The sequence below is a fragment of the Hyposmocoma kahamanoa genome, unplaced genomic scaffold (genome assembly GCF_003589595.1).
Source record: "Hyposmocoma kahamanoa isolate Upper Pololo Valley unplaced genomic scaffold, ASM358959v1 182, whole genome shotgun sequence".
In the NCBI taxonomy this organism is placed as follows: domain Eukaryota; kingdom Metazoa; phylum Arthropoda; class Insecta; order Lepidoptera; family Cosmopterigidae; genus Hyposmocoma; species Hyposmocoma kahamanoa.
The window spans coordinates 4663263-4729928 of NW_020653713.1; the positions used below are offsets into that span (position 1 = coordinate 4663263).

At 36.6% G+C, this 66666-nt stretch overlaps 1 protein-coding gene across 1 annotated transcript; it reads right to left on the reverse strand.

Annotated features, from left to right (window-relative positions):
• Positions 1–13771: 13771 nt before the first annotated feature.
• On the reverse strand, positions 13772–41209 carry LOC113226153 (glutathione hydrolase 6-like). The gene is made up of 10 exons (XM_026458684.1): positions 41054–41209; positions 38083–38176; positions 26787–26959; positions 24318–24469; positions 20928–21125; positions 19403–19539; positions 18992–19163; positions 17143–17256; positions 16337–16452; positions 13772–14686 (listed from the first exon to the last, which is right to left on the reverse strand). Exons 2-10 carry the CDS (start codon positions 38117–38119, stop codon positions 14388–14390), a joined length of 1398 nt encoding a protein of 465 aa, XP_026314469.1. The 5' UTR covers positions 38120–38176; positions 41054–41209; the 3' UTR covers positions 13772–14387.
• Positions 41210–66666: the final 25457 nt, after the last annotated feature.

Sequence of the window (66666 nt, forward strand, 5' to 3'; positions counted from 1 at the left end):
AGCATATTTGTAGGCATCTATTGATTGTCAAAACACCATATTGAGCGACAATAACGACCGTCAAAAATCGAACAAATCTGTAGGCACCTTTATAGATATTTTGTCACAATGTACGAATAGAGATTTCAACTCGTGACCGTCAACTGGTGAGCATGTAACACGTCATCACACGCGCAGGGCTCATCTATCAAGATTACGTTCGTTAATGTTGTTTATCGAGCCAGAGGGCGGGGTTCTAAAAACATGCTATTTTCGAATTTATTTCTTGTTTACGCTTTTGTAAGTTGTTTGTGCAATATTGTTATTGCCATTGGGACTTATTAGATAGTAATGAGGGGTAGAAAAAAAGCATAAGAAACTTAGGCTTACTGCCTTTTCTTGAAATGTAATAAAGAATAGAAAATAATATTTTGTTTTCTGGAAGCATTTTTCAAACACCATCTGAGTGCTTTACTTACTATGCTTTAATTACATTATGTACACATTGTGTAAGTAAAGCACTCTATAGTATTTAAGGTAACGAAACAACGATACGTATGTACTAATAAAGAGGCGAGATTTCGATTAAAAAAAAAGAAAATTAAAAAAAAAGTTTTTATTGTATGTCACAATGTTTTACTATCATATTACATTTTTTTAGTGAAATTACTCGTTCCGTGGCTTAGTTTTCATAGCGTCTGACACGGTTTGTTAGAAGACGTTGGTTCGAATCCGGCCGGATTCAAAGGATTTTTTCTAAGTGTACGATCTTTGTTATTACCTAATAATTATAACGACCTATTTTTGCGATATTTTATTTTATTGACTATCCTGAAATACATCAGGATATTCAATATTGTATGTACCTTGATATTCATATATTTATTGACTGGCCCCAACCATCTATTGCGTCCAGCGGAACCGACGACGTAGCTATACGTGTCACGACTTCATTACTCCACAAAGTCTGCGGATATTGCGGAGTACATGCGGGTGAAAGCTTCAGCTGCCCTGAAGGTCGAGCAGTTGGAGTCCCGCCACAGGGTGAATTTTAATTCATTTGTGGTGAGAGTACCACTCAACATCTGTCGACCTTCAGGACTTTTGGCCGAAGGGTGTCATGTTCCGGCGTTTTCGAGGCCGGCTATCGGACACCCGCGTTGCGTCACACGTCGCGGTCCATACGTGTAAATAAATAAAAAGTTTTTATTATATTATCATGTTTGTTAGTCTATAAGGTAAGTGTTTTATGGGTCTTTTGTAACCTGAAAATAAATAAAAATTTTTTTGGAAAATTACTCCACTAATAAACAAAAGAAAACTCTTCGATCTGGCTGGGTTCGAACCAGCGACTGTTTGCCAGACCGGGGTTACCCGCTATCCCAAATGAACTACGGAACGAATGAGACTTCACAAATTTTTCCATGTGTTTGTTAGTGATCTTTGTTTAGGGTTCAATGTCTTTTTAATTTTCAGAAATCGGAAGAGATAAAGTATATGTAAAATTAGAGTGATGTACATAAAGTGGATTATCTATATATTCTTGTTTCTGTAATCCCTGAAACCCAGAGAACATATTCTTTGTCCGTTCTCAAAACCCAGATAACGTATAGTCTACCTCGAGTGTTATCATGTGAATTTGAATTGCAATAATGAAATTAGCTCGTTATAATACAATTATCTTGTTGAATTTACTAGTGATAAAAATAAAAAAGTAAGTTTTAAGTTAAGTTTCTCTTCTACAGCTGTAGAAAGAGAAACTTAACTTTATTTTTATCGGGAAACAAAGCTTTGTCTCCCAACATTATAGACCTGTTTGAGACGAGAGTATGTTGGCACTTTCTTGACAAGAATGTTCCATCTTCGACTACATCGTTACTTAACATCACATGTGATTGTATTTAAAAGAATGTGCACACATTGTAAAAATAACAATAACGCGAAAGAACATAGGAATAAAAGTGAAAAAGAAATTAAGTTTTTTGTATACCAGTGACATGGTAGTCTAACGGTTAGACATATCGTCTCTTAAGTTGAGAGTCGTGGGTTCGAATCCGGAGTACCTCTGACTTTTTTGAAATTTATGTGCGAAAATATTTTGAAATTTACCAAGAGCTTTTCGGTGGAGGAAACCTGCACGTGAAGGAAAGCTTCACAACTCCCAGAAAACGTACTATAGCTCAAACCCTTGCGTGAAAGGAGACCCGTGACGAGCAATGGCACGTAGAAATGGGAAGCTGATGATAATATACAATTTAGTAGCAGTAGAACTCCTTGTGAAAGAGTTCGTCTAGTGAAGTAATGCCACCTTATCTATTTCTGCCGCCAAGCAGTGTTCTGAGAATTACTGGGTTCCGGTTTTGAAGGGTAAGGGTATTGGTAAATTAAAGGCACGTGGGACCTGTCAATTTGTGTTTCAGGGTGACGGGCGTAGTGGCAGTGTCCCTCAGATTATTGTGTTTTAAAGCTCTGAGAATGCAACCATTATGGACAGACGTGTTGCTTACAACTAGGCCCACGACGTGTTCTCACTTAGTAGCATAAAAAAGAGAAATTAGTGCAAATAAAAATGCCCAGTGAACCCTTACATTTCATACAACCTCGTATAGTTTACAAAATACAAAGCGTGCAAGCACACTAAATGCATACACACAAGTATTTACAACCAAACGTAAATATGGATTTGTTTGTACTTTGTGTACTTGAGCGTGACGTATACGTCACTACTGAGGTTGTGAGATACAGTATGGGACTAAATTATGTAGCTTTTGTAATGTATACATTAATACTGTTGACTGCTCTTTGCGGTAGTTTAAAGTAACCTGTATGTTTTGTAAGCTGTAGAGCTCCTTGTGAAAGAGCTCGTCCAGGGAAGTACTGCCACGTCACCTATTTCTGCCGCCAAGCAGTAACGTTAGCATTACTGTGTTCCGGTTTTGAAGGGTAAGGGTGCTGGTGAAATTATAGGCATATGACTTGTCAACTAATATCTCAGGGTGACGGGCGCACTGGTAGTGTTCCTCAGATCTTTGCGGACCTGTTATGGACAGGCGTGTACCTTACCATCAGGTGCACGACTTGTTCGTCCCGTCACTTGATATTATAGTACTACTAGTTTTTTCCTGGTATTCGGTCTTTGTGTTAACAACTAGAGAGTCTCTTATTATAACCCCTTATGCTCACGCTATAACACTCAAAATCAAATAACTGGCGTTAATAAAGTTGCATACAAGTAGGCAAACAAGTGCACAAACAACGGGATGTTTACTTTCGAACGCGCTACGATTGCAAATTTTCCAACTTATGAATATTACTTTGTTGCTTTATGTTTATTACTTTAGTGCATTTACAGACTTTCGTAAATGGCATTAATTCCGGTTTATAACTGATAATAATTGAGTTTAAAACGGGATGACAACAAATTTTGTTTTGTGGTCTATTATTTCATCCCGTTAACAAATCAAGTTAATTAACTTCTTTAGGAACTACAATTTATTTTTCACCTCACTAGCTCGGAAAGGCTTTCTTTCTCATTGGAAATCTGCGCGCAAAAGCATTTTTTTCCACCCTAGCGCTAGTGAGTCCCCACTCAGTTTTTCTTTGGATAAAAAAAACACAATGACACTTTCAACTACGCGATTTGTCGTATATTAACGAAAGAAAGAAGAACGAAAACGATTGAAATATTCTTCTTTTCCCCGCAATCGAAGTGAAAAATAAAGTTTTCATCTCAAGATTAAAAGCCAATATAAACCCTCGGAGTAGGTAATAAACACCCTCGCTAAATTTAACCACCTCGGGTACCTATATATTGGCTCGTTTTAGTCCCTCGATAAAAAATATACTATTATTTTTCATAAAGGTGTGCTCTAAATACCGCCTGTGTCTTATATTTAACATATTCTTACTGGCTAGATTTATCGTATATGTGAAACTAAATTGAGAACTAAATCCATGAATGACGTCTACGTACTCTATTCTTATACCCCTCGTAAGTAACATGATTGATGTAGTAACTACTATAGTTTTATGAATCATAAAAGTATAGTTTCTACTATACTAAAGTTGCCTCTTTATAACCTACATAAAATGTATTTAGTATTAAAAAAATTTTGAAATATGAGTCGTGGCGCATTAACCACAGGTGTTGCGAACACAACAATTTTTGTAATTTTAACATAATTTCCAAAGCAGTAACAAAACGCTGCTCGTCAAGGGCACATTACGTATGCCTATTTTGAACCAATCGAGTAACACCACATATGTCTTTTTCATCCCTACCACATTTGTAACGAATTTTGTACGTAACTAAAAAGGTCAAAAGGACCGTTCACTTTTAAAACTGTACCCCTTCAGAAACTATCACTGTATCGATTTAACAGCACTACTCCTGTAACTAACCAGGCACCTATTTTAAAATATAACACAGTTAACTAAAATCGTCTTTGATTTTACGAGTCGTCGAGCCCCTGATCGTCATCTACTTTGGGTCTGGCGGCTCCAACAGGATAATATGTACTTGTGTTATAAACATTTTTATTTATATTTCATTAAAACTTTTTAATCAGCTACCCCTTGCAAAACTTGTTATAAATCTAAAAACTTATAGATGTGACTCGCATTTGTTTATATTTTTTTCGAAAATGAATTGAGATTTGACCTAACTATTGTAATTGGTCAAAACGGAAAACTTTTCAATTTGGTTCCGCCCTCACCGTTCCTCCTTCGGTCAACTAGAAGGTCCGGAGCACTCCATTCTTATGTCGTTGATATTCCACCTATTCGCACTAAGCGCTTTGCCTCCTCCTTTCTGATGCGTACGGCAAAGGAATGGAATGCTCTACCGGCATCTGTATTTCCCGAAAAGTACAATTTGGGGCTATTCAAGGCTAGAGTGAATAGGCATTTTTTAGGCAAACGCGTCCCATCGTCGGTCACATCGTCGCTTAACATCAGGTGAGATTGTGGCCAAGCGTGTGTCTATTATATATTAAAAAAAAAAAAAAAAAAAAACGGCCATCATAGCGTGCCGGTACTGTAATATAATATTTTTATTTTAGTAGAGCAGAGCCGAGCAGAGCTCCTTGTGAACGAGTTTGTCCCCACCATACCTATTTCTACCGCCAAGCAGTGATGTAACTGCGTTTCGATTTTGAAAGGTCAAGAGTGGTGGTGAAATTGCAGGCACATGGGACTACTTGTCAATTTATGTCTAAGGGTGACGGGTGCGGTGGCAGTGCCCTAAGATCTTTGTGATCTAAAGCATTGAGTTGCTCTGCAAGTGTCATGGACAGGCGTGACGCGTACCACCAGGTGCACTACTGGTTCGTCCCGTTACTAGGTATTATAAAAAAAATCCCATGGCAATGCGACATGGAGGTAAAGTAATTTAGATAGGATATTTTGTTTCAATGGACACATTATTTTATATTTAAAAGTAAGTAATACTGCATTCAAACATTTTTTTAATAGGCCTCACTTGGGAATTGGTGATGTGAAATGTGGAACAAAAACTTGTATTTTTATGATGTCGATCGAAAGAGATTGTAAGGATAAATTACATATTTTAAGTAACATAGTTTAATAATAATAACGCATACACTCAACATAGCCCCGCACTAGGGAAACCCTGTGTCGCGGGTGCCATGGACACATTACATGCACAACCACAAATTAACACCCAAACTCACGAGAGAAATAAATGTAGGTCATACAAATATTTCTCCCGGCCCGGGAATCGAACCTGTGACCTCTGCGTAGCAGTCCGGCATGGTAAGCGTTCGGCCACGGAGGCAGTCATAGTATCCTAAATCAAAATATAATGTATTATTTATACTTTACAATTGCTACTAGTTATTTCATAATTATATTTTTCTACTTTTGTACTATAATTTGGCAATTACAATTTGTTTAGCTCTTTTTGTTTCTGAACTAAAATTCCAAAAACATGGTACTCGCTGCTGAATTGAAAATTTCATTAGGTACACTTCTGTACACAGAACTAGAGTTTCAAAAAAAGAACGTCGTATTTTCGATAACCGAAAGTGTTCCTATAACGTCATTATAATTGTGAAAATATTAAACTATTATACAAATTATTTTATTAAACAATATTTCCAAATGTCGTAAAACAATATCGATACTGGAAAGGTAAAACGTCTAATGTGCATTTGAAAAATATTACAGGAAAGCGATTTAAAGTATTTTTTAAGAAAAAAAAATCTGAAACTTTCTACTTTTCCATGGAACAAGTAAAATAAGAGTTATGATTTCTTTTTCTTAAAAAAACACTTTATATCGCTATTTTTTATTATTTTCCAAATGCACGTTAGACGTTTTTCCTTTCCAGCGTATAAAATATCAAATGTGGCGCTATTCAAACGCTCTACGGCCTCTCTTTCTATTCTATTCCTTTTTTTTGTTTTGTAGCGTTTTTTTGGCTTTCGTTTGAGTTTGTTATCGTGGATTGTCAATAAATAATCTATAAATATTGATTGTGTTTCATTATTTTAATTTATTCCTCGAAAAAGTATTGTATGCAGTCATTACATAATTAGGTTTTAGAGCTGTTACACACGGTGGCTTTTAGCAACGATGCAAACGCGATGCAGTCGCGTTGCAGTCGCTAATCGTCTACCTTTATTTACACACACGCGCGACTGCATCGATACAAACGCTCGATTACGCCGCTAAGCTTGGGACGTTTTTCGCTTGCTTGCGTTGGCTAGGTCGCGGCGTACAAATCTGCCTTCCGCGCGAAGGCGTTCACGAGTCTTCCGCTTTGCGTTGCGGAGAGACTTGCGCGCAAGCGCGGGCGCCTCGTCTTTGTTTTGGTTTTATTGGACGCGTGGACGCTGCTGGTCTGTGATTGGTCAGTGTTGCTGTCCTCCGCAAACGTTCCCTGCTGCTTGCGTGGAAATATCAAACATGCTAGATATCAAACACACGCGACGCAAAGAAATCCAACGCAAGGCAAGCGGCCGGCGCAAGCGAGCGACTCGTGAACAGTCCTACCTGCGCGCTCAAGACAGATCTTTGCGCATGCGCGAAACGAGTCACGCAAGCAAGTGAAAAACGCAAGTCAAAGACTCGTGCACTAATTATTAAAAAAAAAATTACTGTATTACTAACATTATTATGGATCATGGTCCGAAATAAATAATTCTATTCTATAATATAATTGGCGATTGCATTGATGCAATCGCGCGTTTGTATCGATGTGTGTCTCTTAAAATCTCGTAACTGTTACTCAGGCCAATCGGCACAACGATTGCATAAAATACTATTACATTTCATTTGTTTGAAACCTATTCTGCCAAATCATTAACTGTGACAAATGTATTCCGACTGGCCAGCTAGAATTCGAAACAATTTGATGGCCCTTATTTCGTCTCCATTTCTGGTTATATTATACGTATAACTACTGACAACTTAATTGTTTACTGTAAAAATCTCTCAAATCTACGATTTAATTGTACATTTCTATGCAACGACTTCAATCTATACACAAGAAAAAACATTCACAGAAACTATAAAATATGTTCCAATCATTGACTTACAAATATATGGACGTCGGGTCCGCGCTAAAAAGTGTCTGAACTTATAGGGCGTTAAAATCGTATATAGAGCGTCATTCACGCTTTAGTCTTCGTTTGTTCGACGGACAGCGAAGCAAGCAAAATTAGACAGTACTGCGATGACATTCCAATTTAAATTCAACGTTTTAGCTTTTTCATATTCCTTTACATGTCACTACGTTTAAATAGGTTGACTTGGGACATTTTTTTCGTGGTTTTTGTATTAGACCCGTCGTCCATTTATTTGTAAGTCAATGGAAATAAGGTACCTCAGTATTGGTCCCATTTAAGCGCACGAAACTAGATTCATTCCCACTTGGTTATGAATCCAGTTTCGCGCATTTTTCGGTAACCGATTTCAATTAAACTTGGCAAATGGATGTAATTCCACGAACTTTAGAGGTCTTTTTTAAATTTTTGTTATTGTAACATGTGATAATTATAATTAGTTTCACTATATTTGTGTATTTCATGAATTGCAATTGGATATTCTAATAATATACTATTGTTAACCCGAAGTAACAAAATAAATAAGAATAAATATATCCTGTACCATCCACTGCCGTATATACGTTTTAAGTCTGTATAGGTATTTGAATATTAATTATCTATGCTAGTTCTCATCCGCATACTATACCAAGTAATGGGTCTCTATTTGTAATATAAAACACGTTCATGTTAAACGTTTCTAGATAATTACTTTAACTGCCTCCGTGGTCGCACGGTTACCATGCCGGATTGCCACGCAGAGGTCCCAGGTTCGATTCCCGGCCCGGGAGAAATAGTTGTATGGCCTACATTTATTTCTCTCGTGAGTTTAGGTGTAATTTGTGGTTGTCTATGTGTGTGTCCATGGCACCCGCGACACAGGGTTTCCTTAGTGCGGGGCCATAATGAGTGTGTGCGTTATTATAATTTATAAACATAAATTATTGTCGAGTATTGCACTTTGATTTCATACCTGGAAAAAATATAGTTTAATATAAAAAAAAACCCTAAGAACTCCATGTAATAATAACTTACACACTCATAGCACCGCACTTGGAAAATCCTGTGTCCCGGGTGCTAGTCCATGGTTTGTTGCGAGTATCAGCATCCGCAATCGCTGACAATCTGTATGAATTAAAATGTCCGCATCCGCATCAGCCTCCGCGTTGATTGATGCTGATATTCAATGCGGACATTAATTTACAAACCAACCAGAAACGCGTTCCCTACTTGAGATCGAATGCCGTTTGGTCTAATATTAATTGCTCGAAAACGTTTGCTCGATTGTCCATTTAACCCATTGACTTACAAATAAAATTTAACCTATGAATCGTGTGCTCTAAGGTTTGCCACATCGAAGCACGGAAATCTCGAAAGAACATTAGCTCTAACGATCAACTGCCAAAAAATGTGATTTCTCGAAAAATTTAGTTATTTGTCGTGTTTTGTATTTTGAAATACCGACTGCCGGGTCTTTTCTTATTATTCAACAAAGTTAGTTCTGCATATAGATTGCCAAGTTTTGAATAACTACAAATGCGTAAAAGTAATTAAATTAAGTAATTGTTTGTACTATGCAAACAATACATCGATTATTTCAAACATCGATATGTCGTTCATGAACATCGATGTTGAAACCCAAAGCATTGTTAATCGCACACCGTGAGCGATATTTTATGAACGATGTTTTATCACATCGCCATCTTCCGTCCCGTCCGTGATCTACAGTTTTTTTCAAAATATAATATTTGTTTTCTATTAAAAATGAATAATTATTCCCTAAAAATATAAAAAGAAATGTGTAAAAAAAATAGTGTAAAACTTCCTATAATAATATAAGTTTGATTATTATACTCATTTGTTTGATTTCTGTTAAAAATATATGTCACCGTAAAACTGTGATCTCCGTCAGTTTATGATATAACGCGTGAGACTATAAACTAACGGTAAGTTAGGTTAGATTGTAATCTATCGACGTACGACTTTACACTTTAAAAAATATCGATGTTCTAATATCGATGTTTTTGATGAGCGATATGCATTGCTAGTTGTTTGCACCGTACAGACGACATGTGCGTTACTGAGACGTATTGTTGGTAGGTCAATGCCGAGACGGCTCACTCTTTTGTCCTGTTGTTATTGTATCCTAAAGACGAAGTGATAAGACGAATCGGTGCAAATAATATTACGCCAACTATAACTAAAAGCTTGTTGTGTGAGTGCTGAAAGATAAATAAATATCTGCATACTGACAATGAACATTTTCCTTTTCAAAGCCACGGAAACAAAACTACGATGGTTACTATACAAACACCCATCACAACATTCATTTTGTGGTGGAGATCCCTACACTAACTGATAAAAGAGCTGATGAGCATTAAACATAGCTAAGAGCAATCCCGATTAATGGTTTCAAATATAAACCGCTTTTAAATCAGTCCATCGGTTTGGGACTTACGATGCCACTGACAGAGAGATCGACACCTCTAATGACCACTACACACATACAACTTAATTTTTGGACCTATTTTGTTTCTTTGTTTTTTTCGCAAAATTCGTTTTTTATTTTTGTTTTTTTTTTGTTTCTTTATATTCTTTTCACTTTGGGGAGCACAATATTAGTAAATACATATAGCATTTAGCATAGCGTTTACAAAAGTAACAGAAAATAAACGAAAAAATAAAATTGGTGTGGGTAGTGTTCCTTGGAGGTATTGATATACAAAGACAAACGCTTCAAACTTGTAACTCCCCTAATAATAATTACAACCTTAACAATATTTATGTGTGAGGTTATTGACTTACAATATGAAAAAGTACGCAAGCAAGAACGCTTATTCCTTTGTATTATTAACTTATAAAATTAACTTCCCTTTTATGAAAACGTATGTTAAGAATACCAAAAAAGTGACGTAATCATTAAAAAAAAAAAATGTTATAACTGTACTAAAACAAACTAAAATAGAGTCGAGGAACCTCCGTTTCATATTTTGCTGCCTAACTATACTTGCAATAGTCCGTACTGTTTCTTAGTTGAGTTTTGGTAATTAAAACTAATTTTTATTTTATATTTTTTACTTGTTAAGTAGTTTGGTAGCTACGAGGGGACATACACGTATATACCTATTTACTTACTTAAATACTAAATGTGTTATAATAAAACAAAGCATTTAATTTTATTAAAATGTGTATTCAATAAATAATTGATTAACATTAACTCTTATTATCGTACAATAAATAAACAAGCGTAGTGCATTTTTTCATTAAAATTAGTAGCAGTATACATATAACAGGATTCTGATATCATTATGCTCGCATTTAAGCGTTAAATATTATACAAATATAACACATCGTTTTTTACTTATCCGTAACGACGACTTAAAATATATCGAGATTGACATAAAAAACTTACTTATTAATAGGAAACCTTTTCTGACACGTGTAACCCTAAATTAATATATGGTTTTTATTATTGGGATAAATGTGAATTGAATAACTATAGGGCTTCAGTTGAAAATTAAAATTTAGCAGGCTCTCTGTAAAAATTATATGCAAAGTTAGATGTTTCATTCTTAAATCATTCGTGTTAGCCTGTTTTCAGTAAAGTAAATCCTATCAACAAATTAACACAATGTTTAGACAATATCTTTAGGTGTATCGTACATTTTTTGTACGACCGTTTTAATAGCCAATACTTAAAGCATTTGATTTAGCAATAGTAGATTGTACAAAAAAGTGCATAAAACGCGTCATTTTACTCGAGACGGGTGGATACTTAAGCCGTGGGTAAAATCAGCTTATTGAACGTGTTATACACTCTGCTTTTCACTTCGATTGCGAGGAAATTAAACAGCAATATTAAAAAATAAACTATTATTTAATTAAAATTGAATGTAAAATTACAACAATTAGACATATTTCATGTGATGGTTTTTTTATTTTATTTTATGCAGCCTACACCCAGCATAAATACGAACTTAAAGAGCATGAGAAGTGAAAAACAGTTTTTTTCCACTTGTCTTTCGGCGACTCGCCTTAACGATGTAGTTTTTTTTAAACAAATTTATTATTATTGTCAGAACACTAATGTGAACTTTATTAGAAGAGAATAAGATTTAGTCCTTCCTTCAGATGTACAGAACACCGGTACATATACATATTCCTCGATCCATAACTTAAATAAAGTTATTTGACTCAAGGAACAACATTGTAAAAAATGAATGGCTTTGTTTGTATGAATGTTAGTTAGTACGACGTCATCGTGACCTTTATTATGATGAATAATCCATTACGTTAATTTGCAACCGCGTGCTGTCCTTGGAAGAAAGAAAGACACAAGCAACATTTTCAAAATTCGGAGATAAATGAATTTAAAAGCAATCTAGTTTTTCGGATAAAAATATTAAATAGTTTCAATATATTTTTGATATTAAGACTTATTTATGTTGAATAAACTCATACATATGACATATTTCGTACATAAAATTTCGTTGCATCGTAATTAACATTTTTCTAACTTTCACTTAGTAGAAAAAAATCTTTTGTTTTATTAAGTACTGCGTATAAAGGCATATTAACTGGGTAGCTTAAATGTAACTTAAATACTTGACTTAAAAATATAATTAAATGGCATAAATAAAGTCAGTTTTTTTGTATTATTTATGAAGTAAGTATTGTAATTGAACTACATAACAAGGACACGCAGTTCCATACATTATTAAGTACAATCGTTTGATGTATGTATATTAAGTTTTTCTAATTTAATAAACGTCAAATGTTACCTTTTATGGTAAATATCCGATTATTAATGTCAGTTGTGCCTTTCCTTATCCAACAATTAGATAGATTTCTACAAAAAAATATGTAGATAGACCTTTTTTCATGATTCCGAGTATATAAGTCAATTTTGATAAAAATGTTAGTTGTGACTTTTTTCGTTCTAAGGGCAGTTCCGTAATTTCGACATATGTTTTGATTATAGTGATCCTCCCTATCAACCTCTTGGTTATGCGAGAAGGGCACTATATATATTTTTTAGTTTAATATAATAATAACGCACACACTCAACATAGCCCCGCACTAGGGAATCCCTGTGTCGCGGGTGCCATGGACACACACATAGACAACCACAAATTACACCCAAACTCACGAGATAAATAATTGTAGGCCATACAACTATTTCTCCCGGCCCGGGAATCGAACCTGGGACTTCTGCGTGGCAGTCCGGCATGGTAACCGTTCGGCCACAGAGGCAGTTATATACTATAACCTGTGCTTGTACAGGGACCTTCTAAATTCAGGCCCTAACCCCGGATTAGCCTGGGTACATGGTTTTTCATTCCAAGGGCAGTATAAGTGGCTAAGTATTATTTTATTAATGTTTGTCTATCCGACAAAAACACACAATACGAACAATTATGTATGTACGCTCGGATACTCTCTAAAAGTGCACAAATTCTCACTTTTCGATATTGCAAATCTGAACTCTGTAAAATTGATTTATCAGTGTAGATATAACTAAGATTCAATTGTCAATAGGGAACATTTTGCATAGCCTCAAACTCACAGAACAATAAACACAGTAGAAGTGGTTAGTTAGCGTCTGACGCGTGCCAACTATAGGTCTCGAAAAACCTATCAGAGCTCGTCCGCCATTTTCACTTTGTTTGGTATGGTTGTGTCATTCTTTCGTGCAAATTTTCTAAAATACCTTATTGTGATGTTGCCAAAATGATGGCCACACCAAGAACATTACCCGTTTATTTTAAGTTCTCTGTTTATCGACGTAATTTTTTTGTTACAAGAAACGAAAGTAAAGCTTATACCCCTGCAATATGGTCGCTTCTTGTTTGGAGAACTAAATTAATAACTCTAATTCGTCGTCGTTCAGCAACTAACCGCTGATGGACGGAGATGGCAGGACATTGATTGAAATTTCAATATTGTATCAAAACGTCGTAACTTGCAATAATAGGTATTGATGGTATTGAATTTTCAACGATATGCCAAACAAGGTAAAGTTTAAATTATATTAACAATAATCCGGAATTTGTTATTTCTTTTTTTTTGAAACTACGACTAATCAATATCAAATTTTTTTTGTGTTTCAAATTAAGAATGTGTGAGTTTTGGCGACATCGGTTCTGATAAGAATCGAGGCATCATCATCATCATCAGCCTATTGCAGTCCACTGCTGGACATAGGCCTCCCCTAATGCACGCCATTTCGCCCTGTTCTCGATCGAGGCATAAGGTACTTCAATTGTCTTTTTCTTCCGTGCTCAAATTGATAGTGACAGTGATTTTTTACGCTCAGTGTCGTGACGTTGTATTTGTACCTACTACTCAGTGCTAAAGTGCGCCGTGATTGCTTTTTTTATTAATTATTTAAGAATGCCCGAGTCATTGTACGAAGAACTCTTGCACTTAGTTACACCTATAATAGCTAAACAAGATACCTGCATGAGAGAAGCTATGTCATGGACATGCGAGATTTTAACATGTTTGATCGCTAATGGACTTGCGCGGCAGTTTTAAAATTCGCGTACTTAGGGTGACACATGAGTGAAAAGGTCATCGAGCCACAAGTACGCGTATTTACTCGTACGTCTATCACCCACTTAAAGTTCTGGCAGGCCATTCGCTCAATGCGGCTGCGCGTGCAGGCGGCGTCGGCCAATTACTACCCTCGTTTGTTTAACTTATGAGTTAGTGATAGGAAAGATGGTAAATATTGTTCCAGTACATGGATTTAGCGTAATTGGATTCCTTTGGTGCTAGCGTCACTGAATCCACTGCAGTGTATATAGTAAGGAAATTACATCAGCTTTTATGATAAGCAATTCAAAACCTGGACGCAAGTCCGCCGCCTCGGCTATCTGCATGAGATTGCAATTGATCCCCAATCTGCAACACAACGTTTACAGCCGGGTAGGGCTTCGTAGCATTAACTAACGTCGGTGGTATCTTCATGGGGAGTTCCTCAGGGGGTTCTTTTGTTGCCTCTATTCCGAGGACGCCTCCTGCGTAGACAGAAACTCTTGATTGTTCTACTGCACCCGAACCAGTTCCGGCGGTTAGAAGTGATACAGCTCCTTGTGCCAGAGCGCTTGACGATTCTGCTCCAATTATATAGCGGGTACCTGTGGAAAGAAGGTAGATCTTAATTACACCTTTTTTAAATACGAATCTATACGGAACTTTTGTTTGACACACTGCGTAACGCCTTCGTCTGTCTTTTTTGCGAAGGTCAAATATCGTGCCTTGTGACATTATTTTCAGCAGCAAATAACCCCCAGCTTATGTCAATGAGATATTGACAACGGTTCACCTTTTTTTTTATCATATCAAGTGACGGGACGAACGAGGCGTGTGCGTGATGGTAAGCTACATGCCTGTCCTTATCAGTTGCTGTGCCACTCAGAGCTTTAAATCGCAAAGATCTGAGAGGCACTGCCACTGCGCATGTCCCACTGAGACATAAGTCGACAAGTCCCATTTTCCTGTAATTTCACCACTCTGATTTCCACTTTTTGCCTTTTTTTGCTTTTTTATTTCACCCTGTTTATTAAGCATCGAAAAAGTTCTTTAAATAAAACTTACGCTTGTGCAAATTGACGCAATCACACTTCATTAATTCACTTTGGACTGGCTCAGTCATTTAGCAGTTGAGCTGCTTGTGAAAGAGTTTGTCCAGGGAAGTACTGCATGTAGTCTAGGCTCTACTCTATGAGTAGAATCACTGGCTGAATGAGTAGTTTTATAATTAGAATATGTTGGGAAAATGAAGTAAGAGATCGAAGTGTAACCCAACACTATAAGCGTGTAAAAAAGTGCAATAAAGTATATTTTGAAGATTATTCCAGTTTATATTCATAAAAGTACCTCTCGCTACGCATCCCAAGCTACGCCCCAGTTACAGTACTGTCACGTGACTGTCACCTTACCTGTTTCTGCCGTTAAGCGGTAATGTGAGCATTACTGCGTTCCGGTTTTCAAGGGAAAGCGTATTCTAGATTATATATATGTACCTAGATTTATGTAGTCTCGGATTCGAAATTAATACAGAGCGGACGTAGTACGCAAACATTCGAAGGGTGCTTGTGAAATTACAATAAAAAAAGATTTACTTTACTTACATTACTTTTATTAATGAAAAATGGATATAGATAGGGTAAATACGTAAACAAATATATTAATAGCACTTAACTCTTCTGTAATTCTATCATTCTATTGATTTCAATAGCAAAGAGATAGAAATATAGAAGAGATTTCAGTGGTACGAGATTATGATATTTTTTCTTTATTTAGAGATAAATTCATTGTTTGGTAATACATTACAAGTCTAGTATGTTAATCAAATAATTACGAGCTGAACAAATTGTTTATTTAATCAATATTGGTTTACAATTTCAGTAGCAGAAGAGAACCTTATGAAAGAGTTCGTCCTAGGCTTTATTGCCACCTTCCGTATTCTGCCGCCAGCCAGTAATATGAGCATTACTGTGTTTCATTAAATGTGTGTGAAATTACAGGCACATGGGACTTGTCAACTTACGTCTTAGGGTGACGGGCGAGGTGACAGTGTTCCTGAAATCTCTGCGATTTAAAGCTCTGAGTGGCACTGCAATTATTATGGACAGGCGCTCACCAACACTTGCAGTATCATAAATAAAAAAGCTAGCAATCAAGGTCAAAGTTGTTTCATTATAAGGTGAAGTGGCAGTTCTGTCAATCGACTCGTCTATCGATTTAAATGTTGCGTGATGAGTTTAGAATTTCATAATACTAACCACATGTGTGCTCATCGACTATGATTGCCGGAGCGAGGTCTAGCGGAGATGTTGGCTCGTCTTTGAAAAAGCCTTCCGGGACCGTAGATCCCGTGCCGAACGGTTTCGAGAGACCCCTGTGAGCAGTATTTAAATAAATTATAGCTTTTTTATTAAAGTTTTATTGAAATCCTCTAGTTTGCCACGTTTAGAGGTGGAGTATGTTCTTCAAATTTAAATGGGACCACTATTGAGGTACCCGCTTTCCAATAAAAAAAGAATCATCAAAATCAGTCCACAAATGTCGGTCGGAGTTATCGTGTAACATACATACAAAAACCACACTAGAATTGACTACCTCCTCCTTTTTTTGAACGCAAGCACATAGTAAAATTCATGAGGTCCGCTGGTTCGTTCCGTGGCTTAGTTGGTATAGCGTCTGGCATGGTAAGCTAGAAGACGTCGGTTCGAATCTGGTTGGATCGAAGGATTTTTTTCTGAGTGTTCGATCTTTGTATTAATAATAACAATACTATTATTTAAAAAAAAGTAGATTGAGGATATAACTGTTTATAGACAAAATTGCATTTTATTTTAGAATTCGTGCTAAAATAATGCTTGAAATATATTTTATCATAATTATGTAATGCTTCTCTAAAATTAATGTATTTTTTTAAGCCCAATAACCTAATAATTGTTTGTTTACTCTGTCGTTGATAGCATTTCAAGTTACATAATATTGTCTTCATTAGCTGTCAAATTGGGCCTCTTACATTGTGACGACTATAGCGTTGAACACGATTAAGATATTACTTGTTAGTACTTACATGACAAGCGCGATATAAGTGTCGAATCTGTCAACGACAGCTAATCCGGTGGCGACGCCCCCGATTGGTGGCCACTCGTCACGCATCGCTGCTTGTTGAAGAGATATCACAGCCCTGTAATCACAATAAATGTTTAGGCGCTGCGCAGATGGAGCAACTTTGATCATCGAGTTCCGGCAACTGGCAACCCGCAACTAGCTGTTTATGACGTTTTTCATATAATTTCAAGAAACCGCGCTGACGTAGTAACTTCAATTGAGAGTTTCGGCAATGGACTACAGTTTTCGATTGCCGAAATCCGTGATTAAATAAATCTTAATTGCCGTAACTAGAAACTTGCAAATTTGTACCGGTTGTCTCCAGTTGCCAGTTTCCGCAACTGGCAACCATAACTCGTGAAGCAACTTCAATCCCTCTCTGTCCGCCGCAGCATCAGTTCTGACCGTGAATTTGGAAAGTTTATTTAAAATTGCGGCAACTGGCAACTAGGCCTTTTAGTTCCTACAACCGGTAACCGTGAATGGAAACTTGTAAAAAGTTGCCAGTTGTGTCAACTAAAGTTGCTCCATCTGCGGAGCGCCTTAGTCCTCAATGGCAAAGAGTACGTCATGTTTAGCACTTAAGATTTAAACTTAACTCTATGTCAGTTGCATTAACAACAGTCCAAAGTGTACTGTTGTTATTGCAACTTTGTGAAGATGCGACCTCCTCGGTCGTCATCCTACCTTTTCATCACCTATTCTCTGGTTCCTGGTCACTTATTTTAAAATTTCGAATCGTTATTTAGTTCTTTTGCCTCGCCATTCTCACTTTGTTTCGTTCCATCGTCATTCTCTACCAAACTCCCCAACCGAGCAGACGTGCTATCTCTCATCACACTACATTACAAATACAATAGTTTCTTATACACGTTTAAGGATGTAACAGGTCAACATATATCACACAAATTTTTGTGGAAAAGTTTATAATGTCGAACAGTATCATAAATACTTCCTGATACGTCATGAAATGACAAACCTCCACAAGGACACCATAAGGACTCTCGAAGCTACATTACGATCTACAGGACAAGCTTAAGCGATGCCAGCAGTGCGTGACAATCCTTTCAGAGGTGTTCAGTTGTCCTCACTTGCATACAAAACGGAGGAGGTGCAGATTAACAGCGAGGACTGCGTATTCGCATAGTCCTTATGTTACACAGTCCGCGTAGACCGTTTTGATTTTTTTGTTTCACATTATTACAATCATTGCAATTTTGTTTTAAATTTTTGGTATTATTATTCGTTTTTATTTCCTCAGCCTATTGGCGGTTTACAACCTTTTCAATTTAATGTGCTTTTGACTGTAAATGCAGAAAATGTATGTAATAAAATATGTGTGATAATGTATCTGACCACCGTCCGTTAAATATTAAATTATATTACATAATTAAAATGCAAACGAAGACCAATTGTTCTCATACGCACGACACCCAACAGGGGTGTTACTTCTAGTACTACAATCGGTCACTCTTGGAGGAATATTCTGTTAATTTTTTTTTACAATAATACTTAGATGTTTTTTTAAATACTGGAGATGTGTACCCAGTGTACCTAAAGATCAATACCTGCTAAGCTAGTCGAATCTATCAGCTAGTATTATGACGAATCACATTTTTTATATTCTTTATTGCATCAAACATAAAGAAATATTACTTACTTGTACAAAAGGTGAGTAAAGGTGGTTATTTTCTAAAAGAGATCTCACAGATAGTTTCAAATTTACATGTACACTTATGTAGAAACTTAATACCACATAGTATTATATTAGACGAGGAGTGTAAATGACAGAATTTAGTATCAAGACTTACTTCTGGAAACCAGTATTAGGATCAGGTATAGGGGGCTGCAACGCGGAAGCCAAAGCTGCCCCAGCAGCGGCTGCGCCCATGCCGCCAGCATACATCTTCCATGATCCAGCGAACATGCCATGGGGGGAGCTACGAGCTATGTCCTTCTCGCTATCCCAGAATTTGGCTAGTTCTAGGATGGAAAGGTTGCCTTCCTACATCTTTCATATTTTATAAATCTGGGACGTAAAAATACGCTTAGCAAATAAAATGCAAGTAAATTTTTATTGAATTGCTATTCAATTTTTTTTTGTGAAATTATTCCACTAGTTTGTTATAATGATTAATACAAAGATCGAACACTTTTGGAGAAAGGCTTTTGAGATTTTATGAAATGTTTCGCGGTTTTTTTTCACTGACGACTCCACTTACCGCTGCTACTGTTCGCCTGTAATGACTCCAGATATTTGGCGAGGTCGGGAACATTTCTTGGCGTTCCAGGAGCCACAACTTTGCCGTTCTGGGCTTCGATAGCTGCTGATAGACCATCTGATACGTTGAATCCGTTTCTGCAAATTTTCAACTTCGTAAGACCTTTAACATTGAGATGATTAAGCGAATATTAAAAAAATCGAGATTGATTTCCAAATAAGGTTAGATATGCACCAAAGTATCAATATAAATTAAACGTATTTGACGTGGTAAATATTTCCAAAGAACATGTTTATCCTGAGGCTACTTCTCCAGATTTCCTGTCTTTCAACGTCATGAACCCATTTATAAATTCCACTGCTGGTCACGGGTCTCTTCTTAGGCGAGTGTTTAAGGTCATTGTCGGCTACGCTGGATTTCACACGTTTCCCGAGGGTTGTGAACTTTCTTCGACGAGGAAGTTTCATCACGATGTTTTCTTTTCCTTTACCGACAATGGTAAATGTCAAAATTCGCACACGAATTTCGAGAAACTTAGGGTCGTATTCCAGAACTCTACTCAATACTCAAGTCAGGACTTAAGTATTGCAGTGAGCACTGAAAATCATACTCAAGTCCTTGCCATTAGGGTCGTATTTCCAGTGCCTGAAATCATACTCAAGTCTGCTCAAATCCTGACTTGAGCATTGGGTAGAGTTCTGGAATACGACCTTTAGAGGTGCGAGCGCGGATTCGAACCCATGACCTACGCCTGAGAGCCGGTAGGTCAAACTATTGGGCTACCACGTCTTCTCTCGTCTTTACGAAAGCCTAAAGAAACTTACGATAACATCAGACATTTTAGATATTATCTAAGTTTGTAAATTATTAAATTATTTTCTAATATAGCAACGTTCCTCTTCGGTCCTTTTTTAATGACTGGTCATCAAGTTCCATCGTTCCTATACTTTGAGTCACTCACTTACTTACTTCGGTGGCGCAGTGACCCAAAGTGGGTCTTGAACTCCGACACCAGATTCTGCCACTCCAGCAGATGGTCCTGCTCCTTCCAGCCACCAGCACCGTGGTCCTTGAAATCTTTCAGGAGTTCTTCGCTCCAGCGGTTCCTGGGACCTTCGACCGGTAGGTGTCCTTTCGGTTGTCCCAAATAAGCCCTCTTCACGCCACGATCTTCTGCCATTCTCTCCACGAGTCCGAGCCAGCGGAGTCTCGCAGCTTTTGTTTCCCACAATATTGGGCCCGGTCATTAGATGTTCAATCTCAAGGTTCTTCCTCTCACAAACGAGCAAAATTTGAAAGAAGAGGAGCCTTTGTTTTGATCAGTCAACTGGTTTTGGACTGGCCCCGAGCTCGTTTGGCTATTCTGGTTACTTTTGAATATATTCTTCTTTCTGATTCCGTTTGGCAGAGAAACACCGGGAATAGCCACCTTGAGCTTACTTGCCCATACTGAATGATCACATCCTAAATTAGTAGAAATGCCTGGAAAAATTATTAGAAGTCAATCTAAACCTAGTCATTATACCTGGCTATGTCAATCGCCGGTTGAAGAACCCTTGACCAAGGTAGTACGCCATAGTTGGAATGCAACCACGCCAATGCTGCAAGGGCACGTGGCGGAGAAGTATCATTCTTTGCCAAGGGATTTGGACCACCCCATTCTGCTAGCAATGGTGCCTGATTGTGTGATGTCCTGTACTCCCAGTAGAGGAGGGAACCGCTTCTGCAAATTGTATTGGTTAGGTATTATACCAATTTTCCTTTTGCATGGAACTACAGAACACATGAGAGAACTGTTAGTGAAAAGACTGACTGGGTATATTGTTTGGTCTTCTATATGTATAGAAACAATTACAACTTTTCCAAATAGAGAGTCAATGTTTTTGAGCACCTTGAAAAAATCATGAATTTAGTTCAGTAATTTTCAGATAACGCCATCTAGCGAACTAAATAAAATCATGATGAACTTAAATTGCTTAAAGCGAAAACCTCGGTTAACAATTTTCTTCAACAATCCTACAGGGGGCCTGCTATGACCCCTTAGAGCAATCCTATTTATGCCTGTAAGTTGTATTGCCTGTCAAATTCGTACTATGACCTCATAAAAACAATTCACTGTCCACGCAGTTTACGTTCCCCATTCGAAATCCGTTCACCTTTTTTTTCATAGCAAAATCGTGTCATGACGTGCCATTTGCTTTGCAAATGGCGGTCTCATCTGTAAAAATAAGCAATTCAAAAAAATTACTCTGTGACTAACTTTTTTTAGATTTTGTTACATTTTTAAGATATTTCGTTTAAGTTTTATTATATTTTCTGTTTCACAATTATTTGTTATCTTTGTAGGCTATATAGCCAATTGTCAATAAATAAAGACTATTAACTATTGAGCGTTTTTTGAAAATTTTAGTTCGATCTTTCTCCAATCTTTAACGTATTTTTGATAAATTATTGGCATGAATGTTATTGTATGTTTTAAATGGAATTTTAATCATTTTGATAATTTTATTTACCGAAAATATTAAAATAACTTTTAAATAGTGCCAAATTTGACTTAAATGCAATCAATGAAAATGTGTGAATACAAGATACGTTCCAATTATGTTATCAAATAACTCACTTTATTCATTTCAATGATAATGACTAGACATGACACATTGACTTACAATTGACATGTAATTTTGTGGTACGACAAATTGTAAAGTATGAAAAGTTGCCGATATTACAAAAGAACGTAGTAAGTATAATCAATAATAAAAAAATATAATTATTCTCATTTTGAACACAATCTGTTAATAGTGCTTGAACGCTCCCAGTATAGTACATCTGTCTATTTCTTTCATATGATTTAGTATATAGTTCCATCTCGCTTTTGGTAGATGTCACCAGCCAGAGACAATAATTAACGTTTTAAAAATAAAACTCATCATCCAGTCTTGCCATTCCCGTTCAACTTTGTGTAGGTCATGATACGAATTTAAGCAATTCATAGGAAATGAAACTATTTTTCCGGATTTAAATCGCGTATATTTGTTCTTTCAAACAAACCGACGTTTCGGGCCCTTTACAGGTCCCATGGTCACGGTAGACTGAGGTGGTACAGTCTTCAACCAGTTATGTCTAATATTGATGCAAACCACGCTATTTTTTCACTATAGTTACAATAGTTATTAATTGAATACCTTATTTTTAATTTTACAAGAAACATTCCAATTTACGCTACATTAAGTTTTACAAATTATTTTATTGAATGAATTTTATTAAGCTCAATTTATTATTAATTATTAATAGAAATTAGAATAAACTAAAACATATTAATTAGTACTGCAGTCTTATGTCTGTTTGGGATTTTTCATTAGAGAAAATACTGGATCCCAAACTGGTGGTACGGAGAAACCATCTTCCCTGTTGAAATTAGGATATTTTTTAATTTGAATGGCCTATCTTAGCATCCTGGGTAGATAACGGACTTCTTTTGCAAGGACCTGGGGTTTGTCAAACTTCATTGAATGTGTAGGTTTATCCATGACATGCTCGCAGACTGCAGACTTGTTTACGCGACGGTGTTTGACATCAGCTATATGTTCTTTGACGCGGGTACAAATACTTCGCTTTGTTTGTCCAATATAAGAGAGACCGCACTCTGTTACATTTCACGGGTCTCAGGAACTGAGAAATCTTCCTCTGTGGTTTGAAATAGGTTAGGTTAGGAAATTGTTTGAAAAAACAAATATACGCGATTTTAATCCGGAAAAATAGTTTCATTTTCTTCGTTTCACACCAGCCCGTTACACCAAATACCAAGTAAATAATTTCATTTCCTATGTGTAACAATCGTGAAAACCTAAGAACTGGATATTAAGCAATTCAGTTTTACCACGTCAAGTGAATCGCATGGAACTTGGCTGGCCGCTTATAAGCTCATAGTTGGGCCCCTGAATGGTTATTCCATATTTTAAGTTAAAAAGTCTATAATATACTCCTCAAAAATACAGCGTAATGTAATAAATTCGACAAACTGTAAACAACATTATAATTATGAATATCTTCAAAACATTGTGACATAAAAAAAATATTGTAACAACATTAGTTTATGTGAACCTCTCAAGACACGAAAAAAATTATTAATGTAGGTAATTCGGTTGTGTAAGTAAAAACCTGAGAGGAATGATTTTTGTATGGAACTTTTATACACTCTTCAGGGGTTCCCACTTGCAAAAGTCGCTTATATTAATACTCTATACAAAAATAAAATACACAATGTTATTCTCAACAAAATGCTAAAAATGGATATTTTTTTATTTTCGCTGTTGTTTACGTTCATGTTCATTACCATCACAGAAATTTAAATAAATAAGATACTACCATCTTTCAAAGTTCGAATTTATGGTAATAGATTTGCGCACGTTGCGTCTTCTGCGTGTAGGTTTATTATTTCAATATTTAGAAAAATCGTGCAGCTATTCAGATCACATCGAGCTTCTCTTGTAAATTCTAGGTGTAAGTAACAAAAACGATGTAGGTGAGAAAAATGAAAGAAAAATTAAACTGTGTGTGACACATTTAGGGAATATTTATGTGATCATAAAAACTATAATGTGAAGCAATATTTTAAGTCACCGTTGATCCTCCCACGGTTTATTTATTTTTATTCAACCACAAATGCTAACATTTCATAGTAATTTTGTTGTACGTTTGTATCGCATAGCGCCATCTATTACGTTGTACAAATACTAATGTGAAAACACGTTGTTCCCATTCGCACCGCGACGTAGGTGCTAAACGAATACTTATAGTTTTCGTCAACACCGTAGTTCAAGCAAATGCATCTAGGTGGCGCTTTACTAAAAAATGTTTTTTGACCTTTCCTTGATTACACGTCCGTTATTTATAAGTAGATCATTTAGGTACGTACGAGTCAAGAGACGTCCGATGCGGTGCTAACACGGCAAGGCATAATGCGGCAACCACGGCGGCGTCCATAGCACGTCCACCTGCTTTCAATGCATCCGTGCCGGCTCGCGAACATTGGGCAGCGGACGATGATACAGAACCATGTGGTATCACCTGCAAAGCAAACAAATTGAAGAGTTATTTCTAAAATTTAAAAACCCCAAGACCCTTATTACACTGTTTAATACTCTAATTATAAGCACTCTTGAGTATGCCTGTGTCGTATGGTCACCTTTCTACGAGGTTCACTCTAAACGTTTGGAAGGCGTACAGAACAGAGCTCTCAAAATAGTAAGTTACAGATCACACATGGGTCGCAAATTGTCGCGTTACGAAGAGAGGTTATCCCATTTTGAGGTTATGTCCTTGAATTCTAGACGTAGGGTACAGGATCTTCTACATTTACATAAATTGCTTCACGGCAGCCCTAAATCGTCAACGCTTCTGTCCAATATTAATTTTAACATCAAGTGCAATCCACGACGCCTTCCTAGATCATTCGTATTGAATGTTTATACTAATAATACTTCTTTTTACAACCCTTTGACGAGAATGTGTCGTGCCTACAATGACCTTATGGCTAACCCTGGCGATGATTTAGGGATGGATATAATTGATGGTAATGTTAAAAGATTTCGCAATCGTATCCACAACCACCACGGTTTCTCTCTTTCATGGTTATAGTCATAGTAATTCTATTTTATTTAAGGTTACAGTTTTATTTGTGCCTAAGTATTTTATATTAATTTACAAACAATTTATATTTCAAACAAAATTGTTTACTCATGATTGGTCATGCTGTATGTACATGTTTAGGTTTACATTCAAGAGTAGAACTAGTAGTAATGTTTAAGCTTTGGTTAAGGAGTGAATGTAAACTGTTTTGTACATCTAATAAATAAATAAATAAAAATAAAATGTCTTCTTCCTAGTGTTTCTCCGCTTCTCTACGAAGGTTGGCGACCATCATGAGTTTCATTTTTTAAGTTAACCAGTCTCTCAGATTCTTCAACCACGAGGTTTCCCTTCTGCCACGATTACGCTTTCTTTAGATTTTCCCCTGCATTATTAGTTGACGAATCCGGTATCTATTGCCCCTTATTACGTGACCAAAATACTGTTGTTTTCTTTCCTTTACAGTTCCGAGTATTTCCAACTTTTTTCCCATTTGATGAAATGCCAGGCATGCCGTATGTACATACGGCATCTCAAAGGACTTCAGTTTTGAGCATAATATAATAGGGTCAAGGTCCAACACTCTATATTGAAGACAAAATTACTATAAGCCATGACTAATATAACTGTTGATTGTAATACCTATCAAAAGAAAAATCCATTTATAAGGAAAACTTTTGTAAAAAATTAATTACTTCTACATTGTCCAATATAACAACGCGTTCAGGATGTTGTTGGGGCTGCCGCGTCATTGTAGTGCATCTGGAATATTCGCGGAAACGCAGATTGATGGCTTCCATGCCATAATGCGCAAACGCATGGCATCATTGAGAAGACGCGTGCGCGGCAGCTCCAACAGCCTCCTGGCCACGGTGGCGGAGAGGCTGGACGGTCCTTTTTTGGAGGCGTGGGATGCCCTTCATAAACCTGTGTACGTTCTTATAAAATAATATATATTTATCTATAATTATTACTATTTGTTAAATATTCTTGTACTAACATAGTTGATAAGTGCCTGTGACTAACAAATGATATGGATTAATTTCTGAAGTAAATGATTTTTGATTTTGATTTGATTATGGGTGTGGACGGCACGAAAGGAGCCTTCCCGCGAAGAGGCGCACCCTGGGCAACAATCGGCGTGTACCTTATGCCGATTGGCAATTTTTTTTTACCACCATGGCAATCATTAAAACAATTCTATTGTCAGGACTACGTGTTATGATTTCTCACATGTTCTTCTAAGGGGAATTTGCCTTACTAAAATAGATAGTTTTGACGATTGCAAGTCTAATTTGCTTACCCATAATAATAATAATTATGAGTGACAAACGTTTGAACGGTACAATTGGAATACTTGATAAATTGAAACTACAATTTATTTATTTTACAACCAAATGTGAATTAATTGTTACGGCGTCATGTGCGCGCTATTAAAAGAATTTAATAAAAAGGCAAAGTACTACTATATGACACCATGGGGTTGTCATACAGAGGTGTTTCTTTTGAGTAAACAATATTGGTTTGATATACAGGCAGGCTTGCATGTGTTATATTTTTTCAACAAACAAGTTTCAACAACCAGAATCTTTTGTTATAGCTTCCATGTATTTTTCTGTTTTAACATTTTATAACAGTTTAATGTCATGCCGTTTTTTATAAGAGGTACAGTAGCTTGAAATAATTTATATTTTAGGTAGGTTTGTTCGCTCTAGAGAGAGAGAATTCTAACTTTGTGCTTAAAAACATATCTCACCTCATATTCTCCATAGTAAATTTGTGTCATCAAAGCTAAAGTGATGCCAACGGATAAAACAGCGAAGCAAGCTAAAATAAACCTAGGGCCCCCACCGCAACACTGTGACCCGGAATCGGCGCCCATAGAAGTCCCAGCTTTGAGAGGGACATCTTCGCGCAGTTCCACTACACCTGGAAACAAATAAAGTCATGTTTGTTCAAGTATATTTGTGACATGTGCTGAGAAGTAGAAGTTTTTAAAGTAAATAAATAACAAAATCTATTACGTCACGTATTTTTGACAACTTCAAAGCAAGTGGTTGTGAAAGGTTAGGGATGTTCGAGCTCGATTTTAATATTGATAATGATGAATTATCGTAATTTTTTAAATTGAAATTAATTTAATTAGACGAAATATTCAACAAAAATATCAGTGCCAATTTGCAATTTGAAAGTAACTCTCTACGTCCTTGAATTTCCACTGCACCCCTCGGTTACGCCCTGTATATAAAAAAAAGGAGGAAGTTCTCAATTCGAGTGCATTGGGGAACCGATTATGATGATTCTTTTTTTATTGGAAAGAAGGTACCCCAGGAGTTGTCCCAAAAAGAAAGAAAGAAAAATTCCACCTCTAAGGGTGACAAACTAGGGGATGAATGACTTTTGAGTTTGGTTTTGTTGGTATTATGATTTTATTGATATTATGATTTATATGAATTATGATGGTAACAATAGTGGATATTTTCATGAGTTTCGTAGCAGTAGAGCTCCTTGTGAAAGAGTTCGTCCAGGGTAGTACTGCCATCTTACCCATTTCGGCCGCCAAGCAGTAATGCTCGCATTACTGTGTTCCGAATTTAAAGGGTAAGGGTGCTGGTGAAATTACAGGCACATGAGAATTTTCAACTTATGTCTCAGGGTGACGGGCGCCCTGGCAGTGCCCTTTGAGCGGCACTGCAACTGTTATGGACAGGCGTGACGCTAACTGCCAGGCGCATGACTTGTTCGTCCCATCACGTATCATAAAAAAAAGGTTTCTGTTGGTGGTAGGGTTCTCTCTCTGCGCAGGTGTCGCCAAAATAGGACCACCTTAACTTTTTCTTCCGCGAAACAGTGCTGCGATGGCTGCGGTGTTCAGGGAGGAAGGGGAGGGAGTGAGACCTATGGTTGATAACACATTTGCAAAGGTTTTTTGTTGTAAATTTTAGACACACACTTGGTCACAACCTCACCTGATGTTAAAAACGTTTACACGCTCGTTCACTACCTACTACAACTTTAAGAGTGAACCACACAGAGAGCGGATGTGCGCGAGCGCGAGACGGGTGTACGCGCCCGCCGCGTGCGGTGTGTTGCCGTTCATATAAATACACGGAATTAGACCTACCGCGGACCCGACCCGAGCCTGACCCGCATCCGCTCTCTGTGTGTTTGACTATGAAAGGAGGTAGACAGATATATCTGTTCTTAAAGCTGTCATCTAACGCTGGCCAGTCAACCCGTGACCATGGAGCGTGTAACCGTTCCGAAATGTCGGGAAAATAAAAAAAATCATACCGTGGTAAGAAACCTGTAATTATTGATAAATCATTTAGGTGCAATATTGTTGGGAATATTGAAGTAAATATCTTACATTAAGTTGCCTAACGTTAGAGTTAATATATCAATTTGCGATGTGGCCACACTCTATCTCCTCCCGGTGTTCAGATGGAATAAACGTGCTGTTGCAATTGAGGAATTTATTTCGAATTTACTGAGGTCTCCAGCAATAATCCAGCAGAGCGAAGCTACATACAAACTGTGTTCAGAGTTTGTAGTGTGGTCTGTACTCTTTTAGCAACAGCTACTTTTTCAAAGGCAGCGACTGACGGCAAAAGGATATGGCATTAATTTGCAAAAAATGGCATTAACTTCAGTGAGACTTGCTGGGCATTCTGCAAGAGTTCTGGAAGGATTTTAAATTCTCGCCATTGTTTTTTTCAACGATGGACTATAGTAGTTCTACCAGATGAAATATGGTAACCATAGCCAACTGACATCATAATAGCGAGCCTAAATGTAGCAGCTATTAGACGTGCCAATGTCAAACCCTCTTCCGACATTCAGGTACACTTGGTGCACGCAAAGAAATGATGAAATATTGTAACATAGCATACAAACGCATGCATCAAACATGAAAAGGCCAGGGAAAGAATGATCAAAGTCACTTAAAAACACGTTTTGAGTCCCTTAAACACTGAGCGTATTTTGCTCAAATCAGAAAAAGGCTAATAAGGTTCAATGGCCTCAAAAATAGACTATTTAATTTAAAACGACTATTTTATAAGCCATTTTAAACTTTTCTACCATTTGGTAGAAAAGTTAACATGGATTATAAATGTTTTTAGTAGTAATGGATTACACATAGCGTTACATATATTTATGTCAGCATTGTCTTTATTTAAGGTGGAATAATTTGATGGTGTCTTTTTCACTAATAATTAAAAGTTCTAAAATAAAAAATATTTTTTTCCTGAAATTCTCCTCAAATGACTTTGATCAGAATGATCAAAGTCATTCCTTCCCTGTCATTAATTCCCTGGACTCTTCATATATATATAAATAATTTTTACAACCAAAATATAATCAGTCATCTACCAACCAACAATTCAACCATTGTTACTTTATGGCATGGTATATTGGTGATCTCGACTATCTTCAAATGCACCATGACACACTTAAGGAAGAAACCTAAATTTCCAAAAAATTCATCTACATTTGTACTTCCCACTGCTGGGCACGGTTCTTCTCTCAGGCGAGGTTTATGCTACCGCCACGCTGCCCAAAGCGGGTTGGGGACTTCATCACGAGGTTTTCCTTTACCGAAAAACTCATGGTGAATTTCAAAGTAAATTTCGCACATAAATTTCGAGAAACTCAGAGGTGTGAGCTTGAAGAGCGGTAGGTCAAGCCATTAAAGCGCGAAACACACAGAAAGCGGGTCGGGAGTGCGGGGGTCAAATTCCGTGTATGTATATGCCAGCTTAATGGGAGATGACTTCTTATTACGAGAATCATTATTCTTATAATAAAAAAACATGACATTACTTAATTAATGGTGTTGGTAAATAAGTTTAGTTCACACGAATGTATATTAGGTGTACAAAATATTTGAATTATAATTATTAATACAAAGATTGAACACTCAGAAAAAATTCCTTCGATCCGGCCGGATTCGAACCGACGCGACGTCTTCTTAGACGCTATACCAACTAAGTCACGGAACGAACCAGCGGACCTCACGAATTTTTCTATGTGCTTGCCTCGTATCTCTTTGTATTTGGTTTTCAACGACTTTTTAGCCATAGCGCCATCTATGAGATACCTATGATATTTCGTCACTCAGTTAGATACCTTTACAGCTACCTGCCCCGGCTAGAGATGTTGCTATTCATTGTAATTAAATTTTTATTGAATTGATATTCAATTATTTTTATGTGAAATTAATCCACTAATTTGTTACAATTATTAATACAAAGATCTTATACTTGTATTATACCTACTTATTTGGAAACTATTGTAGTCACTAGAGAGCTATATTATACTAGGTATCACTTTTGTCATTTACGTCGCAACTTCAGTAGTGAAGTGACAAAATTCACGACCTACCTCATAAGTATGCGGAATTTTCTATCTATTTGCAAAGTTTTATTAAAAACCGGTAACGGAAAGTGGGTGAAATCCAATAAACCGGATTAAATCCCTAAATTGCCACCCTTAGAGGTGGAATATTTTCTTCAAATTTGAATGGAATGTCGGAGTAATCGCGTAATATATACACAAAACAAATACAATCCAATTCTCAACCTACCTACCTAATGGCATTTTTCGTTTGACAAATTTCTTAAAACAATTTGATTATTTAAACCTGGGTTCATTCGTTAAGGTGGTTTTTCACCGGCGAGGCGAGACAAGACGAGAATTGAAATGTCGCAGGCCTATTGCCATTAATAGCTCGCGCGAGCCATCGCGAGCTCGCGCTGTGGTTGTGGTTAGTGAATCTTCAACGCTGTTCAGTTCATCTAGCGATAAATACGCTAATGGTGTATGTCTCGTAGATTATTATTAAATATGTTAACGGAAAAAGAATCAGGTGATGAAACTATCATTTATTTAAATCTCAAATCGTACGTACCCCACGACAACTTGCTGCATAAAACTTAAATAATTATTGAAATAACAAAAGACATAACACTCACGCACACGTATACTCACAATGTCGAGTCCCATGAACTTGTTTACTTGTATTATTTTCTCTTTTCCTTTTTTTAGACATTAATTATTATTATGCCAATAACTGTAATTATAATCTTATGTGCATTTGTTATTTTGGATATCGTTACGAGCTAATTTATAAGGATTAGATATAAGATGAAAGCCCTCGTAGCAATGACTCCCGCTCAATAACATAAGGGAGTAGGCAGAGGCTGAAAAACAGCGCTGCACGGTACCATCGTCGTTTCAGCATAAGTTGAGTCTAAGCCTTTTGTCTCAATTTACTTTTACTGTTTTGACTTCTTTGCTATGTATAAATTAAAAAAAAAAATGTTATTCTGAGACAATAAATGATTTATTTATTTTATTTTATTAATCTCGCGATGGATATTCATAGCCATCATGAGTTTGGCGCGAGAAATCGTGTTTCCGTTGCAAAATATAATACTCTGTGTAGGCAGTAATACTGTTCAATGTTACATCAACAAATATTTCAATTCTCGCCTCGCCCATCCTCGTCAATCCAGACCTTTTCCATTGAAGATGGGCTAGGAGAGTCTCTCGTCTCACGTCGTCTCGTCTCGTCTCGCCGGTGAAAAACCACCTTTATACCCCCGGTTTGTTTGAACCTGATTCAAATAAATTCTGTATCAATATTTTTTTGTCAGGTTCATTTGCATTAAGTACTGTTGACAACTAAAATGTTTAAAAACTTGTAAGTTTATGTTTGTTTAAAATAATACGTCCAAGTTCAGTCTGTAACTCATGCACATTCTCATACCGGTTCCTGTAAACTAAATCTTACAGGTTCATTTTCCTGAACCAAATTTCAAATTACATGTCAAATTTCATAGTCTTGCTTTTATTTAAGATGCTAAGAAGCAAATAATCCTTATGAGGCTTTCGATCAGTTTAGTAAATGGGTGGATGTTTGCTTTTTCACATTTACCGGGTTTGACTCCCGGCTCAGACAGGCGATTATTTAAAAATCTTTGAATGCAGTTCGAATTGATTTTAAAATCAAAATAAAGTCTTTTGTCAGTAAAGTTTTCTATCTATGGTAAAGTACATCCATTTAAGGTACTTTCCCTCCATGTGGCATAGCCGTGAAACGCCCTGTATATGTGCTTTAAATGCATTCGACATGTACCATGTGCGACGTTAGAACGCAGCACATTATGCTGTAAGTGGTAAGAGCACTCAAGGTGCCTTGTGATGGGCGAAGAGTAAACGACGCCAGGTATGCACTATCAACAAAGTGTGCACTATCAACAAGCGGAGGTTTTTTTAATGATGATCATGATACTAAGTAACTGGTGGTAAATGCTACACTGTCAATAGTTTTTTTAAATTTTTTTATGATATCAAGTGTTAGGACGAACAAAACGTACGCCTGATGGTAAGCTACACGCCTGTCCATGACAGGTGCAGTGCCACTCAGAGCTTTAAATCGCAAAGATCTGAGGAGCATTTCCACTGCGCCCGTCACCCAGAGACATAAGTTGATAAGTCATGTGCCTGTAATTTCACCAGTACCCTTACCCTTCAAAACCGGAACGCATGCTAACATTATTGCTTTACTGCTACTATAGTAGTTAAATCGCAAAGATCTGATGGTGCCCGTCACGTTGAGAAGTCCCATGTGCCTGTAAGTCCATCAGCACGTCCAAAACCGGAACGCAATAATGGTCACACTACTGCTTGGCGGCTGATCAAGCCGAATTTACATTTGTCTGACGTGTCGTGTTTGACAACACCACATACGTTGCTCTGATCCCAAAGTAAGTAGCTAAAGCGCTTGAGTTATGAAAATTGGAAACAACGATAGTATAACAAAGACCCAGATCCGAGACTACACTAACCCGCCCGGGGATCGAGACCTCAGAGATGGCGACACCATGAAAATCGGCGTGCAAGCCACTCGACCACGGAGGCCGTCTACTATGGTTAGATTTATATTAATGTGTCGCAGTCTGACGTGACTTGTACTGTGTGTAGGAAACCCATACCGTTCTGACGCGTCACGATACGACACGTCAGACAAATGTAAATCCGGCTTGAGATAGGTAAAGTGGCAGTAGAGCCCTGGAGAAACTCTTTCAAAAGGAACTCTACTGCTACTTAAAATAAGTATTCTATGAGTACCAGAGCAGCGGAATTCACTCTGAGATACTACTCATAAAACTCGGATCAGAAGTAATTTGCAAAAGTTCATTTCTCAATTTGTCCTACCGGGAATCGAAACCGGGACCTCTGCATGGTAACCGTTCGACCACGGAGGCACTTATAGGGCAGGGAGGCAGACAACATCACATCCGTTGTTCTGATACCAAAGTATGTAACTAAAGCACTTGTCGAGTTCTTAGGTTTTCGCGATTGTTATACATAGGAATGAAACTATTTTTCCGGATTTAAATCGCGTATATTTGTTTTTTCAAACAAACCGACGTTTCAACGACGACGACGACGAGTCAACCGTGACCATGGGACCTGTAAAGGGCCCGAAACGTCGGTTTGTTTGAAAAAACAAATATACGCGATTTAAATCCGGAAAAATAGTTTCATTCCTATAAAGCACTTGTGCTAAGTAAATCGGAAACAACGAACGGTACCATACAAACCCAGACCCGAGACAATATAGAAAAAATTGTTTTTTACATTGGACTTCAGATGTGACGATCATGAAAACTCCAAGCCACTCGACCACGGAGATAATTCCAATGTAATCTCAGTGAAGTCTGAGAGTCGTATTCCAGAACTCTACTCAATGCTCAAGTCAGGACTTGAGTATGATTTCAAGCACTGGAAATACGACCCTAATGGCAAGGACTTGAGTATGATCTTTAGTGCTTGAAATCATATCGCTCAACTTATCACAACTTAAATACGACTTATCCAGAAATTCCATTAACCTCGGATATAAAATTTCTCGATAAAAATAAAAAAGTAATACAACAATAATCGGTATCTGTAGGAAATGAGTTATTCGGAAGTTGGACAGTGGGCGGTTCGGTCCGGTGCAGCGGACGATGGCGATGCGGTTCGGCGCCGGAAATGAAAGATTTTTATTAAGATAGCGTTCTACTATGTACCTTAGATACAACGTGGGTTACTGTGTGCTTTAACGGTATCTTTTGTTCGATGTTTTACCGAAATAATCGACGACGTTAGATCTGATATCTCTTATTTTTATAAAAGCTATTTCTGTTCAGGAGAATTAATTAAGTAAATAGTAATTTTTAAGTTTCTATTGAATATCTCGTTGTTTTACTGCCATGATATTCAATTATTTTTTTGTAAAATTACTCCACTAGTTTGTTATAATTATTAACACAAAGATCGAATACTAAGAAAATTCCTTCGGTCCGGCTGGATTCGAAACAGCGTTTTCTAGCAAACCGTGCTGGACGATATTCCAGTTAATTCATGAAACGAACCAACGGACCTTACGCATTTTTTTCTATGTGCTTGTTGCATATCTTTCTTTTGGTTTATTTAACGACTTTGTCGCCGTAGCGCCGTCTGTGAGAAATCTATTTCTTCACTCAGCCAGGTACCTTTACAGCTACTAGCACCATGATATTCAATTATTTTTTGGCAAATTACTCCACTAGTTTCTTATAATTATTAATACAAAGAACACATCATTCTCACATTCTTTCGATCTGGCTGGACTTGAACCAATGACTTTTTTGCCAAACCGGGGTATCACCATAGTATAATAAGACAATGGTAACTCATATATAGCAGCGCGACTTGTTCTAGTGTGACTAGAGTTCTATGAGGAGGCTTATGTTCAGCAGTGGAATGATGATTACAAAATTGTAGACTACGTGTTAGATAAAGATGTATGGAAAGACAACATGAGTCCAAACAAATAAGATTCAAAATGTATTCTGTAACATTTAAGTTTATTTGAAAAGAGCAATCCCTAGAGTTTCTTGCTCGTTCTTCTCAGGGAGGTCGGGGTAGTAGAACGAGCAGTAGCTTAAAAAATTATGTTTTCAAGTGTAAAAATTTTACCTATGGAATAAATGATTATGTTGACTTCCGAATAAGAGACTATACAAATCTAGAAAACTCCAACCCACTTCGAATGTCCCTGGTGCACTAAATCCAACTCGAATCCGGGAAAATACCAGTATCACTTGTACACCTAGAGATAAAATGATCCCTGTGACATTTCGGACCGCCATTTCTCGGATTCGGAACTTATACAAATCGGACGTAGTGCGCGGATGCTCTAAAGGTGCTGGTGAAATAACAGGTACATGGGACTTGTCAATCTCAGAGTGATAGGCGCAGTGGCAGTGTCGCTCAGATCTTTGCTATTTAAGGCTTTAAGTGCCACTGTAACTGCTTTGGAAAGGCTTGCTGGCTAACACCAGGAGCTCGACTTGTTCGTCCCGCCACTGGGTATCATTAAAAAATGAAATAAGGCCGAAAAAGACGTAATGTGTTTCATGACGGGATGGCCCGAGCGGAATAGCGCAACGTCTTTTTCGTTCTTACTGCGTGGAAATAAACCTTCCTCTGATCGTTTCACACTTAATTGCGTACCTATTAATAAATGTGGTGACTTCTTAAAACGACTAACGATTCTTCCCTTTAGGACAAATTTTTCTAACTGGAAATCTCTTAGCCTGTCAAGAACTTAACTATCCTCAAAGTAACTTATTAAATCAGGTATTAATTGATGGGGATATGCAGGATTATGATGACACTCAATAGTCCTTATGATTATGCTAATTAGTAAACTAATGGAAACAACTGAAATAGAATGAATAGATAGTGATAATATCACTAATGCTCATTAATTATCACGAGCTTTGCACAATGTTATGTGTATTGTTGTTGTAGCAATATTGTATATTGAGTGTGTGCGTTATTTAAAAAAATGTTATTTAGTTATATAAGAGCGGTGAACCACTGTTAGATTTAAGGTTATCTTAATTTAAAATCCTTGTGAAAGAGTTCGTCTCGTTTGTACACACGCTAGCACATCAAGCTACACATTGACGTATCTTGTTCCGTTGCAATGGAGGCGAGTTTTGAACAAAAATGTGTAGTCTGATGTGCCGTTGTCCGTACCTTAATAATGGAAAAATACAGATGAATATCCTGTAGGCGAAAAACATGACATGAGTTGAGCCTTACGGTTTTGAACGGTAAGCCCAAAATTACAGGTAAATGGGACTTGTCAACTTTTTTTTTATATAACATCAAGTGACGGTAACGATGTGTTAAGGACGTAAAGTATAATTTTACTAACAATTTTTATATACAGGGTACAACGTATACAAAGTAGGTACTTTAAATATTGTACAGTCTGTCTTTTTGAAGACGGAGTAAAATGACAGTTCAATGTGCTAAAGTGTTGCCCGCTTGCGAGCAGCTAGTGATTGCAGTTGATAAATATTCTATCGACTATCGACTGAATATTGGTCACGCTTATGGAATAAATAGCTGAACTTGTTTCATTTCAATCATCCTCGACCCTCTTATTCATCCAATTATTGAGCACAAGTTCATTTCAATTGTCAATTTTTATAAGTTCATATATATATACATTGTATTTAAGACTAAGATTTTAATTTAAATTCAATATAGATAATCACTTCTGGCTATTTTTGTTAAAATGTAAATGAATAAAAATTTATCTCGATACTATAGTAGGCTAACTGTTAAAATAAGAATAATGAAGACAATAACTCAATTAGTAATAATTAGAACGTCGTAACATTCACAATGTAGTCATTTTTAGTATAATTTTATCTTCTTTCACAATCTATCGATAAAACAATCGACAATAACTACATTACTATTTAAAATTTTATGAAAACTGGCAACTCTACATATGTCAATTTGCTCCTTCTTCAAAAAAGTTAGACTATAAGATATTTAGCTTCATTGCGACATTATTTTATTTTTAAGTATTTGAATGCAATATTACCTATTTCTAAACTATTCTATACAGATGGCGCTAATGAAATCCAATTCAAATATTGATCTTGCATGAGTTACAACCATTTCGTGAACTTTAAGAAAAATATGGAAAATATAGAAAGCATCGTGTGTTACAAACTTATTTAAAAATTAGCGCTTGCTAACATGGGTAGCAAGCGTTGCTGGAGGAAGATGCTGGAAGAGGATCAAGGGCATAAGTTGGATAGAAAAGAAAACTAATGAGGAAGTATTGACAATGGTAAACGAGAAAAGAACGATCCTGGATACTTGTAGGAGAGATGACTGGAAGATGCTCCACCGACAAGATTATAACTCTTAAGTTTAACGATGAACATGGGTAAATGGAGCTAATCTTAAACAAAATAAAAAATAGCCGGCAGTATCCATAAAAATGACGTAGCAATAAGTGTCATCTGGTTAATTTGTTTGTTATCACTAGAAATTAGAATAGCATTTGAAAAATTGCAGCTCGACAATGTAAAACAAATTAGTTACTCGTCGCGACATCTGGTGTACCTGTAAATACTAAATACCCGACTACGCTTCCTTGTATTGCAATTAGTAGTCCTCTTGTGTCATTCCAGGTCAAGTCCAAGCTTCTACAATATTCAAAATACTTTCCTTCCGTCTCTCATAACCGTGGGGGCGCCACACTCTGTACTTAGACGTGGGATTTTGTCTATTGAAAATTTCGAGGGAATTTAGGGATAAACTAATTTTAACCAATTAGTTACTAATAAAAATTTAACTCATCATCATCAACCCATACGTCTCTCTGCAGGGCACGGATGTCCTCTCAGGAGAGTGTATTAAATAAGTTTTACGTAATAATAAAAAAAAAATCTAAAACATAAACAAACTTGTCCAAACACTGCCTGCCACCGTTTTTTATTCACTTTTATGTTATGTTTATTTTCTTCACTCTCATCATTCACTTTTGTTCTACACTTACATTCTTATTTAGTTCGTTATGGTTACATTATTGTTATAGTTACGGGCCATTTCACTGTTATATATAACTTTTGTCTATGTAATCCGATTATCGCCTTATTTTAAGAAGGGCATTGCGTTTAGCAGTGTTTTATTGCACAAACCTGGTGGTGGCTGCATGTCCGAGGAGTTGGCTTGCATGTTGATAGCCAACCTTCGGTTACTGTAGTGGTGTCCTTATCCATCCAACTCTGAAAACTGATATTAATATTATTAATTTCGTTGAAAAAGCAATATGTTAATAAAACAAAGAATAAAAAGGAAATAAACATAAAAATGGGTAGAGCGGTTGCCCTAGGTTGGTAAATCAAAGGATTTTCTCTGCGTTCGATCTTTGTACTTATAATTATAACAAACTATAGTAAGATTATTTACTCGCTGCACATAGCGATATTGCGCTCTCTCTCCTTTTGTTTAAGCGAAGGGCCGTGCATTACTGCAGTCGATAAATGCTATCGATATAGATTGTTTTTTATATATTCAACTAATTGTTATTATATTACTAAATTGAAGTGAAAGATCGTTCCTTCCTGCCACAGGTAGATAATACTTACTACGAAGTCCCAACATTAATGTCATTAAGTATTAAGAAGAAAGATATAAACTTTTTCATTCATAGATACGTACTTGAGCTGTAATATTAGTTTCGACGTGAAATATGATTTTCATAAAAACTATCAATTGTGGCAGGGTCAACGTTGAAACGGGAATGGTTCTAAAATAAAAACTTCGACATTTAGCAATAGCAGTTAATAAATATAGAGCCATGGGATTCTTGATGCGAGCGTGCAATGATTTTACCGACTTATAGCCTATTAAAATATTGTACTGTTCTCTTGTACGCAGTGTTCTCGAATATGCTTCTCAGATGTGGAACCCTAGATACGGAGTTTAGAAATCACGTATTGAAGCCATGTAAAACAGTTTTTAAGGTATTCAGATTATAAGACAAAACAGCGAACGGCAGGCTATGTGGAGCGTTGTAAGCGTAATCATTTTGTACCTCTCGATTATAGACGAAAAGTTAATGACAGACATTTGCTTCCTGTATAGCATAATAAACAGTAAAATTGACTCTTCGGAACTACTGTCTAAATTATCCTTTAGGACTAATCAGCTGAGTGTCAAGCGTCGACCGGTGCTGTGTGTGCCCGGGGCGAAGACCAATTATAATAATAGGAAAATTTATTTTTTATCAGATCATAGATCTGTTCAGTACTAGTGTAGGCTTGATTCGACGAACGTTTACTAAGCAATACTTTACGTAATTATCTATCTCTCATTATTTTGTTTCCAGTCTTTAAGATGTGCGTGTTGTTGGTTGGGCTATATAGGGTTTAATATTTTTCAATTTTTTTCCCTGCATTGGCAATTGTACTTGTACTCAATGTATAAAATAATATTATGATGTTTACGTTTCAATAATAATGTTTTAGTTTCTGCAGACTAAAAACTTAACTTATTTCTTGTGCTACTTGTGGAGATTTCTAATTAGCATTTTTACCTGTTATTCAACATTTATTTATTGTTAAAAATTCGCTGTAAATCTTCCTAAAAATAAATAAATAAATTACTCCTAAGGTGTAACACAGACCGCCCTGGCCGCCACGCGCCCTTAGTGAGTTATTTGTTTCTGTCGATAACGGACATGCCACGTCACGTGCGTACCTCAATTAAACAGGTGAGAGAGAAGCTGCAATATCGCAGTCCCGCCCCGATGATTCGGCCTACAGCGAGTAACTAATTTTACTATAGTATAGTAAGACAAGTATGGTAACTTCATACAAACGTAGCGACTTGTATGTGTGCTCACCCACCGCGCGTCGTGTATGGACGCACACACTCGCATGACAATGAAAGGTGCGTGTGACGACCAGCGTTATGTAATGCGAATGCATCGCGAGATTATGCGAATGTGTGCGTCCGTACACGGCACGCGGCGGACCCGTACACATATAAACCACGCTGCTGTTTCTTTGGAGTTACCGTACTTGTCTTTTTGTACAGGGTCAAGAGCACATCAAGCTTGACACTTAATATTTAAATCCAACTCTATGCAGCTTAGGATACGAACATTCCAAAGTGCAGTGTCAAGCTTGACGTGCTCTTGAATGTAGTATAGAGTATAACAATCATTTTATTACGGTAGTGTAATCAGAAAATAGTTTCGTAATTGTCAGTAAAGATATACCTAGTTGGAAAGAGGGTGCCTCAGAAGTGGTCCCATTTAAATTTGAAGAAAATGTTCCACTTCTAAGGGTGGCAAACTAGGGGATGAATGACTTTTAGGTTGTTTTTTTTTTGTACTCTATACTGAGATTATTCATCTTTTATTTTTAATTATCTCGAGATTTCCGAGTGAGGTATTATTACTTGACTCAATCGTGACTATGGGTCCTTTTAAGGGCCCGAAACGTTAGTTTGTTTGAAAAAACAAATATAAGTACGCGATTTAAATCCGGAAAAATAGTTTCATTTCCTATGTGTAACAATCGCGAAAACCTAAGAACTCGATAAGTAAATAAAAACTAAGAAAAATATTTGGGAAAGCGATTAGGTTTGTGACTTTTTAAAATTGACATTGAATACTATTGTGTACGTCTGATACAAACAAATGGCACGACATTGCTAGCTATAGCATTTTGTAAAAAAAAAAAAAAAACAATAATTACCTATAATAAAATATTCATCAAGATCTTTGCAGTAATAAAAATCAATGATAATTATCTTATCAATTATACCAAAGGGGTGAGTAGAGATTATTTTCGCTTCTCACACTTACATAAATTTTGTTCAGTCTTTTATTGATCTCTTTGCAAAAGCATTATTATTATAAAAATAGAGCACGATCAATAATAGACTGGATATTACACTTGCTATTAACACTATGTACTAAAATTAATAAATAATAAATAAATAAATACACTTGAATAAGTCTAACATACTCGTAATTAAGTACAACTTACCATTAAAGTAAGTTAATCAATACAAATCAGAAGCTTTGCATAACCTTAATCTATGTATAACACCGGTATGCAAGACACGACAACAAATTGAAGAAAAACAAACACTTACTCTGAAAACGCAAAACTGTTTAATGCAATAACACTATTATTGTTTAGGACACTAACTTAAAACTTCATTTATTGAAAAATGAATGAAGGTCTTATAACATAACGATTTAAAACATAATTATTAAAGTTCTTAAAGAACGAAGACGCGTTCGGTCGTGGTTCGTAAGCATAACTGTTTTGTTGTCTGAGGCTTGAGGGGCGACGCGGGAGGGGATCAGCGCCGGAGTTTCTAGCGGTGAGGCACTGGTGACGTCAGCAAGACACCGGTCCATGCCCCGCATTCTTTTAAATTTGTCAATAATAACAATGGAAGAAAATTCACAACAACGAAAATGAAATTGTGAACCAATATTGTTTAAATAAACAATTATTTGAGTAACATAATGTACTAGACTCTTCATGAAAGGTTTTTGATGTATTAAATAACGAATATATAATAAACACGAGGTTATGGTATTTTTTTTTATTTAGAGATAAATTATTTTTTGGTAATACGTTATAAGTCTAGTATGTTAATCAAATAATTATCTCCTTGGCTCCTTAAGAAAGAGTTCGTCCAAGGCTTTACTGCCACCTTCCTTATTTCTGGCGCCAAGCAGTAATGTGAGCATTACTGTGTTTCGGTTTTGAAGGGTAAGGGGTGCCAGTGAAATTACAGGCACATGGGACTTGTCAACTTATGTCTCAGGGTGACGGGCGCAGTGGCAGTGCCCTCAGATACTTGCGATTTAAAGCTCTGAGTGGCACCGCAACCGTTATGAACAGGGCGTGTAGGTCACTTGATATTATAAAAAAAAAAACAATTTGTCATGGACATATCGAGTTCTTAAGGTATTTCCTTTGTCATGGACAGTTTTGGTTCTAAATTGCCGTGCTTTAGAACCAAAAGTGTGCTACTATGAGTTCACTAACGTAACAGAACTTTGAAATTAATTCTATATAAAAAAAAGACATTAATTTCTCCGCAAAATAGAAACCACAATAATTGTAGACTGATATTTTATATTAGTTTTATATTATATTATTACATAGTTATGTAGTAGCAGTAGAGGTCCTTGTGAAAGAGCTCGTCCAGGGAAGTACTGCCACCTTACCTATTTCTGCCGCCAAGAAGTAATGTGTGTATTACTGAGTTTCGGTTTTGAAGGGCAAGAGTGCAGGTGAATTTACATGCACAGGCATTTACTATCACAAGGAAAAAAAATTAGTTTAACGACCGTACATCACGGGTTTTCATGTCGCCATCTCTGCGAGGTCTCGGGTTCGAACCCTGGCCGGGTCAATGTAGAAATTAACTTTTGTATATTGTCTCTGGGTGTTTGTGGTACCGTCGTTGTTTCCGATTTCCATAACACAAGTGCTTTAATTATTTACTTTGAAATCGGAATATAATATAAAATACAAATATGCTGATTTTCACAGCTGCGTATACACCTACCTTATGTAATGACGCGCATGAAACCAGTTATTGTCGTAACTCAAAATTGTGGAATTGAGTAAAACACGATTGAACGATATTGAAACTAGAAAAGATATTATGTATAAATAAACATAATAACATTATTTGCAATAAAATTCATTCAGTATTATTTGAACTTTCGAATGGTTCTCAACCAAAATTTTTGGGTTACTCTGATTCTTCCAGTCACTCAATATTATAAACAAATACTGTGAATACTACTTGATATGAATACTAGAGAAGAACTTATTCTAATATATGAAGTTATAATTATCTTGTTTAAATGTATTTTAAATATTTTAGTATTTAAATTGTGATATTGAAGTGTCAATGGGTCGTTTATTTTAATTTCATGCGCGGGCGCAATTATATCAACGACGTAGATTTTTCCTGATTTTTATTCTATTGCATTTTTTTATGTTTCATTTGTTCTATCATAATTGTTTTTCTTCTTCATATTTATTTTTAAAATAATATTTTTTTATTTTCAATTAAATCTAGAGATCCTGCAGTATAATGCCGATCCTTACAAATTTTTGGTGCTGTAAATCAGGGTTGGTTAAGTGCGATATTAAAATTTAAAGACTCCGTGGATAGTTACTTTTTTATAACATAAAATTTTAAAGTCATGAGTATGTATTTACTTACGACTTTCAATTTTAATAGAGTATGTACCCTTATATGACTTTTATAGTACATACCCCTATAGCATTTTATAATCCCCTCACCCGTATGTGTCGTGAGTGGAATGACCTCGCTGCTGCCTATTCCAAGTTATCATCTTCAGTCCAGTTCACCATTTGGATGATGTTGTCGTGGTTGTTGCTAGTATTACTGTCAATATTTAACAGTGTTATCTATTCACTCATAACAGACGCAAAATTTTTGTTGAAATTTATATTAAGTATTTGTACATTTTATTTGTTACAAAAAACATCTCTTCAACCACCTAGCGATGAGCTAACAAGCTCGACACTTAAATTAACTTACAATTCACTATAATATACTTAATTCTATAGTATATGTCTACATTTAAATAAGTGCTATAGATATCATACTACAAACCAAAACTTAAACTTAAAACAGTTTTGGATTTCTTGATATCACCCTCAATGTCACTTAGCACAGTGTCTGGTAGATCGTTCAGAATTTCCGATAGCATGTAGTCCGGTCTGCGCGTCCATATACGTTGTTGTATCCCGGCAAAGTATACGTTGGTATGTATGAAAGAGAGAGCAAATGTTCAGAGCGCATTCGCTTTTGCAGATTATGTTTAAAATAATGATATTCCTGACATACGATTAGCATTTTGACGTTGTCAAAAACATTTAAAACTCTACATGAAGATTAACGTTTGGATTTTGATTATTGTTTCGAAGATTTTAAATATTGTTCGCTAAATGTTTACATTTATTAATTAGTACTAATTTTGTTTGACTGCTGTCTGAACTGCCCATGTAAATTTACATACTAAAATTAAAATGAAATTAATGAAATTATTGACTTTACAATACAGAATTGTATACTTGCATAAATAAATACCATCACAGAGATTCGAACCGTCGAAATCTCTATTGACATGCAACTTTTCTCCCATTGGGCCATCACCGCTCTCGCTGTGAACATCAGGGTAACGAAATTATCTGATCTGAGGCCACCACCCTGAACCAATTGACAAAAGTTTGTTTCCTAACTTCGTCCAACCGGGACTTCCTCATCTAGCGCCTGAAGTGCTAGTCTATACTGGTCAACAAATATCGATGAAACTCTTTACAGGTGTTTCGTTGGACATTAAGATTACGGTCTCCAACAAATCAACATAATAGTGATCTCAATTTCAATAACTTAATGAATTGAATTTTAACTTAAAGAATCTTTAGTGAATTTTTTTGAACTGTCCTAATCCTAGATTATTGTTAGTATATACAAATACAAAAATCCTTTATTACCACAATGACACTTTTTGGACGTAAGTAACATGTTAAGCCAAAAAATAAACAAACAACAAACGGTACGCCAAACATGATGCCTGGAACAGTTGTTGTCGCAGGCAGCGCTGTTTTTCAGCCACCTCCTTGTCTCTAAGATCTTAGGCGGGCTTAAAATCAACGAGGGCCTAAAAAAAATGTGTGTCCGTGCGTGCGTGCGTGCGTGCGTGCGTTCGTGCGGGCGGACGGGCTCGGGCGGGAGGGCTATCTTTCGGGCGGGCATGCGTGTGTGTGTGTGTGTTAATCAGGTCTCAAAATAATTCTCCACTTTTAGTGCTTTCCAGCAAGAGTGCTTCGATCCGCTGCTGCAAGTTGCTTTTTTATTATTGCTGATTTAAATAAGGCTCTGAACCGGTTCGTACCGAATTTCTTCCTCATTGGTGGGGGCAAATCGTTCCATATCCTTGCAGCACTAAAGTTGAAGTAACTCCTGTACCGTGACGACTTATGTAGGACTTATGTAGGAATCTTTCGTATGTCGCATGTAGTAGACCGAAGACTCCTGTGCTTTTTGTGTTTTAGTTTCTGCTGACTAAAAACTTAATAACTTATTTTTTTGTGGTACTTGTGGAGATTTGTAATTAGATTTTTCACCTGTAAATCTAAATAACGTCACTCAGCCAAGTGAGTTTTCAAAAAGATACTCAGGTTCCTTGTTCCATACCCCTCTTTGGACCAAACAGCACACTGGAATTCTCTTATTATTTATATTTACATATTTTTAGCAGTAAATTTGTGAAACTGTTCGAGAAGTACTGTCACTTTGCCCATTTTTGCCGCCAAGCAGCAATAACTAAAAGGACACATGTTGAACGCATTAGATAGTTAATCGGTAACATATGTATAAATTTAAAAGTAAAAATATAAAATTATAATATATATTCTGCTTGTGTTAGTATTTATGTATATAAAGTTCGTGTAGGTCTGTATGTATATTACCATTATATATTTTTTATTCAAATTTAAATTTAAATTTTATTGTACAATAATTAGTCCCGCAGACTTCAATTTTCCACAACGGCTAGGGTTGGCTGGAAGCGTCGTGGTGAATGTTCACTGATCCCACGGCGCCGACTCAACCGGCGAGAGGGAAACTCGGGGTTTTAGTGGGATAGGCCCTCCAGTCTGGAGGGCGAGTCCCCACATAACCCCTGAGTCTCCCTGGGCTTAAGGGTATCCATAAAGATTTCCCCCCCGTCAAAAAAAAAAAGGGTTGGCTGGAAGAGATCTCTTCTAGGGATTTCTAGGGATAAACTCACCTTTGTATATGTGTTTTGTAACTTGTGTTTTATGTATCTTTTCTTTGTGCAATAAAGATTTATACAATCATACAGTAATATGAGCATTACTGCGTTCTGGTAATGAAAGGTCAACTCATATCTCAGGGTGACAGGCGCAGTGGCAGTATCTTTCAAATATTTGTGATATAAGGCTTCAAAGTGACACTGTAACGGTTTTGAACAGTTCTTTCGTCCCGTTACTTGCTATCGTAAAAAAAAAACTTTGAAGCCACAGCGGATTGGAAGTTATACTGAAATTTGTGACGTCATCCCCCTCTGTAATATTTACATTACAGACATTTACTTACAAATAAATGGACGACGGGTCTAATACAAAAACCACGAAAAAAATGTCCCAAGTCAACCTATTCGAAATTTAAATTGTTATGTCATCGCAGTATCGCGCTGTCCGTAGAACAAATGAAGACTAAAGCGGAGTGTCGCGCTCTGTATACGATTTTAGCGCCTTACAAGTGCGGACACTTTTTAGCGCGGCCCGACGTCCATATAATTGTAAGTCAATGATTACAGAAATAAAAACCTGACGAACGACACTTTAAATTATATGCACCAGTTATTAAATGTTTTTAAATTAGTAGGTAGTAGGCATATTTAAATATTAACATAATGCACCCACCTACTAATTTAAAAACATTCCTCGTCCGTCAACGTAGTATTTAATAAAAGAGAAAGGAGTTGGCGAATGACCGGCAACACGGTTGTGTGTGAAGCATGCGCACGCGACTCATGCAAATCAACTATTAATAGAATCATGTAGTAAAAGTAAAGATAGTATGCTTTGAATAACCGCGGGTGGTGCTGCCCTATGCGACTTAGCGGGGGTAATACTAGAGGAATGATGAATTGTTGTCTTCTATAATTTTAAGTAGCAGTAGGGCTCCTTGTGAAAGAGTTCGTCAAGGGAAGTACTGCCACCTAACTTATTTCTGCCGCCAATGTAATGTAAGCATTACTGCGTTGGTAAGGGTGCTGGTGAAATTACAGGCACATGGGACTTGTCAGCTTATGTTTCAAGGTGAAGGGCGCAGTGGCAGTGCCCCTCGGGTCTTTGAGATTTAAGCTCTGAATGACACTGCATCGGTTATAGACAAGCGTTTTACTTAACACCAGTCGTACGACTAGTTGGTCCTCAATGATAATGTAAAAAGAAATCCCCAACAACAGCAAGCATAACAGCAAAAGTTTTTAATTTACAAATCCGTACATGCACTTACATATTGAATAGGTTACTTTATATGCACTATTCACACTTTATTATATTTATTATTTTAATGAATAATTTCCCTCCTAGCCGTTTATTAGGCCTTTTATAATAATAACTTCTAGATTTAGTACCTCTTGTTGATTGTGACTGAAAACCAGTGCCTTAGTGAACTTAGGCGGAGCCAGCGCCGTTTCACCGCTATGACAAAAAATGTTTTATTTCTCATGTTGTATTCTATCTGCATTTGTGTCATACTAGTGAATAAATTGTTTATCTATCTATCTAAGTAAATTTTAGAACAAACTATCAAAAACAACTAAAAAAAATTGAGGTAACGTTTTCGCAAAACTATAATCATTTTGGTTATCAGCACTCATATAATAATCGATTGGGAAAAAAGCTCATATTATTCATATATTATTTTATAGTTGCAGTCTTAGGAATGATTGACAATACAAAACTTGGGTTGTTGCGATTATGCATCCGCGTCCGCGGATAATCTGCTTAAAGTATAATATCCGCACCAGCATCAGCATTCATCGATGTTGATATTCGTTGCGGATGTTCGAGTCGTGACATAACCTCAAAGGCACGCTAGAATAATTTACAATCATTCCAGGAACAAACTGTAAACCGAAAAAGCAGCTCAGTTGTTGTTTTTAAAGTTATATAACTTTGATAAAATTCCACAACGATTAAGAGGGAGCAGAGGAAAAATTCCTAATCTTCGATTTGATTTTAGAGCGGTATATCCACTTTAAAGTTAAAAATAAAATATTGTATGAGTAACTACACGATATATTCAAGCATAGACATTAATCAGAAACATAAAACAATAAAGTTTCCTCGATAGATAAAAATCACGAAATGACTTCTAATTTTCACATTTTTTCGATTCATCCTCGATATGCTACAGGTTATTAGGACAAAAATTAGATAATTAATTATATTTAAACATGATCGACAACTGTCACTACGGATTTTTTTTTTAATCCCTTTAGTTTTAGAGTTATTCCACTAAAACGAATTTGGTACTTTTAATGCGCAAAATTCAACATCTCATGTCGCATGTCACGCGACCTGCAGGCATATATTTATTTCACAAATTTGGGCGGAGCCAACGTCAAAACTTTTTTGGCATGCTCCCTCTTAAGCTAGGTAGATTGATTGTTTTTATGAGATTGATACTTTTGTTAATAAATGTTTATGTTATGTGTATTGTATTGTAAATGTCACAAAAGAAAATATAATGCTTTTTCATGTTGATAGATTCAGGAAGGATATACTTTTTAAGCGTGGTATCCACTGCTGATGTGTAAAAAATGCACATCAGCAACAACCCTGATGAAAACCAATGAACCAGAGGGACAATTAATATAAATTTATTAACTGGGTAAAACAATTATCACTCAGTTTCATTAGGTAATTAAGTATTCAAAATTCACAGACGAGCATGTGGGACGCTTACAAGGCTTGAAATAACTCGAGTAATTATAAAGTTAGGACTTTGCGACGAGCGTACGTTGTAGAGAATTTCAAAATGCACCAATAAAACTACTACAGCAGTAAACAGACTGCTTAATACTCAGAAAATGTTAATAAGAAAAACAACCATAGCTCGCAAAAAAACTAATTCCATTTAACATAGCTAGAATCCTTAATATACATTTATCGTAAACATATCGAGTTCTTAGGTTTTCGCGATTGTTACACATAGGAAATTAATAGGATAAGGAGAATAGGGACCTGTAAAGGGCCCGAAACGTCGGTTGGTTTGATAAAACAAATATACACGATTTAAATCCGGACAAATAGTTTCATTTCTTATCGTAAATAATTTATTTTTATTCCACATCTTTTTACTTTTACTTATATATTTATATATAAGTTGACAACAATTTAACATCAATTTATGAATTGGTACAATTCGTTTGATCTCTTGTTTTCAGCAATAATGATACACCGATCGATAAGGACCTTAATATCGATCATTTGACACTTCATTTAAATAATAACATCTACAATGCAAACTAAAATACAACATGGCGTTGTTTTCTAATGGCAATGAATGATACATCGAATATTTATACTACGACACCTCACCTAAATTAGAGCATCTTCAATGCGAACTAACACAACGCGGTTTTGTCTTCTTATAGCAATTACTCATACATCTAATGATAGGACTCTTAGGGTCGTATTCTAGAACTCTACTCAATGCTCAAGTCAGGATTTGAGTATGGTTTAAAGCACTCGAAATCATACTCAAGTCCCTGCCATTAGGGTCGTATTTCCAGTGCTTGTGTTTCCAGTGCAATCCTGACTTGAGCATTGAGTAGAGTTCTAGAATACGATCCTTAATATCAACTAGTTGATCTGTATGTATGTAAAACTCAGTCTTTCATTCACATAGAAATGAATAATACACCAATTGATAGGGTTTTTAATGTCGATTATTTGATATTACAGTGCCTCGGCTAAATTATGGCATCTGCAAGTGAACTATTACAGCTTCGCTTTGTTTTTTAATAGCAATGCATGGTACATTCAACATCAAGGCTCTTAATATCGACCATTTTGTTCTACGGCACCTCTACTAGCTTCTACAATGTGAATGTGAACAATATATATAATACAATGCGAACTATTTATATAACTCTGTTTCGTCTTTTAATAGCAATGAATAATACACCAAACGACAGGGCTCTTATTGTCGACCATTATATACTCCGATTTATTTCAATTGTTAGTTTATGCGCACTTAAAATACTAGAATTTAGTATTATCTACTTGCAATGAACGGTGTACTATAACATGGGAACGTAGCTCAGGTAGCGTGGCGAGAGATACTTTTGAATATAAAACTGGGATCTTCATAAATAGATATTTATTACGTATTTTACATATTGATTCATGGAAGCTTTTTCTAGAACTGCCAAGATGTTCTTCTTTTTCTATCCTATTTTTTAAATACATTCCAAACACAAACCTATATTCATTCAGCCAGTATTTCGACTCATAGAGTAGAGCCTAGCCTACATCCCTCTTCCTCACAACTGAAGGGGTGAACGTCCTTAGCTGGTGTCCTACCTGTGATAGGCAACTTACATAAGTGATCAGCCTTTACTATAGGCTAGCCACACACTGCTCGGAATCTACTACCTTACCAACAAGCAAACCACCGAGGAAGCTGTGGCTTTAGTCTGCCAAAAACTTATCTAAAAGGACAGACTATGCCCAGATCCTAATCAAACAACTCAAAATATAATTATTTGTTCCTCCTGCAGCTATTCACGTTCCACCAAACTTTCTTACTTTCTTTGCACAAATTAAAACAACACGCAAATTATCCTAACAACAACATTTCGTAACACCTATATGATATGGCGATATATCATATGGAGGATTTTTAATAATTAAACAAATATATTTTCCCTTGAATGCAGACAGTTCCTATTCATCTGGACGAATGACCAATAACTATGCACATACACAGTATAATGTAGCCATAAAATGAAAAATAAAAAAATAAGTTATTTTCATGCAAGTCGGTAGTCCATCTCCTCCTCCCGTCCTTATATGTCTGCATTCAAGATACACCGTTATCATGGCTCCATACGAAAAACAAACACAAAAGAATAACAAACATTTAACAATAAACTATAAACAACCTATTACCTACTAGAAACTGAAAATCATTAAACTATCTACTATACAACCTTTTCAACCTATTCACATGCACCAGATCCTGCCTACCAGAGATTCTGTCTTCCAAACTAGGAGTAGATCTAATTAACCTAACTTCCGCATATCATCATATCTCCCGGACAACAAAGCAACTCTATTTTTTTTATCAAAATTCCGCTCCTGTTCTGACCGTGTACTTCCTATCTACTCTTTGTGCGAACCAATCAAGGCTGCTCGTTTCCAAAAGTTGTCCCGTAAATTTTCCGCAACACTTACACCACCACGTTTAAAATTACCATTTTCCGACTTATGTAACTCGTAATTTTATTTTCATACGAACTACGCACTTTCGGCAAAACATATCTACAAAATTTTTCTAAGGCATTAGACCCTTTTGACGCCATTGACCCGTCTAGCCACTTACGTCAACTTTGTTCTTTATTTCCGATAAATGAGCAGAATGTACATATTCCGAGTTCTTTACCGCCAAGTTATCAGAACTCTTTGATACCGGCCCGATAGAAGACTTTTCTTTCTTTGACCCGATATCTGTCATGGGCTAAGAAGAAATTTTATTGTAAATTTTCAATTTTGACAACTTGAAATTATATTCCTTTAAAATATCCTGGCCGAGGATAAGAAATTCCTCATCACCTTGCTCAACAAGCAACCTCGATAGGTATTTATTTCCCTTAATTGTCAACAACACTTTGGTGGACGCCTGCACTTTTATTGGCATTTCGCCCACTGTACGCAATGGAAAACTCGGAGTATCATCAATCTGCAAATGTAACCTTTCTGTAAAACAACGAGAGATTATTGAAACCAAAGTACACAAACCAAACCAACGCCTTGCACCTTACATTATTCACAAAAACAGATATAAAAGGTATAAAAGCCCTAAAGGAAAGATATAAAAGCCCTATCTATACTAAAACTATCAATTGTATACAAATTTCCTAAATGTTCAACTGCGCTTTGCTGACATCCACGTTGAGGAGATCCCGACGAAGATCCACTACTATGTGCCCGTGGATACACTTGACGTGGCGTATCCTGCTGCACAATTGGTGCCCGTGGCACTTGATATTCCGAATGTTTAGACTCGGGTCCAACTATCGGTGTAGAGTCACCCTGTGTTTGCCAACAGTGAGAGTGCTCCTTATGAAAATATACTGGCAATTCAATATTTTGTCGTCCCACACTATAATTATGATTAAATATATCTTCTACTTGCATAATTGTTTTTCTCAATTCATCTTTAGAGACAAACAAATTGCTAGCCAGCATCCATTGACAACTGGGTATCAAAGACTTCAAGAAATGTCTAATAAACTGAACATCTTCAATCTTCGCTTTCGTCGCTAACTTATGTAAACTATAAAAATAATTCAAGAGCGATTCATTAGGCAATTGTCATCTATAATAAAACTCTCGGGCGTAATCTATCTGCGAGGGAAATTCCTCCTTAAGCTTTTGTGCAATTATACCATACGTCGCGTATGACGCAAAATACGTTTTGTACCATTGTAGAGCTGGGCCCTTCAAATACAATGCTAACACGTATCTCTTTTACCCATCTGACCAATTATTCAATACGCTGATCACCTCAAACTGATTTATAAATTCGTCAACGTCATTCAACCCCGTATTCTTTCTCGCTCTTTTCATTTGCACAAGAAATAAAACAATAAAATAACTAATATAAATCAAAATTACGACTTTAAATATGTTTTTCTCTTCCTCTTTTTGGAGATTTTACGTAAAATCATATAAAATTTTTCCACATTGGAATTTCCACGTAAGGCGATCGTACACCACTTGTAAGGCGATCTCCACCACTTATAACATGAGAACGTAGCTCAGGTAGTGTTGCGAGAGATAGTTTTGGATATAAAACTAAGATTATCTTCATAAATAGATATTTATTACGTATTTTATATATTGATTCACGAAAGCTTCTTCTAGAACTGCCAAGATGTTCTTCTTTTTTCTATCCAATTTTTTAAATACATTCCAAACACAAACCTGTATTCATTCAGCCAGTATTTCTACTCATGGAGTAGAGCCTAGCCTACAGTACTATGTTTTCCTCAAGTGATCTGAGCCGAAAATCCAACTTCAGAACCACCTGAGCCCCAACAAATTTCCACCTTCGATATCGAAAGCTGAATTTTGTATTGCGGTTTGACAGTTCGTTTCGTCGCCGCCAACCAACTGTAAAAATACAATTTTCTCACGCTAGTGAAACTGCCATTTCGCAAGATGGGATCTTTTGTGTCAACCTCTTTATTACATTGGTGTTGAAAACTTGTAAAGTATGGTTTGTTCGGTCTGCTGTGTTAAATCAACGATATTGTACTTTCATTCTGAATTGTCAGTATGTTTCCATTGAACATTAAACAAATTTATCTTATAAGTACTATAATTTAAATTCGCCTTACCTATTTCTGCTCTAGTTGTCTCTCTCTTCACAAGTGATGTACTATTTTTGCCGCCAAGCAGTATTGTGAGCATTACTGCTTTTGGTTTTTTGGATCTTTCAAGTTATGAGTTTGTGGTTTTGTTTAATTAAAACTTAACCACACAGAGCTGGTAATGTCACAAACCGAAAAAAATTGTGACTTTATTTATTATGTAATGTGAGCGTGCTTTCAAAGGAAATTGTTCATAATTGCACATTTAGCTATAAATCTGCTATGTTTCGTGACACGTGTATTTCTCCGTATTTCTGTTTTCGGATCCACTGAAAATCTGTTTGGCTGTATGTAGTTGAGAACTTGAGAGGTCTACAGACTGACTAAACATTATTGTAATATCACCGGATTTACGAGTATATACTCGCAATAAATTTCAAGTCAATCAGACAACAGGCAGTAACATAAATATTAATTTTATGAGAAGAGATGACCTTTAAATACTAAACAAATGTTTATCGAATATAGCTCACAATCATCCCGATCAAACCAACCTTCAAATTAAAAAAAGTCGTTTTGAGATCAGACCAGACATAAAGGACCTTTGATGTCACAGACAGACATACAGATATGCAGAAAAAGGCTTCAGAAATAGTATATTGTCGGGGATAGTGCAAATATGCGTATGTAGCATTTTGTAAAAGGCGCGTATCTGCAGTATTTAACGTTATTACTTTGTTATTTCAATGGCTACGACTAGTAAGCATTAATTTATTTTGTCTACGGACTCATAACAATATATTCCCGTAAATCGACAACATTTACGCGAATTTGATTTGGCCACTAAATTACCGAAATGGAAACTCATAATTCAATGCTAGTTACGCGTAATTGCACAATCTCCGACGATACTACATAATGGGATTGTCGAGATAATAACTTTAGTATAAATTTTAATTAAATAATAATAATAATGTCGATCATTAGATACTATGGTGCGTCGGCTAAATTATAGCATCTGCAAGCGAACTATTACAACTTCGCTTTGTCTTTTAATAGCAATGCGTGGTACATTGTAAGACTAGGCTCTAAATATCGACCAATTTATTCTAATAACATTGGTATAAACGTTAACTATTAATCAGTGATCGGAATAGGTAGACTATATTTACCTACACTTCGAGAAATAGAGACTGAATAGACGGAACAGACAAATTGGAGACTTCCTTACGACGTTATTTGTTTGTAGTAAATTAAAAAGTAATGTTATTTGGGATAGGTAGGTATGAAAGGGTTGTAACCCTAACTAGCCGTAAACAGATTCACGGCAATGAAACGGGAAACTTCCGGTCCACAAAATTTATTAAAGAAGTAAAGTTTAAAGAAAGGGCTGTAACAATAAAAAGGTAAATGTACAACAGTATAAAACACTCCCTACACTTTATTATTAAAGCACTTACCCCTAAATGGGCCGAGTAACTGAATTACAGATATAGATACACGAAGGCTGTAGATTTATAAATTATTACACATGATTTAGCTTATTTAATGATTATAAACGTAGTAAAGAACCAAAATTAGCGATTATTCGCCATGGAATTTGGTACAGCTTCGACTGTTGTGGCGGTCGAGCTGGGAGTGACAGTGGTACGAAAACAAAATGAGAAAGTGAAGGAGGATGGAACAACTCAAAAAAATTTAAATACATGTAAAATAAAAAATGATAGGATACAAGCGGAGAGAGGCGATACAAAGAGGTGAGATGACGGTGTAAAGAGGTCACACCCGTCACAGGTAGATTACATGTTCTAAACTTCGCACTTCAAAATTGTTTTACTCAATGTAGTAACAGAAGAGCTCTATTTCTGCCGCCAAGAAGTAATGTCAGGATTACAGTGTTCCGGTTTTGAAGGGTAAGGGTGCTGGTGAAATTACAGGCACATGGGATTTGTCAACTTATGTCTCAGGGTGACGGGCGCAGTGGTAGTGCCCCTCAGATCTTTGTAATTTAAAGTATAAATGGTCAGAAATTAATTTATTGTTTCTCAAAATATTCTCCGTTAGCTTTAATGCACTTTTTCGTGAGAATTAACCAATTTTGAAAACATTTATGCTACTCCTCCGTGACAATCTCTGAAACATGTTTTTCATACTCTCCGACAGCCTCTTCAGGTGATGAAAATCGTTGGCCGCGTAACTGGTTCTTAATTTTTGGAAATAAATAAAAGTCACAAGGTGCCAGGTTAGGACTGTACGCGGGATGGTTCATAAGGTCAACGTTGTTCACCTTCAAAAATTCATTTGTCTGTCTGGCCGTGTGAGAACTGGAATTATCGTGGTGCAAGATGATGCGGCGTTAACAGTTATTTTAACGGAGTCTGTTAATAACTTCCGGCAAACAAATGGTCGTGTACCAATCACTATTCACGGTACAATGATTCTCCAAAGCAACAGTAGCCATGTGTCCAGTTTTATTAAAAAAAGAAGCAATCATCCGCTTAGAGGCATTTTGCTCACGCGCCTCTTTGGTTGGTTTCGGCTCATCTCGAAAGACCCATACGCTCTATTGCTGCTTTATTTTGGGATCGTAACTATAAATCCATGTTTCGTCACCTGTTACTATGTCCCACATCAAATATGACGCCCCTTCGTTGAATCTGGTAAGCATGGCATTGCACCCAGTGACACGATCCGTTTTTTGAGCCTCAGTCAAATTGTGTGGGATCCACCGAGAACACAGCTTTTTCACACCCAAATGTTTGTGTAGTATTAATTGTATTTGACTCATACCTATGCCTAAAGATGCCCAAATCTCATGGTATATTACGTTCCTGTCTGTTATAATCGTACGGCGCACAGCATTGATGTTTTTGTTGTTCACAGTAGTGGATGGGTGACCATCACGAAATTCGTCACTGAGATTCACACGACCGCGTTTGAATTCTGCAAACCAGCTATAAATAGTCATCTTGCATGGTGCTTCATCGCCAAAAGCAGTTTGAAGCCGAGCGAAGCTCCGCTGAATTGTTTAATTACACTTAAATTAAATTAAATTAAAATTAAAATTGTTTTATTTCGGACAACGAGTTCCATAATTTGTTAGTAATAATAACAAAAAAAGTGCTTATAAATTAGTGTTAGTAGATTCATTTTTTTTACATTAATTTTCAAATCACCTTTCTCGTGAAGCGTTGCAACATGGGAGAGGTAATCCTACCAGCCACAGTTTGTAGGATCCCGCACTCTGCGCATTAGGGATGCTGTCTTTTTCCAGAGGATGGCAGCAAAACCATCCGTCTCATACTCTGTAAACATCCCCGATGCACTGCAGAAACGAGGCAGTCCCAACATCATCCTAAAAATATTATTGTACTGTACACGTACGGTCTCCAGCGGCCGTTTGGTGTAGTCAGCCCATAGGCTCCCTGTATAGGAACTTTGACAGTAAGCTTTAAAAAGCGTTATTTTTACTTCTTCTGTACACCGAGAGTATCTATGGATCAATATTACCTTTACCGCTAGAGCCCTACGCTCTTACTTACTACTTAAAGTCGTAGAAAATAATACTACGAAAATTTTCACGAGTTAAATCCATGGCGATGCAAACAACCAATTTCTAAAATTACGCCAAAATGTAAAAACAAGTGACAGTCAGATGAAACAAACTGTATTCTACAGTCAAAGAGTTCCATTTTCAAATGTTGTAATTACTTTTTAAATATTGTTTATGTTAGTGGCCAGTTCCGGAAACTTATAGTGCGCCCTATGTATAAGGAAACTTGTTGTTGTAAAATTTATAGCAAAAGCTAGGAAGTACATTACTTGTATGGTATCAAATGTTTTCAAGCTCTTTAAGTAAGCTATTAAATGATTAAGACAACAGCTGAACGACCTTCTAAAAGATTTATCGACACGGCTCATGCCATGAAGCCGTATCAATGACCGTGATCTTGAATGTATTGCTTATTTCCAATAGTATGCTTCAAAATGTTACAAATAGAGCTAAATAAACGTCTACCGAAGAATATGACGACGTTTTAAAGAGTTAGGGAAGAATTTAATGAAAAAGCCTTTTAAATACAATATAGAACAGAAGGAGGAAAATGTTTGGACATTTGTTAGGCAGTTAATAATGAATTTGTGAGAGTTTAATTGAGGGAAAGTTAAAACGAAAAAGAAAGAGAGGATTACCAAGAATGGCGTACAGTGAACAAATAAAGAAGAACATCATGGTGAGCAGTTAAACAGAGGTCGAGGAGCTGACTTTGAACCTTGGGGAGGAAGGAGGTTACCCCGACAAGAGCCTGGCTCTTAAATTGGAAGATAATGAAATATCTATAATTTCAGTAGGTAAATGTATTTAATGAACAAAAATATTGGTAAACATGTTCTCACCCAAAAAGGCTACACCTTTTGCGTGACGACCAGTTTTCAGCCGAAGCGACTGACGCGACTATGAAATTTGCAATTAGGTATTATCCATTCTTCTAAATTTCTACGTTTCTTGTTGATGCCATTTTCTGAATCAATTTTAAAGGTCGCATGGAATGCAAACTTTCACGGTCTTCAACCGCCATCTTTATTTGAGACTTGGGAGTAACAAAAGATTGGACAAAGGAAAATCCGATGAGCTGTTCTGTCATCAAAGTTGTAAGGAAAAATTGGACGAGGAAGGCACAAGATCGGATGACATGGCGTGTATTGGAAGATACTCAGTATTAGGTGCATGGCTGTTGAAAAAGGGAGGGAATAACAAGTTCTCCTTATTCTAACTTCTATTGAGATTTCCCAAAGATAGCATGAAGATCATCAAGAAGTTTATCTTAAGTAAAAAACTAGATGTCGAGAAGTAACTAAAAAATGCATATTTTTAGAACCAAGTCTAAACATAGTGGATATATTTTTTGGAAGTTCTTTTCAAAGTTTAACTTTACATTTTAATTTAGCTTTAGTTTATTAATGATAATATAGTGTATAATACCTTTATGGCAAGACAAAAGGTTCAATCTTCGTTTTGTATCACAAATGCCTTCGGAACTATTTTATATTCTTATCAAACTATTCGCAGTTTCTCACCCCGATTCATTGGGGACTGACCCCGTCTCAAATGTCAATCACTAAGTTAGAAAAAGTGTTTACCCCTAGCCTGGAATATGAAATATTCTGTTTAAAACTATATCTATTATATATACATATCTGTATCTGTCTCTGTGTCTGTATCTGTATCTATATATTTGCTAGCGTTTTTCTCTTTGTACGAAACGTTACAATTGACAACTATAGAGAATGTAAATGAGAGCTAAATTAAAACAGGTCATGGCATGATTTTTAGGATTTCATAGTACATTATTGCAGAGGTCGGGAAGTAAAAGATTGCAGGACGAAGATGAGTTACAAGGTTGAGCGCAGGGAGGTTTTAAATTATACGAATCAGGCACTCCACGTTACCGTCAAAGTTACAATATAGTGCTGAAAAGTATAAAAAGTTACGTTGTAATGTAAGTACGTTGCATAAATTACACACTTTCTTGGCTCTTTTTTGAAAGTAATGCAGTCATTTTCAAGCATGTTTGAGAATAAATATTTTAAAGCGTGAAATCCACTGAGCGGGTGCGGGTCGGGCGTGTATCGGGTAGGGAGTACGGTGGGTGTAATTGCGTGTATTTATGTGGATGACAACAAACCACGAGCGGGCGCAAAAAGGTTGGATCCTGCGCCCGTTCGCGGTGCTTTGTCGTCCTTGTAAATACACGGAATTACACCCGCGTTACTCCCGACCCGACACGGGCCCGATCCGCACAGCTTTCAGTGTGTTTCCTTAGATGTACGGCGTAATAACTGTATCTTTAGAAGAGATCTGTGTTCCGCAATGGGTTGTATACTGGCTTAATGATGCTGTGGTACAATGTTGCATAACATCCGTTTAACGCAAAGAACATTAAAAACAACGTTTATTATAAACAGTTTTCTTACTGTTATGATTCGTCATTGCGTGGATCTGAAGACGTGAATTCAGTTATCAAAAAATCAAACAAAGTTTTCAATAGAAAACCACCTAATTTGAAATATACACATCAATAGATCAAGCACGTTTTTGCCAATTACTGATAATCAGGTTTAATAATTATTATTTTTTAACGCCAATGGTTATTAAGGTCAATTTCATAATTAAAAAATAAATAACTGAATAAAATTAATTTAATAAATAGATATTTTTATTTAACTTTAATAGGGTAATTAAATATTAAAAAAATACCTTGATCCCTAGATACTTATGATGTGTTTATATTACCGATAAATCAAATGTTTAGAAAGCCGGAGTTATGACTTTTAGAAAATTAATATGTCATCTCTTTATTTTAGTCGTGACCACGGGACCTGTAAAGAATCTGAAACCTTCCTGTCTCGTTAGTCGAACGGTTAGCATGATTGCCATGCAGAGGTCCCAGGTGAAATGTTTTCCAAGGAAGTACTGCCACCTTACCTGTCTGCCGTCAAGCAGTAATGTCAGTATTTCTGGGTTCCAGTTTTGAAGGGTAAGGTGCTGGTGAAATTACAGACACATGGGATTTGTCAAGTTATATCTCAGGGTGACGGGCGCAGTGGCAGTGCCCCTCAGATCTTCGCGATTTAAAGCTCTGAGTGGCACTGCAACTGTTATGGATTGGTGTGTAGCTTACCATCAGGAACACGACTTGTTTGTCCCGTCACTTGATATTATATTTAAAAAAAATCTAAAAAGTTGTCAACTAATTTCTTTCGTAGAATCTTTAATACTTCTCTGCTGAAAAGTTGCTATTTTGGAGATGGGGCCTTATTACACCAATGGTAAGGAATATCCTTTTTTCAAAGCCAATTTAATCCTTTAGTAGGTCAAGAAGATCTATAGCTCAAGAATGCCTCAAAGCCAGACAGGGATACAAAATATTGACCCACTGGTCGAAGGTTTACGATACGAGAGGCGATGGCTTTATTTATTCCGAATTGACTTCTTATTGAATATGCGGCTTTTTACGATGCGCCACCCGCGCCATTCGTCCTCGACCCTTTGCGCGTTCGTTTTGGTATATTTTTTATTCGGGAAAGAGGGAGTTTAGTAACGTTTTTCTTATTTGCTACCGACACTTTTTTCGAGGCAGTAGCACAGGAGATTGTAAAGATTGACTAGGTCAATATGCACTCTTGCCGTATTGAGGAATTATAAAGCACTTATTTGCAACTAACAATATGAATATTAGCTATATCATGGTCACACCCCGGACACTCCATATGACAGTCGAAAATTATTTACCTACTACTACTACATACGCAAGGCGCTATCTGCACACGCGCAAATGTGTACGTGAAATGGCAGAGTTACCCATCACTTGCTCGTACGTCGTCGTATTACGTTACGTGGTCAGAGCGGCAACATTGCGAAAATTCTGACGCGAGTCTGTTATCTATAATTTTATTATAGAATCCTAATAATTACACATGTTCTATACGTATTTATATCGATGTAGTATTATATTTTTCATTAATTCACTAACTAGAACAATATTGAAGATTTATTTAAAAAATATATTAAAAGCACTTTGGACAGGTACCTTTAAAGACGGAAAAACTAAAGTATTTGAAATTGCGTGTCCAACTTTATCATTACCTAGTTAATAATTAGGTATATTCACTACGTAATATTTATCGGCAATAAAAATTGAAAATTCGAAAACCCTTATCTAGCGCACGAAGTTATGGCGTCTTATTATATTGATACAATAAATCTGTATTATATATTACTCTGCACTAAAGAAAACAATAACTGAATGAGTCTCAGACATAAGTTTATTTACTTACTACGTTTCATCTTTCAAAAAACGAAAGAAACTCCTCTCTTTATTCCGTTTAGATGATTATAAACAGCCGTACACAGCACAATTCACGACCATTATAAAAAGTAACTTAAAATGATGTTATATATTAACGTACAAATTTCGTAATGAATAAATGAAAACTATATTCAAATATCAAAGCCGTCTTACCGCGAAAACGGCTCGCCGACAGCCTTGTTCTCGTTCAGTCAATGTGACAGTCAATGTGCGGGGCGTGCTGTGGTATCTAAAGCTAGGGAGGGGCGGAGAGTGTCCGTTCTTATTATTTGTTCTCTGTCATGGTACAAAAGTAAAAGCCGTTCCAGGTGACAAACAGCGTACGCGCGGCCATTCTTATTCGACTCAGAAAGTTCTTGACATCTCAAAGGTCAATTCACACTTAAAGAGCAGAAACGCGTAGCGACCGGTGGAGCTAGCACGGTGTCTTAAAATATAAGCTTCTTGCAATGTTTGCGCGCGTTTGAATCGATTCAAAATGCAGCGCGTCTGCGGCGCGCATAATAACGCGAGTCGTCGGTCGGCGCGTATAAAATACGCCGTGTGCATACACTCTAAAAGCAGCCGTGTGTAACCTCTCTAAAACCTATTTGACTATGACGAGTTTGTAATCAATTGTACATAAATGACGTAAATACATAATTATTTTACGCGCAGAAGGCAAGTCGATTCCCAAACAAAAGTTACATCAACCGTAACACATGCGAATTGGAAATAGGCAGTCCCTGGTGACACGAGAGAGTGAGAGATCGGCACGACTTTTTCAATTTACAATAAACCGTTCGGCGCGTTTATGTCCGGCCTAAAAATGTTAGTTTATGATCGGTGGGAGTTATCGACTCGATTCTTATCCAAATATATCATTGGGCATAGTAGTAGGTCGACCTAATCGATACATCTTTTCTAACACTTAAACTGCCTTCGTGGTCGAACAATTACCATGCCATGCCACGCAGAGGTCCCAAGTTTGACTCCCGGGCCGGGAGAAATATTTGTATGGCCTACATCTATTTCTCTCGTGAGTTTGGGTGTAATTTGTGGTTGTCTATGTGTGTGTCTATGGCACCCGCGACACAGGGTTTCCCTAGTGCGGGGCTATGTTGAGAGTGTGCGTTATTATTATTGTTATTATTATCTTTTCTAACAACAAAAGAAATAACTATTGTTAACGACTCTTAGAAATGAAACCTCGTTGGCCCAATGTTTTGTACAGTTCCGGTAGCCGACTTCAAAAAACTTGACAAATAGGTAGATGTAATTCCACGTACTCTTTAGGTCAGCGTTTGTGAGTAATATATATTTTGGAAATACGTTTCTAATTATAGGTGGTAGGAATTCTCCTGGGAGAAAACTCATGCCAGAATAGTGATATGTACCATGTGTTGCATGGGTCGATTTTTTAAATTTAAGGTCAACCCATATTCTCATTTTTGTTAAAGTTAAGGCCAGGTCCCATTATAGCTGGCATGCCTTTTACATACATACGCAATCTTAAATTTTGTATTACCTTATTGTTTACACAAATAACCTCAGTACAGAGTGCTAAAAAATACGATCTCAAAAGTTCTTAGAATTCCATTTATTGAAATTGGTTATCATAGTGAGCGAATCTGGATTCATCCCCTAGTTTGCTACCCTTAGAGGTGGAATATTTTCTTCAAATCTAAATGGGGCCAATACTGAGGTAAACTCTTTCCGACAAAAAAATTATCAAAACGGTTCAGTGAATAAAGTGTTTATCTACCTATTTAACCTTTTTTTATGAAGGGTGCGAGCAATTTGTGCTCCTGGTGGTAAGCGACATGCCTGTCAATAACAGTAGTCGTGTCTCTCGAAGTTTTAAATCGCAAAGATCTGAAGTGCCACTGCGCCCGTCATCCTGAAACTTAAGTTGACATGTCTCAGGTCCCTGTAATTTCACCAGCACCCTTACCCTTCAAAACCGAAACGCAGTAATGCTCGTATTACTCCTTGGCGGCAGAAGTAGGTAAGGTAGCAATACTTCGCTGGATGAACTCTTTCTCAAGGAGTTACTCCTACTCTTACAAAACTACTTGCCACCTCTTCCTAGGGGAAACTCGTGGCCAGAAATGGAACATTATAATTGGTTTGATAATGAAGCGTTGGTATTAGTGTGGTCATTGTGACTGCACTAGTAATAATGGATAGTAACGAATGAAACGAAAGTTTTTTTTATAAATCAAAAAGCCGACTTTTTTATTTTTTTATTTATTTATTTATTAAGTACTACCACATCATATATATTACAACATTTTAACATTCAACATACGGAATTACATCTGATATATATGACAATTACGGTGTACATAGCATTAATAATAGAAGGGTTACTAAAACAACTTATATTAACTTAATTTAAATTAACGTTATCGATACCTACTGATCAAATTTGAATAATTTTGAAATTTTATTGACAAAAATGTTTATCCTGTCGTGGTACACATCTAAGTCCTCGATTTTACTGTTAATCGTATTGTACTCGTTGAAAATCCTAGTCAAAGGGGATTGAAGGCCAAGATTGGTTTTACAAGATAGAAAATTTTTGTTATTGCGTTTCTAGGATATTTCAAAAGTTCGTGGAAATACATATATTTGCAAACTTTTAATTGAAATCGGTTACCGGGTAGTGCGCAAAACTAGATTTATCCCCTAGTTTGCCACCCGTAGAGATCTTATATTGTCTTCAAATTTAAATGGGACCAACACTGAGATCTTTTATGGTCCTTCCGACCATAAAAGAACCATCATAATCGGTTGCAGTGCCACTCAGAGTTTTAAATCGCTATGATCCGAGGGTCACTGCCACTACACCCGTCACTCTGGGACATAAGTTAACTAGTTCCATGTGCGTGTAATTTCACCAGCACCCTTACCCTTCAAAACAGGAACACAGTAATGCTAACATTACTGCTTGGCGGCAGAAATAGGTAAGGTGGTAGTACTTCCCTGGACGAACTCTTTCAAAAGGACCTCTACTGCTACTAAATTACTATTAATACAGTCGAATTGATAACCTCCTCCTTTTTTTGAAGTCGGTTAAAATGTAGTTTTAATTAGGTATGATATGAATGTTTTAACATGTTTCACGTTGATTAAAACTTGTCCTGTGTACGAGTTTAATAATTATTTTCTCATTTTGCAAGTCATTGGAATGAAAATGAATGTGTTGTAGCGAGATTTTTGAAGTGAAATTAATTTGTTTCTATTATATCCGTTTTAATTAGCTAAAAACAAAAATTAAATATTATATCACATTAATTAGAGATATAAAACAGAATGGAAATGAGTTAGCTCTGTTAGACTGCCTCCGTGGCCGAACGGTTACCATGCCGGACTGCCACGCAGAGGTCCCAGGTTCGATTCCCGGGCCGGGAGAAATATTTGTATGTGCTACATTTTTTTCTCTCGTGAGTTTGGGTGTAATTTGTGGTTGTCTATGTGTGTGTCCATGGCACCCGCGACACAGGTTTTCCCTAGTGCGGGGCTATGTTGAGTGTGTGCGTTATTATTATTATTATGATTAGCTATTTTTATTGGTAATAATGAGGGTTTTGCGTGTGCGCGCTGGATGAGAAGTCGTACGTTCGATTTTCAGTAGGATCAATTTGAAAAATGAGCCTTTTTAAATTGGGTCTAGTCTGCGTAGTGCCCCGATGTGTATACCGTTGCTCTGGTGGTCATGGCATAGGTACTTCCACGGTACTTCCCTAGTTTGAGACCAGGTGTGGTTGTTTGGTAAAACGTGTAATTATTTGGATATTTATTTGTAACGGGACAAACGAATGGGCAATAGGCTTGTCCTTAGCAGTTCTAGTGCCACTCAGCTTTAAATCGCAAAGACATGTGCAGCATTGCCACTGCGCACGTCACCCTGAGACATGAGTAGTAAATCCCATGTGCTTGTTTTTTCGCCAACTGTTACACCAACTCTTCTCAGGAGAGATCCATGGCCAGCAGTGGGATCTAATCCTTTGGAAACATTTGCAAGTTTGGGCATAAAATTTCATGAAAATGTTGTCGAATTGGACGAATAACAATGGAAAGTATACGGGACACAAACATGTATATTTTTTATGTCGTGATGTCGGTCACACATGGTGCACGGAGAACTCAAGGAGCGCGGTGCGCCGAGGTGGTAGCCCTCAGGTGCACGGAGAACTTAGGGGTGGTAGACCCACAGGGTAGGTTAGGCGCGTTGCAGGTTGAACACTGTTGAGGAGTTCTTCTCATCTGTCCGCCATTTACATGGCCCGGATCAGCTCTACGGTCGCCATGTGCCAAGTTTTATTAAAAGGTAAGATAAAATGCAATAAACTGGCTTTATCCCATAATTTGCCACCCTTTATGGAGGAATATCTTCTTCAAATTTGAATTGGATTACTGAGGTACCCCCTTTTCAACAAAAAAGAATCGTAGAAATCAGTTCACAAATGTCGGATATTCGCACAACATGCACACACAAAAAAATACAGTCGACAATTCGACTGTTTTTTTTTCCTAGAACCTTCTTTTTTGAAATCGGTTAAAATAAATTCATACAGAGTATGTGCCATGTAAGAGTTTTTAAGCTGTAAATATTTTAAACGTAAAAGCGTTGGGTCGTTATTTTTTATTGAATGGCAACACCAGGGCTTGTGTAACATAAAGAACTCGGAAAGTTCTTGATTTTTTGAGTTATAAAAACTTTGAAGCGCGAAGCTCTAGATTGTACTACAAATTACTGGATTCTTGTGCAAAATATTCATAATATTTTTCCTTTCAAATTTTTCCATTCAAAGTTTATACTAAAATTGTTATTTTACATTATTGAGTTTTAATAATAATAGTAAATGACATTTTTTTATGACACCAAGTGACGGGACGAATAAGTCGTGCGCCTGGTGGTAAGCGACACGCCTGTCCACGACAGTTGCAGTGCCACTAAACCGTAAACATCAGAGGGTCACTGCCACTGCGCCCGTCACCCTGAGACATAAGTTGACAAGTCCCATGTACCTGTAATAATTTCACCAAATCGAAGCGCAGTAGTTATACTCACATTACTGCTTGGCGGCAGAAATAAGTAAGGTGGCAGTACTTCCCTGGACGCACTCTTTCACAAAGAGTTCTACTAATTTGTTTCAACTAATATTACAAGAGTCATATTGTTAGATATATACATAATTACATATACTTCAAGCTTTTTTCCATCGATGTACGCAGAGACAAAAGCCTTCCACTTGCTAGTGTTGTCTTAACACACATCCTTCGCCTCATCAACACGCATCAGTATCTTAATTCACGCTCGTTCGGCTCTTATCAACTTGCCGGCTTCTTCGATCCAGCTGTAGTCGAACCAGCGCCTTCAACATACCATGCTTAAACTTAACAGTTTATTTTTAGTACATTTATTGTTATAATCATTATTACAAAGATCGAACACTTAGAAAAAAATCCTCCGATCTGCCTGTATTCGAACCAACCAACGTCTTCCAGCAAATCGTGCCGGACGCACTCGCAACTGAGCTACGGAACGGACCAGCAGACCTTGCTTTATATTAACTTACGTTCTATATGTTTGTTGCATATAGTTATTTCTGGTTTTTAACGTACTTCAAAAAAGAAGTGGGTTCTCAATTTGGCTGTATTTTTTTCTATGTATCTTGTGAACCGATTTTGATGATTCTTTT

Excerpts from the sequence above, each read along its gene's own strand:
- LOC113226153 (XM_026458684.1), bottom strand. The coding sequence starts at position 38,119 with ATGCAAGCCAACTCCTCGGACATGCAGCCACCACCAG. Across the intron at positions 16,453-17,142 it reads ACTTATATCGCGCTTGTCAT|GGGTCTCTCGAAACCGTTCG; the intron begins GTAAGTACTAAC and ends TACTGCTCACAG. Across the intron at positions 14,687-16,336 it reads AGTCGATGAGCACACATGTG|GTACCCGCTATATAATTGGA; the intron begins GTTAGTATTATG and ends TTCTTTCCACAG.